The sequence below is a fragment of the Primulina tabacum genome, chromosome 15 (assembly GCF_025594145.1).
Source record: "Primulina tabacum isolate GXHZ01 chromosome 15, ASM2559414v2, whole genome shotgun sequence".
NCBI lineage: Eukaryota > Viridiplantae > Streptophyta > Magnoliopsida > Lamiales > Gesneriaceae > Primulina > Primulina tabacum.
In genome coordinates this window covers 231,437-301,239 of record NC_134564.1, presented here as the reverse complement: position 1 = coordinate 301,239, position 69,803 = coordinate 231,437, and the positions used below count along the sequence as shown (strand labels likewise).

The window sequence follows — 69,803 nt, the reverse complement described above, 5'->3', positions numbered from 1 at the left end:
GTAATCATGACAACATAAGTATCATTGTTTTGTTCAGTTTGGATTATTTCGCTAAAATATATTATATTGCGTATATTTTTTCATTTAATTTCATTGGATATTTGTTCCAATATAGAGTACTATTTTAGTCTTCAGATAAGGCAAGAAATTAGGGCTAATTGGGAGCTCTACAAGAGAGTATTCAAGAAGTCAGAAGTAAGGGCTAGACGTAATTTGACTGGAATAAATCAAATAAGCTAGGTGAAATTAGAAGTAGCACGTTGGTCGAGGGGGAGACAAGATTAGGTTTTGGGAAGATAGATGGTGGGGGAATTACTCTTTTGAGGAACTTTACCCATCTTTATTTCAGATTTCAACGCCCATAATCATCATATTTCTTAATTTTGCACAATTCAATTCTTCATCCAACCCTTCTAAACTTTCTTGGAATTTTATTTTTGGCGGGATCTCAAGGACGATGAGGTAATTGAGTTAGGCTCTTTGATCGAGTCTTTAGAGAGGGTCAAATTGATCGAGGGTGCAGATGAGGGAGTGGGTTTGGGATTCTGCAGGGCAGTTTTTAGTGAAATCTTTTTTCGAGTCTTTCTTTTCAGATTCTAGTTATCCTTCTTTTTCTCTTTATCCAGCAATTTGAAAAGCGCCTATTGCATCCAAGGTGCAAGTTTTCTCAAGGATTACAGTGCTTGGGAAATTACCGTCGTCTGTGATGTAAAAAAAGTTCCCTAATTGTTCTTTGTCCAAATTGGTGTGTACTATGTCAGCAAGAGGAGGAGACTCTGGACTATTTGATCGTCCATTGTTTTTTTCACGTTGTTTTTGGTTTAAAGCTTTGGCGGAGTTCGGCTTGATTTGGTGTCTCTGAGATCAACATGGGATTTATTCGAGGTGGATATTGGACAAGATTTGGAGAGGGGAGATTTTTTTTATTGAATTTGAGTTGGTCCATGTGGATGGGGAAGAATAGGAGGATCTTTGAAGATCAAGAAGGCTCTATTGAGGAATGCTGAGACAAGGTTTCATGCTGGAGTTCGAGGATTGTAAAGTTTAAATCGTTCTCGATCTCATATTTGTATATGAATTGAGGTCTGATATTATGTTTATCTATTTTGTGTATGGATCTCACTTCGTCTTATGTGGACCTCTGGTTCGCTTTTTGCAACTAATTAGTATCGTTTCTTAAAAAAAAGTAGCACGTTGGTCAAAACTAAGAAAACTTATGATTTGTATTTTCAAAATTTAAGACAAATTATCGGTTCCGAGATGCAATAAACTCAAATTTTACTTCGAGTTATTTTCCTAGTCTGTTCTTTTTCGGAGATTATGTCACAACCGATTCCTCAATTGAGAAGAATTCAGTTTTTATTTTAGAATTTTAGTAAAGTAAGTTCGTTCATTCGTTAGTTCGTCCAATAAGCTTAATTATATACTCAAGTTTTTTTGAGAAAATAAAAGATAAAAAATCCAATTTAGATCATTTTTCACGCTCACAAATAAAATTCTAGAAGAACCTTTTGATCAGTTACTATATTGCATGGATACGGATACGGGTATCGTATCGAATATTATACGGATAAGGCGATATGACAAATTTTGAAAATATAAGACATGATACGACAATTATTAAAATATATATAAATTTATATATATATATATATATATATATAGTAGAGATATATATATTCAATTTTTTTTGCCGAAATGTATCCCCGCCGTGTCCATGGCGTATCTGAACCATGTCCAAAACGTATCCAACTGGTCAAACCTACAAAAAGTCAATGACACGGATTTTGCCGTATTCGACACACGTATCAACGTGTCGTATCCATATCTGTGTCCGATATTTCAGAAGAAAAAAAAAATTAAGAGTATCCATGCTACATTGATCAGGTATGATCACAATGGGCGATTCATTTTTTCAGTTCAAAAATTCCAGTTGGGACGTGGTGCCACATGGTGTGAAAATTTAAAAATATTGTAAACATGTTGACATGTCAAGCATTGAAAAAATCATTTTAAGTACATAGATTATCAGCCTTTATAATTTGAGAAGTTCTCTCACAAGAGAACAAAGTCTTGACTAATGCCAGAGAGTTTAAAACCTTGAACGTATTATAGCGACTTTTTGTTATCTCCAGAACAGTACAGAAAATAATAGCAGCTTAAAAGGGAAACTAAAGAGATATGCATGAAGTATGACAAACAAATAATAGCTATTTTTACGTAAAATTTGACACAACAAAATCGAAGCAACGAGCATACCTTAATTGTCGTCACAAGACTCAACCTGAACAGAGGAAAAACATCTAGTATTAAAAGTGTTCATAAGAAATCCTAACAATTTATCCCACGATTGATGAAAATAAACTAAATCTAAATTAACCATAAATGCATCATATCCTTCTATTTAAATAACAAAAACTCCAGCCCACTATCTATCACCCATAAAATAACAAAAACTCCAGCCCACTTTGTATCACCCATATGAAAATGTAGATATCATGTCATCAATAGAGTTCAAGTTAATTTCAGAATGCTCATAACTAAAAGGCACTTGTTTATCTATCTAATAATTTTTCCAGCACGATACTTTCAATGTTCGGCAGAAGTTTAGGAATGTGAGATCTTTGTCCCTGTGTTATACGTGCATAAAAGCACCACATAGCAAACCAAGACACCAACTAAGATTCTAACACACTAATACTGCGACCAGAATAAAAGCAATGAATAGCTGGGGATTAACTACGGGCCAATCAAATTTGAAAAAATACAATCACACTCAAATCTTCATGATAATTAAATGAACAAGGAAAATATATCATACAAAACAATGTTCTCACATTAATCATTCAACATGTATTCAGTTCCAAAAACAATCAACATCCTATTAAAGATATGAAAATATTGATTTCCACCAGTAAACTAATAAATAATTCCTCATTTTTTAAACTTCATCGTTTTTGTCGTGTAAATGAATCAAACAATCAAAATACTTCAACCGCATGTTTTTATCTTCTAGAATTTCGATACCCATGGCCTCATCTCACATTTTAATCACCAGCGTCAGTTTCCAGTACCAATAAAAATGATTTAGAAGAACCATTTAAGGGAAAAAAAAAGATCCAATGGAAAAATAAAGTAAACCAGTTAATCCAAAAAGCGCACAGACGGCCAAACATGAACAGCTAAGAGGCAAGAATAAAAATTTCATATGACACCATAAAAAATTTCAACATACAACCAAAACCCTCAACGACTAACCCCCAAATAATCCTAACCAATGTGGGGAAAAAAGAGATAAACTCCAATTTCACATCACAGCAAATATCGACCTCCCAGGAACAAGATCGCATTAAAGCACCAATTTTTATCTCCCTCGGAGTCCTAACCGACAAGTACCATCCTAACAAAAGGGTGCTGGTTCTTAATATCTTCAACGACACAAAAAACAAGATTAAACCCACCTATCAGCCATGCTAGAAATAGTCTTGAAGGCCAGGACAATAGCCCGGTCTGGATCCCCACCCCGATTCTGCAAGCGGGCCAGAGATGAATCTGCATTGGAACCATTAGCACTCCGAGAAATAACGGTCGAAAGAGCAGCGTCAGCCAAGAAGGGGTTAACTGGTCCACCGACACGATTGGGATCGTGATCGCCGGACTCATCCGCAAAGGTGCGCCACTCGGATGACTCGTCAATGGAGCGGGATTCGAGGACAAGGCCGCATTCGGAGCAGACGGTGTCCCCTGCGGCGTGATCAAACACCACCTCTGTATTTCGCTTGCAGTCTGTGCAGTAGGTGTCAGACATGGATGGCTCTTTCTTGTCTTGAAACGATAGTAGTAGCCGGCAAAGGAAAGAGAAAAATGGGGAAATTTTGGCCACCATCGTATTTAAAAAAGCTAACCCTCACTTTTGAAATGTTTATTTTACCCCTATTTTAAATATTTTAATTTTTTTTTTCTTTTAACCTTAAATTAATGTTTTCTTCCTATGGACTGCTCATTTGTTCTTCTTATTTTGCCTACTATTACTAATCTAAGCTTTACCAAAGACAAAGAACAGGCTCATGAGTTCTTCCGTAGTTGAAATTATTTAGTTATTTGTTATACATTTTAGTTATTTGTTTTATATTTTATAGTGAGTCTTTAATTATTTGTTTTACATTCCATGGATTCCATGATTTAGTTATTTGTTCCATGGATAAGAAATTACGAAATTAAACATAATGTGAAATAAGCCAAAAATGATTTAGGGCGACCGAATGGCGACTAGGAGTGACCAAATGATTATTGAGTAATATAACAAAAAGAAAGTAAGCAAACTCGTGTTTTATATCTTATTTACTATATTATAATATGTTTTCATGGATAAGAAATTACGAAATTGAACATAGTGTGAAACAAGGCAAAAATGACTGAGGGCGACCGAATGGCGACTGGGAGTGACTGAGTTATATAGTAAAAAATAGTGAGCAAGTTCATGTTTTATATGCTACTTAATATATTATGATATATTTTTATGGATAAGAGATTATAAAATGAAAAATAGTGTGAAATAAGCTAAAAAGCGATTGAGGGTGACTGAATGACGATTGAGTGATATGGTAAAAACAAAGTGAGCAAATTCGTGTTTTATATCCTATTTACTATATTATGGTACGTTTTCATGGATAAGAAATTATGAAATTAAACATAGTGTGAAATAAGGCAAAAATGACTGAGGGTGACCGAATGACGACTGGGAGCAAGCGAATGACGACTGAGTTATATAGTAAAAAATAGTGAGCAAGTTCATGTTTTATATGCTACTTAATATATTATAATATATTTTTATGGATAAGAGATTATAAAATGAAAAATAGTGTGAAATAAGCTAAAAAAGCGATTGAGGTCGACCGAATGACGATTGAGTGATATGGTAAAAACAAAGTGAGCGAATTCGTGTTTTATATCATACTCACTATATTAGGGTACTGTAATAGCCAAGCTTGGTGAACGGTACGGTTTAAGATTTAATATATGTTTATGGACTATTTGGTTAAGTTTAAGTATAGTTTTGATATTAAGAGTTGTGATTTATGGTTTATAGCATTGTTGGTTATACTTGATATGTGGTTTTATTGTAGCGTCGTTGTAGTTTAATTCATGGTAAATTGTATGTTGAGCCAATTGTAGTGGTTAGATAAGACATAGAGGTTCAACTTTCATGTTGAGAGTGTTGCCGAATTATGAGGAGAAGCGACGTTGCGATTCGATTTTAGATGCAAAGTTTATTGTTGGCTTCAGGTGATAGTGCACCCGCACTGAAAAAGCTACCGCACCCGCGGTGATGGGACAGTATGGAGAGTGCGCCCGCGGTCCATTTTGCAGTGCGCCCGCGGTGTCTGGGCAGAGCCTTCAGCGCACCCGCGGTGATTTGAGCAGCGCACCCGCGGTCGCTTGTTTCGGATTTTTGGCTGGACTCCAGTAGGCTTAGCGCACCCGCGGTGTATTTTGGAGCGTACCTGCGGTGCGTGAATAGTAAAAGCGTGTTTTCGATTTTAAGTGATTAAATACATGAGTTGGTTCACTTTTTGTCTCATTTCCTCCCCTCCTCTCGGTTTCTTCAGAGCAAGGGAGACTAGGGTTCTTATTTTCCATCTTTTGCTACTTTCATTTTAGCATCTAGTTGGAGTATTGAAGTGAGAACAATGTTCTTTTGGGTTCAAGGAGATAAGGTAAGCTTGTGGTTTTGTTTATTCTTGGATTGATGTTGGGAAATCATGGGTTTGTTGATGGTGTTGATTTTATGGCTTTTATGTTATGGGTTGTTGATGGTTCTATTCATGATTTATTGTTGTAGGAATTCAACCAAGAGTTTAGAATCAAGGTTTCCAAGTGTAGTAAGTGGAATTCATTTCCTTGTGCTCACATGATAATATATGTATGGTGTTCCAATGGTTTTATTATGCTATTCCCTTCCATTTGATTCATATTATGTATAGATACACTTTGTTGTATATTAGAGGCTTTTATATGTCTCAATTGTGTAAATGGGAATACAAAAGAAAAGAGTACGCAAAGTGTTTGATTTAATGCCCAAAAGAGAGTTTAAATGATTTATTGGATTGATAGATACATAGTCAGAGATTGCATGCAATTAGTTGATCAACGACTATAGGCTTACATCCCGACAGAGTAATCGATTTATATCGATGAGATATAGGTACATAGAAAGAGATACTACTTAAATATCAATCCACCAGAGAAAAGAGAAATAACATCGTTATGTTCATGTTCTACTATGCTATTCATATTATCAGAGTTAGATGGTATTTAATGATTTCAAAACCATGATTTACAGAGTATGATATGTATCCATTGCTATGTAAGAGTTCCACTTGCTGAGTTTTATACTCATTTCAGTTATTCATGTGATGCAGATAAGATCGACGAGCCAGGACGTTGATTGGAACCGAGGTCATATGCATAGAGATGGAAGGAAGAAGGCTATTTTGCTAGCATTTTGACATGATCAAAAATGATATTTTGTATTTTGGTGTAACACTTGATTGATCATGTATATACTTTTGATTGTAAATATTTTATGGTAAGAGAATTTTAAATCCTTGTTCCCTATAAGTAAATTTTAAATTTTCCGCTGTGTTATTTTATAAAATCGGTCAGAGGTGTTACAGGTACGTTTTCATGGATAAGAAATTAAACATAATGTGAAATAAGACAAAAATGACTGAGGACGACCGAATGGCGACTGAGTTATATAGTAAAAAATAATGAACAAGTTCATTATTATATGCTACTTAATATATTATGATTTTTTTTTATGGATAAGAGATTATAAAATGAAAAATAGTGTGAAATAAGCTAAAAAACCGAATGAGGGCGACCGAATATCGATTGAGTGATATGATAAAAACAAAGTGAGCAAATTCGTGTTTTATATCCTATTTACTATATTATGATACGTTTTCATGGATAAAAAATTATGAAATTAAACATAACGTGAAATAAGGCAAAAATGACTGAGGACGACCGAATGTCGACTGAGTTATATAGTAAAAAATAGTGAGCAAGTTCATGTTTTATATGCTACTTAATATATTATGATATATTTTTATGGATAAGAGATTATAGAATGAAAAATAGTGTGAAATAAGCTAAAAACCCGAATGAGTGCGACCAAATATCGATTGAGTGATATGGTAAAAACAAAGTGAGCAAATTCGTGTTTTATATCATATTTACTATATTATGGTACGTTTTCATGGATAAGAAATTACGAAATTAAACATAGCGTGTAATAAGGCAAAAATGACTGAGGGCGACCGAATGACGACTGGGAGCAACCGAATGGCGACTGAGTTATATAGTAAAAAATAGTGAGCAAGTTCATGTTTTATATGCTACTTAATATATTATGAAATATTTTTATGGATAAGAGATTATAAAATAAAAAATTGTGTGAAATAAGTTAAAAACAATATTTTCTAGTACATCAAGTGGTTCTATTAGATCACACATATATCACTCAGTCGCTCTTTGTATTATGACATTATTTTTATATTTTACACTATCACTCCATTATATTATACTAAAATAGAGTAAATAGATCCCTAACGTAAAATTGCTTGTATTTTCTATTATAAAAATCATATATCACTCAGTCGCTTTTTGAATTATTTTACGCTACTTTTATAGTTTGTACTCACACGGTTATAATATACTATAATATAGTAAATAGTCCACAAAACATTAACTTGATCACCTTTTATATATTGAATAATACAAAATATCTTCGATTCATTCATGCTAAATCATTAATGTTCAACTACAGTTAAAAAAAAAAACATCCAACTTTCCACTTCTAGAAAATAATATTTTCTAGTACATCAAGTGGTTCTATTAGATCACTCATATATTACTCAGTCGCTCTCAGTTGCTCTTTGTATTATGAAATTATTTTTATATTTTACACTATCACTCCATTATGCTATACTAAAATAGAGTAAATAGACCCAAAACGTGAATTTGCTCGTATTTTTTATTATAAGAATCATATATCATTCAGTCGCTCTCAGTAGCTCTTTGAATTATTTTACGTCACTTTTATATTTTATAATCACCCGATCATAATATACTATAATATAGTAAATAGTCCACAAGACATTAATTTGATAACCTTTTATAGATTGAATAGTACAAAATATCTTCGATTCATTCATACTAAATCATTAATGTTCAATTACATTTAAAAAACATCCAATCATCCACTTTCAAAAAACAATATTTTCTAGTACATCAAGTGGTTTTACGAGTACATTTCGTCTTATAATGTCCAACATCATTGCATAAGCTGCATTTTTTTTCGTTGTTGTCCAAACTTTCCAATAGATGGCCTTCTTCATTTATTTGGTCGCCCCCGTTTTGGCTTGAAGTTAGGAGGTAGCATTTCCAAATTAGAAATATAATCGGGAATCTTCCAATTCGCTTGAATGAGGCACAGGGTAAATGGTACCCGAGTAGGCTTGACGCCACATATGCACAAACTAATGCGTGTTTACATGGAATTTTATCCCATTGAAACACACAACAACTGCAGGAGTAGATGGAGAAATCATTCTTCCACTCTCCATTAGAATTAATCAAAATCTGGATGATCGTCATTCCTATACAAAATAAGCAATAAAGATGTCATAAAAATTAAATGATTTAACATATAATCGGATGACATAACATATCAAAGTGGGCGACTGAAAACATAATTGAGCGACTGAAAATAAAATTAGGCGACTGAACCCAATGTTTGGGCGACCAAACAATTAAGAATGAAATATATGAAAAATTATATTTACAATATATATATTGTAATAAAAACCAGTAAATCAACAAAAAAAAAAATTGAGATGACATTAGAACTTGCACTTAATTTAAAATCTTTGACAATGTTGAGAAAAACTGAAACTTTTTTAGGAAAACAAATTACTACAATATTCTCTTGCTTAATGTAGAGGAAGAAAAAAAATCGAAGAGAAGACCAATGAGTAAAAGATGAATCGTTGTGAGAAGGATGAGAAGAATGGAGGTAACAAGAACCTATTTCTTTTCTCTCCTTTTTTGTTTTGTAGGTTTCTTTTGTTTTTTAATTAACTATTTATTTTTTTAAGTGGATGTTATTTATCAAATTTTGAATTCTAAAAGATTAATATTTAAAATTAAATTTTTCTTAAGGTTAGATTTTAAAGTGACCCGGAGAAATGGGAGAAGAGAAAATGCCTCAATTTCTCAAACAAATAATCCAAAAATTGACTTCACCTGTATAATTATCTTATGGACAAAATTATCCACAATAAATTATTTTCGTGATAAAATCTCTATTTACCTCATTCATATTTTATCTCAATATTTTGTAGGATATAGAAAATGTTATTCAATTTTTTTATCAAACACATAAAATTACTAATGGAGATACAAAATTTTGTTTTACCAAAATTTTATCAAATGTTGGGATAAGATTTAAATTTACATATATTAAAATAAATAACAGAGTAAATTGAAAATAAATCTCCAAACTTAAGCATAAATTTATTTTTAACTCCATAACATACATAAAATTTTGTTCAAACTACCTACAATGCTTTCATATATTTTGTTAATTTTATTGATTGATTTATCAGTCCAAAAATAGTATCAAAGTCGAGGTTTATTTCGAAATTATTATTACTATGTAATTAAGTTTTTGAGAAAGTGATTTTTCTCAAATAATATGGGTCCGAACACATGTTCAAGATTAATTACATGACTTGTTACAATACTTTGGAATATTTGAAACAAAAATATCTAATCAATGTTACATATCAAGAGCAAAAGGAACTTATCAAATCCAAAGGTAAAATTATGATTTAGTGTAATAAGTTCCTCGAAATAGTACCGAATTCCTCTAAATTCTCCCGATATCTTAAAGAAATCCAAAAGACTGTAGAGAATTATGGTAGTACGTTGTATTATGGACCACAAAAGATGGAAAAAATTTTGAAAGACAAGAATAAATTTTTATAATACTAAATGATATTCAAACAAAAATCCAAATTCTAGAACAAGTACGTTCTTGTAAAAAAAAACTCCGGTAGGAAGGTTACAACTATCTTTTGGTACTGAACTTTTACTATATCAAAGAAGGAAGGTCAAGATGATGCCAAAACATTTAATCGACAAAAAAAAAGTTCAATCTAATTAAAAATATCTCAGAACAGAAATTAATTTGATGACAACTTTAGAAAAGATTGGTCTCGATGATCTCCAAGACCTTGCAGAATTTTTTTCAAATCTAAAGGTCGTAGATCCGAAGATGAACACAGCTATGGGTGAACCACCTTCAATAACATGGTCATCTTCTCAGTGAAAAGTATGAGATCTCATAATACATATATGAGAGGACCCCAAACAGATTTTCATGTTAGTGGAGAAGCACACCCAGTGGAAACCAGGTCAAAGAGAAGTCAAATTCTCTTGCACCAATACCCTATAGGAAAACTGTTTTAGAACCTATACATCTTTATAAAGTTATGCTTAACTTTGATGTACTAGACTTCAAAATTAGAGAAGATCTCATAGATGATTGGACGTCGACTATGAGCATCGCAGCAGGAACACTTGATCTCAACAGAGAATGATTCATTAAACTTTTAGAAATGAGTCATATGATATCAGTTAAAATTATATGGAATATGACTTCGGTAGAAACCAAAGAGTCAGTCTTAGCCGGAAGAATGGTTACCCTATTTAAATCATGATTTATAGGGATAAACTATTTTAACAGTCAAAACACGAAAAAAAAAAAGAAATATACTCAAGCTATGTAAGTCTTGAATTACATGACATCTGTTTAGTGGATGAATATATTATGTTATTCACTAAATATATATGGAATTCAAGGGTTAAAGAGAAATATAGCAAATCAATTTTTCTTCGCCAAAATGTCAAGTCCCTGGAGAGAAATGTTAATTAGGAAATATGTCTCTGACAATCCAGATACTTTAACATGAATAGTTCTTTTCTCAAAGAAAAATTGACAGAATAGTGTTATATGACAGCATTACAACAAAATTACAAACGATTAAGAAGTATTAATAAGCATACTTATTTAGGTTGTGAAGAAAATGATATGTGTTGTTTACTAGTAACACAATGCTCACAAAAAAGTAGTGACACTTTTGTAAGTCCCAATAGTAGCTTCGGTTCTGAGAGAATTTTCAAACCTCATTCTGAAATATGTCCGAGCTTTCTATTCCATAACATTGTTATTCTCCTGAACCAATCGATTCAACCTCTAGTTCCGCATCTTTGTGTGATTCTCCCAAAAATATATACAGATTTGCAGCAAATTTTTTCATCTTTTTTTAACCACAAGAGTCTTTCACAATTTTCATAATCTCGTTCTCGATATGGGTTTTGCACCCAATATCATTTAATCGCCCCAAGGAGAAAAGATTCTTCGTCAGCCCCTTCACATATCATACATCATGTATGGTGCGAATGATGCCATCAAGCATTTTTATTTTGATGCTACCGGCCCCAACGATTTCCAATGCCTGATCATTTCCAATGAATACAGATCGTCCTGAAATTTCATACTAATCGAACCATTCTCTCCAAACGTCATGTGCCACGTCGCTCTTGAATCCATAATCTATGTGTCAAAAAATGTGTGTTTGCCTTATACAATTGTTGTTGTTTCGCTGAATAATATTTCACCACCACCTGAATTACTTGCCACATTTCCTTGAGAACCATTCTTGATACTCGTATACTTTTTCTTAAAGTGCATTTTACTGCCATATTTAAAGCATCAAATATTTTTTTCTTACTTTTTGACTTTGATCTACCTCGCCTTTGGCTCTCACTGGAGTCACGGTCCATAAATCTCCCTCTTATTATCGGTAAAGCATCTGCCTGCTTCGAAGTTACCAACCTATTTTCTTTATTCTTGCGTTAACTTTCTTCTCCAAGAACCGCATTTAGACATCGTCGAAGTTTAAAAAGTCTATGAGGTTGTTGTTGGTTAAATTGATGATAAGTTGATTATATGAGTCTGGTAAACTTTGAAGTAGAAGCTCTAAACTTTTTTTTCCTCTATTTTATTACCCATAGAGGCGAGTTGGACAAATAGAATATTTAGAGTATTGATATGATCGGTCATTGATGAGGATTCCGTCATCTGAAGAGTATAAAACATTCTCTTTAGGAAATGTTAATGTGTAGTGACTGGACATCGTATATCTTTGTCAGAGTATGAGATATATTTTTTCCGCATTTATATCAGAGATAATTGACAGTACTTCGTTTACTATAGCCAAGTGTAAATTGGCAACAACATTATCATTCATCTCATTCCACTTTCCATCATCCGTCATTTCCCTCGGTCTATCTCCAATAGCAGTCAAGAAATTCTGATTTCCTAAATATGCTTGTATCTTTAGTTTTTACAACATAAAATTGCTCTGATTGAACTTTGTTATCTCGTACTTTCCGCCATTATGTCTATAACAATTTAGTAGACTGAAAAAAATAATCTCTCCTTAATAAAAAAATATCAAAAAAATATTTTTTGATGTGTAAGATCAGTTTAGGCTGTAAACACAAAGCATACTCAGAATTTTAAATCAAGGTTCTGATACCACTTGTTAGTCCTACTACGACATCTTGAGATATAAATATGAAAACAAATAACAAAATTGGACACTGAGATTTACATAGAAAATCCCTAAAAATTATTAAAATAAAAATTACGGGTAAGATGAAAAGAATTCCACCATAATATTTTATGGTGTACAACCACTCATTGTGTTTCCAAACAGAACACACACTCTCTTAATACAGGAAAACAAAACATCTCACAAATATTGTAGAACAACTGATATGATCAGTTGAGGGATAATCATTGAGCTACAATAGCTCGATTCTTGAAATATTGAATACCAATGATTTCAATCGAGTTTTTTTTTTTGAAACCACAGCGGAAAACACTCAAAATAATCCTTTGTAGAAACTGATTAAATATTTTGTAAAATATTTAAAAGATATGCAAGTTAAATGAGTAAAAACATCTTGTTTGAAGCATTTTATCAAACACTTGATATGCAATATCTTGGTATTTGAAATACACATAAAATACTTCGACAATGTATCTTAAAAAAAGTAGCGAGTAAATAATTGCAATAAATAAATAGGCACGAATTTGCTTATGGATGCTGGAGATTAACAACTCTTACGTTGTCCTTTCTTCCCATTGAGAAGAATCCACTAGAAGACTTTTATTTATATAACTCATTGTACAAAACCATTTCAATTTAGGACTTATCTCTTGCCTAATTGAAACTCCTTGCACACTCTGGATTGTAGGCCGCAACATCACAATCCGCATAATGTTTAACAACTCTTATAGCAAGACTACGTACACAACTTTTAAAGTCTTTGTGTGAAAACTCACTCAACTAAACTTTGAAGTTCAATTATCATTTATGTGTGTGATTGATTGTATGTGGGGATTTAATCATTTACAGTGTCTTTATCTCTCAAATGTATCCTCACACATTGCTCTCATTCTAGCTAATTTCTTCATGTTAGATGTTCATGTTTTGAATCTCCTTCCAAAGCTTGTATTTGATATTCAAAATGTTGCATTTATATGCTCCAAGAATGATATGTACGTTAGACACAAGAATATGGTCGTATGGAAAGTTTCCGTACTATTTTTGATATTGAAATGGTCATTTCCGCGTTGTTGGCCACTTTTCCAGAGCCAAGCTGATTTTGACGTTTGTATCAAGTTTTGCTCATCCGATCAACTGAACCTGCTCAACGGATCATTTAGTTTTGCTCATCTGTTCAATGGTTTTGACAGTTTATCATTTGCATTAACGAGCTGTGAGATATCATTAAAACATTGAAGCTTACCATATTTTCAGTTTGGCTAAATTTGAGTTCCAGTTTCCAACTTGAGCTAGCAACTACATACTTGAGTAATTATGTTAGTAATACAATAACAAGTTTTTTATTATCAAAATCAAGATTGTTTGTGTTTCTCAACCAAATAACAATGCACTCAAATAAAAATGTATTGAGATGAGAGAAGAACTTGAGAATATGATGACATGAAATGAGAGGAAGGAACTCTATATTGTGAAACATGTTTCACATGAATTGAAATACATTTCCTTTATCATCTTTCCCCTAGCTGCTTTTCCTCAAACCACTCATTAATTTCGACACTCGTTAATTGACCACAAATGGTATGTGCAAAGATGGACAAATTAATGGTGCTTTTAAGCTCTTTGAGGAGCTCCGACTCTAGGGGCATTCCCCAGACTCGATCAGTTACGTATGCCACACTCAATATGGATGGTCAAGTAGACGCGCTTAAGCTCTTTCAACAAACGACTCATGACTTGGTCCTGCATGAGGAATAAGATTACTGTTGCTAATGATCTTTGGTTGAAGTACCAAGGAGTTTAGGGGAAGATGAATCCTTGAAATTGGTTGAGGAATGTTTGTGAAAGGAGAGTATGAGATTACTGTAAGACGCTCGATGAAAAATAATGATAAGAAAGATTCCAGGTTACCCATTCAATGAAAATTGCTAACCTCTACCTGCCTAAGCCTAAAAGCATATAATCATCTATTTATTGTCAATATCCCATTTCCAAGCAAGCATCGATCTCCTCTTCTGTTCACCATATTTAGACTAAGACTACCCTCCTTTCCACCACCACTGCCAGATTGGACGTTGGTTCTATTCTAAAGCTCGTTTCCACGGTAGTCTATAGCGATGCTAACAGACGCACGTACAATCTTGTCTTTATGGCCACTCTAAAGAACTCAAACATTCCTGAATGATTATTTTTATTTTATTTCTTTTATTTATACTAGTAAGAAGCACGTGCGATGCACGTAAATATTAATTATTTAATAAAATTTAAAATTGGATTATAAAAAAAATAATTTGAATCATTTTTTTATTTATCTCGGTTTAGTCTTTTGTCATATTAGACGAATAAATTAATTAAAAACTATATATGAGTTATATTTTATTCTTGAAGTGATATAAATTACTACAATCAATGTATATTTTAGTGACAATTCATTAGCATTTGTTAAACTATTAATTATATATTATGTGGAATAATTAGGCTACTAATTAATTATATATTAGGTGGAATAAGTAAAAAAATTTGATATTTCAATTTTACACTTACAAAAATTAGAAATTTACATATGTATCTTTATTGAATTTTTAGATTTGTATTGATGAGGAAGTCATTTTTATCTTTTGACAATTGGAAAACATGGCCAATAATCTACACTTTTGTAGGTATATAAATAAAAAAATATTTTAGTATCAAACATATATTCATTTTTAATTCATAGATTTCCTATAAATTGTGTAGAAAATTTCCATGCAATTAATCTAACGACATACAATTTAAGGGGATAGTAGAAAATTTACAATGAAAAACTTTGTTATTCTTTTTACACTTTTATAAGTATAATAATTAAATATATATTCTTTTAATATTTTTAATGAATTTTTTTTAAAAATTAAAAAATCTGTTCTTTTAATATTTTTTCTAAGAATTATGTATCAAGAAAATGTTATTTCTCTAATATATTTTTATTATCAAATATCTATTTAATTTGTATGTAACATTATTTTTAAAATTTCTTATGTTGCAATTTTCTATGAAAAATAAAAACACTATTATGATCTCATGTATTTAATGACTGTGTAAAAAATTTCACACAATTTATGGGAATAGTAGAAAATTTAAAATGAAAAACATTGTTATTCTTTGCAATTAATCTTATAACACACAATTTATGGGAATAGTAGAAAATTTACAATGAAAAATTTTATTATTCTTTTTACACTTTTACAAGTATAATAGTTAAATATATATTCTTTTAATATTTTTTTTTATGAAAAATATGTTTTTTTATTAAAAAATATATTTTTTAAATATTTTTTTAAGAATTATGTATGAATAAAATATTATTTTTCTAATTTATTTTTTATTATCAAATATCTATTCAATTTCTATGTAACATTTTTTCAAAATTTCTTATTTTAAAATTTTCTATTAGAAAAATAAAAACACTATGATCATCATATGTGTTGAATGAGTTCAAAAAATAAATGCATTAATTAAATAAATAATCAATAATTACAAATTCAACATCCAAATTTGTCCCTAAATTTTATATATTTTTTGCACCAATGCCCATGCAATTAATACAAACAATGCATATTTAAATAAATAATCAATACATTACAAATTCAATATTTCAAATTTGTCCCTAAATTTTAACAAAAATCTATTTTTTAATATTTTTTCTAAGAATTATGTATGAAGAAAATATTATTTCTCTAATGTATTTTTTATGATCAAATATCTATTGAATTTCTATGTAATATTATTTTCAAAATTTCATATTTTACAATTTTCTATTAAAAAATAAAAATACTATGATCCTCATGTGTTTAATGAGTTAAAAAAAATAAATGCATCAATTAAATAAATAATCAATACATTACAAATTCAATATCCCAAATTTGTCCCTAAATTTTATAGATTTTTTCACCAATGCCCATGCAATTAATACAAATAATGCATAGTTAAATAAATAATCAATACATTACAAATTCAATATCTTTGTCCCTAAATTTTATATATTTTTTCCACCAATGTCCTCCCAAATTTGTCCCTAAATTTTATATATTTTTTTCCATCAATGTCCATGCAATTAATATAAACAATGCATAGTTTTTGGGTAATATAGTAAAATCACAATGCAAAAACTTTGCCCCTCATCCATACTTTTATAGGTACTAGCAAGAAGCACGTGCGATACACGTAAATATTAATTATTTAATAAAAATTAAAATTTGATTTTTTTAAAAAATAGTTTGAATCAATTTTTTTATTTATATTGGTTTAGTCTTTTGTTATATTAGATGAATAAATTAATTAAGAATTTATATACCTTACTTTTAAAATTGTTTCTCAAATTAAAATTCAAGCTGTTGATTTTATGTTATATAATAAATTATAATGAGCATAATATATAGAACGAATTGAAATGAAACAAATTTTGTATATATATATATATATATATATCACCACATATAAGGTATAATGAACTAAAAATCAATCAAATTATGGATTTTATCAATGCATAAATCATAATTTATATAAGTGAAACACACTAAGGACAAATAATTATCAATTAAGGTAATAGATACATTACAATAAGGCTCTAAAGTCAATTAATCATTAGTAATGATGATGCATTTATTTCTTATTATTTTTTGAAAACAATCTCCTCTATGCACACTTTTATTGATATAGATTTGAAAAGAAGACAATATCAACCGTAAAATCCAAGGAAGCAAATCATTAATTATTAGCTCCTACAATTAAATTAAGTATCCTTAATTATTGTAATGGCAGTGATTGTCCACATATATATGGTAGATATGACAACTTTAAAATAAAATATAATGTTATTGTGTGTTTGTATAATCAATTTTTTATATATAAATACTATTGAATATTTGTAATAACTGATTGCACGCAAGATCAAATTATTATATCATTTAAGTTTCTTTCATCAATCATTACGATAATAAACAACAATGGATCCGTGTTGCATATTCATCCATACGCGAAACTGGGAAATGCAACACAATTTCGAGGGTGAGAAGATTCACCATTAGAGAAAAGGGAAAGGAGCACAGATAAAACCATAAAACTCCAAAGACTTTCACCATTACATCAAAATATCATTTGAATTCATGACACATTTAACCATCCTAATGTAAATAAGTATAGATGATGAAACACGACATTTTCAAGATTCACATACCAACAAATACTTACTAACCAAATCAAAGAATTTCATCTGCCTCTACACACCATGGAAACTTAATCGCCCGCATTTTTCATCTGCCTCTAAACACCATGGAACCTTAATCGCCCGCATTTTTCTGGGAAACAGATACCAACACTATCAAGGCAGATGGTGAAAATTTAAAATCACGATCCACGCAGGTTGACCCATAAGAGTAGTTTGCTCTGGAAATATATAAGCCAAACAAAACAAAGATATGCAGAGTTGCCAAGGAAAAGGCATTTCATTTCGGAGCTGGTCGAATCCTAGAAGAGATCCACTTTCCTTTTCAGCATGTCTTGCTTCCATTTGGGCAACTTATAGAATGCATCTTTTGTCATTTCAAACACATATTGGAATTCTCCGTCAGAAAGATAAGCCTGTAAATGTCAATATTATTAGAATTTGATGTATCGATCCGTATAGTTTTAAGGGTTGTGAGAGTATCCCATCTTTTAAGGAACACTTATTACTACTTCATAAACTAAAGTGCCATCAACCATTAACATCGGGGAAGACAAAAGTTGACTGCATAACAATTAACTGAAATTGGAAAAGTTCCAAGAAACAAACCTCTCTCCGCTTATAATCGATACCTATAACAGGATCGTCTGATTTCGCCTTCAACCGTTCATAACTAAATGTACTTCGACCAGTTTCACATGCATTCTCATCTTGATCGGCATCTGGTTTTGACCCTGATTCCCCTCCAATAGACTCTATGATGGGCTCAGATGTCTCAGTTTCCTTGACTTCCAAAACTTCTTTACAATCTTCGGTCTCTGCAGAGTCTTCACTTTTCGATGAAGCTGGAAGCAAGCATAGTCACAGTTCTGGGTCAAAAAACTAATTAAAATTGGATTAGAGAATATACGTCAACCTTGGATTAGCCAATCCTCCACCTTGATAGCAGGACAAGTTTGTACTGATTTTGTAAGTTGCATCAATGAACTTCTTTCGCAATTTTATTCAACTATTTCATTCTCACAATATTAAAGACAGATGCATGGTGTTGCTAACAGAACCCAATACATCAGTTATCAACGTCATGCCCTTAGCCTATGGCATACCCTTTTCCCATACCCAAAGGCTAAGAGCATGACGAAACACACATTTAGCTATTGTTCCATAACATGATTTATGTGTCTAAGCATCTATGGCTTTACCAAAAGCTGATGATAACCATAGAACTCAAATATTTGAAACCGTAGAACAGTTCACATGCCAAGTATTTTGATACAAAGTTTCAGAGGATTTTCACCATTATATGGGGGGAATGGGGAAGGGGAGGGGACAGGGTATTATCATAATACCATGCTGGCTGGCTTCTACAGGTGGACTTCTACTGGGGCAGGCAGGAGAGACATCAGGGGATTTTTTCGTTTCAGCAGTCAGAACGGATGACAAAGCAGCAACGGCAGCTGCTCTCTGTGATCCTTGACCAATTCCTCCCAGCATTGAGGCCGAACTAGCTTTTGGAGATGAAGTTGATTTAAATGCAGAGTTCAAAGCAGCTAAAGCTGAAGCTCTTCGAGTTGGTCCACCTTGATTAGAACCATTGGGTTTCTCCTGATTTTAAATGAACAATGAGCACAAAACAGAAAAGAGAAAAGCTCGAGCTAAAGTAAATTTTATATAAGTATACCGCCGCGGCATGACCAGCACCAAAGAGGAACATGATCTTCTTTTGGAATGAGTTTCCATGTGTCTGTTCAGCAAAAAGAACATCTAACATTTGTTACATAGGGACGTCACATAATCATTCACGTCAACATGAGAAACTGAGATGAGATAAGAATGTCACTGCCTTACAGCCGAAAAAAACAAAGGAAAATTTTCAAGCACATCCCTATCTCATTCGGTAGATTGTTAATTACTTATATCTAACGAAAATCAGGTAATTTATAACCCCATTGTCCTGGTAATATATAGCCCTATAGACTAGTCGGCTTCTCTAAAAGAAAGAATAAATACTTCAACTGTGTTAAAGCTAGCACCATTTCTCCCTATCAATGCACTCAACATGACATGATATCCATCAAAGATATAGGAATCACTTAATTCAAAATAAATGTGCAACAATCATCTCATAGACAAGGACATATATAAAGAGCAAATGAATAGATGTGACATACACTAGCTTTTGCAGGATCCCACGAAAAAAATGCGGTGAAGAAACATGGCTCATTTCCTTCCACAACTTTGTAAAGTGGAACATATGGCGACAACCCCTCCAATGAAGAAGCCATCTCAATATATTTCTGCATTAAGATTCAGATGTCAATAGAGCACCAATAGATAAAACACTCCAGTAACTGAAAATCGAGATATTAATTACCTGTCCGATTTCAAATGCATTTTGCTTCTCTTCAGGGTCCGCTGACTGACCGACCCAAACAAACACTTCAGCATGTGTGTCAAGTATTAATATATCCTCTGTTAAAAGGTCATCTTGAGAGAAGTTGTATACTTCTTCGACCTGGCATACAAAATAATTATAGTATTGCATGCTCTACTAATCATGAACAGCACACATAAAAACTAAAATTTACTTTCAGAGGTAAATTTTCCTGGAAGTCAACATGGCAGCATGGGCATCACAAAAAATGTGAGCAAAAACAAGCCAAAAGTTAGTACTCAAGATTTCAGCACAAGAAAACTCAGTTACAAGAGAATACAAAATAATTATTCACATCATAGAAGAGTTCTCTACCCTTATTAGAAGACAACCAATACAAGTGGGGATCTCTCACAACGTCAGGAGATACTTTTTTGCTGGTGTAACTTTGTTTTCCTCCAACAGCAAACCAAAAGGATGAGCTCTCTGTCCTTTCTTTAGTGTGTTTGACAGCTGATCCCGGCGGAGATAACAAACATAGTGTAAAATAAATTCCCAAATTGTAACGCAGAAAAGCAGAAGATACCCCAGTCACAAATAACAAAATACCCCAAGACAAATAGTGCTTTTTATTTGCAACAAATGCAACCCGGTCAGTCTGAGAATAAGAATCATGTAGTTGGCTATGATTTTTTAAAAATGTCAAAAACAGATGAAGAGATACTATGTAAGAGGATATCGGGAAAGCCAGACTTGAATTCCTGTAACCAAACTCAAAACTCAAAACGAATCTCAAACCAAAGAATATCTCAACATATATTGATAGGTGCTCAAATTTCACATTTTTATTTCACGTCGATAAAGAAGCCTTACGCACTCCCATGCATTGAAGTCATTCTTTTTATTTAACTTGGTTTGGTTGTCCAAGCTGGATAATGATGTTGTATGCCGCAGTTCAATTTTCAAGAAGAAACCAAAGATAAAATGATTGTTTCTTATTTTGTCTACCTTCAGAAATTCTGCAACTTTGGCTGTGAACTGTTGCTGCTCAAAGGTGCTTTGATTGCTATGCCAACTGAAAAGTGAAGATCCAGATTGCAGCAGAAAACATTCATTCGAATTCAATGACGTTGCAACCTAAGAAGATAAAAGAATTTGATTTAAATTGACACAGTTGTAACTGATTTAGAACATTTAGTTATAGAACTAGGGGAAGTGTTAATCAAAGAAATGCCATAAAGGTTTAAAAGCATTAAGGACAAAGAAGTTGATGAACACACAGCTTGAACTTGAATGACTGCGTTGTTATGCAGAGAAGTTCCTGATATGCGGAAGAGAGCAACACCATCAGCAGTGTATGTTTCATCATTCGAACCTTTGTCAGCAATATAGTTCTTGTATGCAGAGCTCATTCCAACCTGGTGAAATGAGTAGCAATAATCAGGGTAAATTTCACTAATTCACTATCTTCGGTTTGCATATTCTATTTCTTTCCCGTATTAAGTATTGAAAGGAACCTTAAGGATCACCATAGGTTGAAAGATAGCAACAAACTGAGGCGACTCTTTCCCTTGAAATATTCGACCCTGGATAAGTACATTATTAGCTTTGTAACCTGCGTTGTCCAATGAGGAAATGATGAGGTGCTTTAATACCTGCACTGGTCTTCCCTTCAGTGAGTTATACATTGTGCTGGACAATTTAGCTCTAAGCTTTCGATTTCCCTGAATATCAAAACCAAGTTTTGTTGGTGATTGAATCATTAGGCTTGTTAAGAGCATGTTTAATTTTTATGATTCTCTATTAGAAATAGTTCTATTCAATGTGTAGCTCCCAACAGCGGATGGTACCTCCATGCTGTCTTTTCCAATCCAACAGCATAAGTAATAATCTTCCTTTCTTTCAGAAGAATGGTACATGTAGAGCACAATATAGCAATCCCCACTGTAGAATTTACCGATGTCTTCATTGGGCACAGGAATTTTTGCATTGCCATTGATGTGCCAAACCTGGAGGCATATAATGATGAAAATTCAACCAATTTGGTCTCAGAGCATCTAATATATAAACAAATACCAGATCAACAGGAAACCTAAGACAACATGTCACGCCCCGGGACGGGGGTTGGTTGACACCGGCGTTGCTCTCAAATTTACATTCGAAAACAACAAGCCTCAGAAGTACAAAATTCAGAAATCAGTCTTTTATTCATAATAATCATTGTCTGATACAAACTCAATGATAAATGTTTTACAGCGGAAATGTAAAACCAGAATATACAATGTCTGAACAGATGCAGCGGAAAATAAATTAGAACTAAGAACAACGATCTTCATCGCCAGCCCCAAAATTGAAGTTGCTCCTCTTCTTCTAACAACTCTTCATCGTTCTTATCTGAGATGAGTTTGGTGGGTGAGTGATATGATTGTCACTCAGTAAGCGGGGGCGGGAATAATTCCCAGTTTTCGAAATCATTTTCATACAGAAACAGTAATACGAATAATATACAGAAATTCTCATTTTCATAACAGAAATCAGTATTCAGTATTCGGAAATCAGTAATCAGTATTCAGAAATCAGGAATCAGAAGTTTAACAAGTAAGCACTGAGCACGTTCGTGAATTTCATGGCTAAACTGATATCAGTCCCTTATATGTTCTCTACTCTAAGGGGTGAGGCCAGTAATCAGTAATCAGTAATGTTCAGAATATATATTCCTACCATTAGTTCACTAAGTTTCAGTGCTTCAAAATAAGATATCAGAAATCAAGAATATACTTTTGCTTTAAAACAGAAATCATCAAACGAGTTTCAAGATATTTATACATAAGCCCACTTACAGTAATTTGCTAAAAGTGTTTCGGTTGAAGTCTGAAATCTGCTTCTTCTTGCTACTGGATTCAGCTGCTCGAAAATCAGCACTCTCTTAGCTCGAAAATTCAAGTGATAATCTCAAAATTTGTGTAACCCATTTCAGAGGTTTGAGAGTGTTATATATAGGCAAAATTCTGACTGTTAGCCTCCCAATTAATGGCCATAATCTTCCATTGACAATCTTTATTCCATTTTAAATGCTTCAGTTACAAGTCATGGCTGAATTAGTAATTGTCTGCTGAAATTTCGTGCTGCTGCTGCTGCTGGATTCTAATCTGCTGGAAAAATACCAGCTTCTGAAATATTAGCTTCTGCTGAAATTTGCTAGCTGATGCTACTGCTGGAATTTCAGTTTCTCACATCCCTCCCTCCTTATGAGAAGTTTCGTCCTCGAAACTTGGCTATGCATGATCTTCAAAGAGATAAGGGTATTGTTCTCGCATCTTTTCTTCCAACTCCCAAGTAGCTTCTCTTTCGGTGTGATTGGACAATTGTACTTTGACATATGGAATAGTTCGTCGCCTCAGTACTTGGTCTTTGATATCCACAATTTGAATCGGAATTTCTTCATATTTCAGCTCTTCATTTAGATTGCCCTCAACCAACAGCGGTCCAGCTTCAAGAATATGACTAGGATCGGAAATATATCTCCTCAGCTGCGAAACGTGGAATACATTGTGAATTCTTGACATGTCGGGTGGAAGTGCTAATCTATAAGCAAGTGTTCCCACTTTCTCAAGAATTTCAAATGGTCCGACGTATCTGGGATTCAGTTTCCCAGCCTTATTGAATCGGATTACACCCTTCATGGGTGACACTTTTACATATGCCTTTTCTCCAACTTCAAATTCCACGGGTCGTCTTTTCTGATCAGCCCAGCTTTTCTGTCGATCTTGTGCAGCTTTTAATCTCTCCTTGGTCAAAGCGACTTTATCCACTGTTTTTTGGATCATTTCGGGTCCAACAATGGCTTTTTCCCCTACCTCATCCCAATACAGTGGTGATCGACATTTTCGTCCATACACAGCTTCATATGGTGCCATTCCAATACTACTGTGGTAACTATTATTGTATGCGAATTCGATTAAGGGCAGATGTTCGCTCCAATTACCACTGAAGTCTAGAGCACAAGCTCTCAGCATATCCTCAAGAGTTTGAATTGTTCTCTCTGTTTGACCATCGGTCTGAGGATGATAGGCCGTACTAAGAGTAACCTTTGTCCCCATAGCTTGTTGAAAGCTCTTCCAAAATCGAGACGTAAACCTAGGATCTCTGTCTGATAGTATGCTAGCTGGGTACTCCATGTAATCACACGATCTCATTCATGTATAAGGTGGCTAGCTTGTCCAAATTATAATTCATGCGGACAGGTAAGAAATGCGCAGATTTTGTGAGTCTATCTACGACTACCCATATTCCGTCATGACCTTGTCTCGACTTTGGTAAACGAACTACAAAATCCATGGAAATATGTTCCCATTTCTATTCTGGGATTTCTAATGGTTGAAGAAGTCCACCAGGTCTTTGTTGCTCTGCCTTGACTTGCTGGCACACGTGACACTTAAAAACAAACATTGCCACGTCTTTCTTCATTCCATTCCACCAGAAATTTTTCTTCAAATCTCTGTACATCTTGGTACTGCCAGGATGTATTGAAAATTTTGACTTATATGCTTCAGACATTACTTCTTGTCGAAGATCATCAATGTCTGGTACGCACAATCGTCCTTTCATCCACAAGATTCCTTTGTTATCCGTCTCGAATTCTGGTGATTTCCCTTCTTTAGCTTGCTCTTTCAGCTTCACTAAAGCGAAATCTCTATCTTGACTCATTTTGATGGCCTCTCGAAGGCATGGTTGTGCTGAAAGTGACGCTAGGATTACTTTGTTCATATCCTTCCTACTCAAAGCATCGGCTACCTTATTTGTTTTGCCTGGGTGGTAGTTTATCGTCAAATCGTAGTCCTTCAAGAGTTCAATCCATTGTCTCTGTTTCATGTTTAACTTTTTCTGAGTGAACAAGTACTTGAGGCTTTGATGATCAGTGAAAATCTCACACTTAACACCATATAAATAGTGTCTCCAAATCTTTAGTGCGAACACCACTGCAGCTAATTCAAGGTCATGTGTTGGGTAATTCTGTTCATACGGCTTCAACTGTCTTGACGCGTATGGAATCACCCTTCCCTCTTGCATGAGTACACATCCTAAACCTCCTTTAGATGCATCACTGTAGATGGTGAAGTCCTTGCCTTCAGTTGGCAATACCAATACTGGCGTGGATGTAAGCTTCTTCTTCAAAGTCTCTAAGCTTTTCTCACAATCTTCACTCCATTGAAATTTAGAGTTCTTCTGTGTGAGTTTGGTGAGAGGTATTGCTATTGAAGAGAATCCTTCAACAAATTTTCGATAATAGCCTGCTAGTCCCAAGAAGCTTCGAATTTCTGTCACAGTCTTTGGTCTAGGCCAATCTGCGATTGATTCTATTTTCTTAGGATCCACAGATACTCCTGTTGCTGATATTATGTGCCCCAAGAATGTGACGCTCTCTAGCCAAAATTCGCATTTCTTGAACTTGGCGTAAATTTCCTTTTCTCTCAGCGTCTGGAGGGTGAGACGAAGATGTTCCTTGTGGTCTTCTTCGCTTGAAGAATATACTAGAATATCGTCGATGAATACCACAACAAACTTGTCAAGAAATGGCTTGAACACTCTGTTCATGAGATCCATGAATACTGCCGGAGCGTTTGTTAACCCGAACGGCATCACTGTGAACTCATAGTGTCCATACCTTGTTCTGAAGGCTGTCTTCGGAATATCGTCTGATTTGACCTTGAGTTGGTGATAGCCTGACCTTAAGTCGAGCTTGGAAAAGACCGTAGCTCCCTTGAGTTGGTCAAACAAGTCATCTATCCTTGGAAGTGGGTATTTATTCTTGATTGTGATCTTATTCAGTTCTCTGTAATCGATACACAATCTCATGCTTCTGTCCTTCTTTTTAACAAAGAGGACAGGAGCTCCCCACGGAGATGTGCTTGGCCGTATCTGCTTCTTATCCAACAATTCTTGAAGTTGCTCTTTGAGTTCCTTCAACTCTGCCGGAGCCATTCGGTATGGTGCCTTTGAGATTGGTGCAGCATTGGGTACTAAATTAATCTCAAATTCCACTTCGCGGTCGGGAAGTTCGCCAGGGAGTTCTTCAGGGAAGACATCCGGAAATTCTTGTACTATCGGAATCTCTTCTAGCCTACGCGTGGTTCCTTCTTTTACCTCGCCTAGCATAGCAAGGTAAACTTCTTCTCCACTTTTCATGGCTTTCCAAGTTTGAGAAGCAGAAAGAAGAGTCTTTCGATCTTTTGTCTTGCCATGAAATAAAAGTTTCTCTTGGTGTGGAGCTTGGATGGTTACCGTCTTTCCATGACAGTCCACTAAAGCATGATTCTTGGCTAACCAATCCATTCCAAGAATTACGTCGAATTCCACCATGTTTAGTTGGATTAGGTTTGCCTTGAAATTCTGATCTTCTATGAGAACACTAATATTCCGATATAGAGTGCGAGTTTCTAAAATTCGATTTGCAGGAGTTGCTACTCTATATGGTTCTTCTAAGTTATCTGGCTTAGCTCCTAACTTCTTGGCAAATCTCTTAGACAAGAATGAATGCGTAGCACCACAATCAAATAACACATAAGCAGGTATATTATTGATTAGAATGGTACCAGCTACGACATCATTCGAGTTGTCAGTATGATTGAATCCACAATTTTGGCACTTGACTCCCTCTTTGCTTGATGGAGAAGAAATGGTTCCTTTAACTGGATCACTGGTGGATTGGTTACTTGAAAGCCTAGCCCTCTTGAATTGTTGGCCTGGTTGGTATTTGCTTGACTGAGGACGTTTGAGTTTGTTCTCACCTTCACGCCTCTTAATGTCATTCTCAGCCCTGATGGCGGCTCCCATCAATTCATCAAAACTGTTGGGCTCGATAACGGCAAGGGCAGATTGAATACGGCTGTTCAATCCCTTCTTGAAGCGATGCATCTTCAAGGCCTCGTCTCCCATGATGGTTGGGGAGTAAGTTCCCAATGAGTGGAACTTAGATGAATACTCCACCATTGACATGTTTGGTTCTAGAACCAAGCTTTCAAATTCTGATAGCTTCTGCACTCGGACTGCTGTCGGGAAGTACTGCTTCAGAAATGCCTCTCGAAACCTTTGCCAAGTGATAGGTCCCGCCCTTACCATAGCTGGTGAGACTCCTTCCCACCATTTGGCTGCTTTATCCACAAGAAATGGTGTAATCACATCTACTCTGATCCCTTGTGGAACCTCAAGTAGTCGAAGATGATTCTCCACCTCTTTCATCCAATTTTGTCCAACCTCAGGATCAGAGCTTCCATCGAAGTTAGGGACTCTTGCTCTTCGGAGAGCCTCATAGTGATGTTTCGTCCAATTCTGAGCTGGAGGTGGTGGCGGTGGCTGATTAGCATTAGGGTTCACTAACCCTTGTAGCGTGGTTGCCACAATCGTGGCTATAGCCATCAAGTCCACCTGACTGAGGCCAACTGCTGGTGGTTGTTGTGGTGGTTGTTGTGCATCTTCTTCATTGCGGTTGTTGTTACGGTTGTTGTAACGAGGGTTGCGATTGTTTCTTACTGGTCTTCCGTCCATTTCCTACAAATACGAAAGTTCTAAGGTTGATGGCAAAATATGGACTCAAGAAAAGAAACACAATGATTGAGTAATTGCTCAAAATTTGGATATGAAACCAATGATTAAAAATAACTTTTATTGATTTCCCAAGAAAGTGCAATTACAACTGAACTTCGAAATGAAAACAGAAATGCAAATGGAACAAGTGTTATTACAAAGAACTACTACTGACGTTCTAATCTATCACTTCTCCCAAATCTAAATCCATAGGATCCTCTTCAACTTCTTCTTCTTCTTCGGGATCCTCCTCGGGTTCATCTTCATGGTTGGCTATTACTGCTTCTAGATGTTCAATATGACCATGCAGAACTGCATTCTGGTCACTAAGAACTTCCACAGTATCCTGCAGCTCTTGAATCTGAGCATCAGTCTGTGCACTATATTGGTTATGCTGGTGCACGAGTTGATGGTTTTGATCCTTAAGTACTTGGATCTTCTCAACCAAGGTATCACGTAATTCGATTAACTCTGCAACAGTCTCTTGGGAGGTTTCGAACTCCTCTTGAGCTTTTTCCTATTCCCCTCTTCTGCCTCATGCAGATAGTGAGCATATCTTTGAACATCACTTCTTAAGTGTTCTGCTCGACGCTCTAATTCATCCTTGTCCAGCTCTAGGCAGTAGTTATGTTCTTTTAGTTTCTGTAGCTTCCTCTCTAAGCTTTTAATGTAGCTATTCTGCTCAGCCATATCCTACATCCAAAACATGAGGGTAAAGGTTCAGAAATGATCTTCAAGAATACAGGTTAAGTTATAGACGAATACTGGAATGAACAAAATCAGTAAGCCAATAACATTCAGTAGTAGAAAATAGCCCAAAATTTTTCGGTCTCAGAATTGCGTGAAAAATTTACTAAAAATCGTTCACATCAAGAAAATGAATGGTACCAAGTTTGGTGTAAAAATGCTAAGCCATTTGGAAATGAAAATTTCTCAAAATTTCGAAAAGTTGGAAAATTTTACGGAAATGATGATATCACTATCTAAACGATGGATTTTGGGGTTCGTCGGCGGTGCTAGAATGATTGAATGTCTTAGGTTAGGTTCTCCTTGTCGAGAGCTTTCCAACGCCTACTTTTAATAGTAAAAATTCCTCCTGGATCAAAAGTTATGGCCGTTTGAAGTTTGCGCGAAAAACACCTCAACTTCCATGCCATTTGCAAGGCCTACTGCATTCGCTTGCTGGAATCCACTGTCTACTGCAATTATGATGCTACTGCAATCAGTCTGCTGCTTTTCCAGCATTGTCTGCTGCTTTCCAGCACTATTAGAACCAGTCTGCTGAATTCCGAGTCTACTGACCCAATCTTCTGCATTCAGATCTACTGGTTTCCTTCTGCTAGTTCTGGTTTTCGGCTACTGGTTTGATACTACTGGTTTCCATCTACTGGTTCTGGTTTCAGATCTACTGGTCTACTGCTTTGTTTCCCTACTGATTTTCCTAACTGTACGTATTCAGTCTATCATTTCAGTAGTCTATTACAGTAGCTTATTTTCAGTAGTCTATTCCCGAAATTTTCAGAACGTATTTTCAGAAGTCTATTAGAACTTATTACTTCTAGTTCATCCTCCCTAGATTATGAAACCCGGTTTCGCTCTGATACCACTTCAATGTCACGCCCCGGAACGGGGGTTGGTTGACACCGGCGTTGCTCTCAAATTTACATTCGAAAACAACAAGCATCAGAAGTACAAAATTCAGAAACCAGTCTTTTATTCATAATACTGAATACTCAATGTCTGATACAACTCAATTAATAATGATTACAAGTCATGGCTGAATTAGTAACTGTCTGCTGAAATTTCGTGCTGCTGCTGCTGAATTCTAATCTGCTGGAAAAATACCAGCTTCTGAAATATTAGCTTCTGCTGGAAAAATTCCATCTACTGGTTCTGGTTTCAGATCTACTGGTCTACTGCTTTGTTTCCCTACTGATTCTCCTAACTGTACGTATTCAGTCTATCATTTCAGTAGTCTATTACAGTAGCTTATTTTCAGTAGTCTATTCCCAAAATTTTCAGAACGTATTTTCAGAAGTCTATTAGAACTTATTACTTCTAGTTCATCCTCCCCAGATTATGAAACCCGGTTTCGCTCTGATACCACTTCAATGTCACGCCCCGGGATGGGGGTAGGTTGACACCGGCATTGCTCTCAAATTTACATTCGAAAACAACAAGCCTCAGAAGTACAAAATTCAGAAACCAGTCTTTTATTTATAATACTGAATACTCAATGTCTGATACAACTCAATTAATAATGTTTTACAGCGATCTTCATCCCCAGCCCCAAAACTGAAGTTGCTCCTCTTCTTCTAACAACTCTTCATCGTTCTTATCTGAGATGAGTTTGGTGGGTGAGTGATAAGATTGTCACTCAGTAAGCGGGGGTGGGAATAACTCTCAGTTTTCGAAATCATTTTCATACAGAAACAGTATAATACGAATAATATACAGAAATTCTCATTTTCATAACAGAAATCAGTATTCAGTATTCAGAAATCAGGAATCAGAAGTTTAACAAGTAAGCACTGAGCACGTTCGTGAATTTCATGGCTAAACTGATATCAGTCCCTTATATGTTCTCTCCTCTAAGGGGTGAGGCCAGTAATCAGTAATGTTCAGAATATATATTCCTACCATTAGTTCACTAAGTTTCAGTGCTTCAAAATCAGATATCAGAAATCAAGAATATACTTTTGCTTTAAAACAGAAATCATCAAACGGGTTTCAAGATATTTATACATAAGCCCACTTACAGTAATTTGCTAAAAGTGTTTCGGTTGAAGTCTGAAATCTGCTTCTTCTTGCTACTGGATTCTGCTGCTCGAAAATCAGCACTCTCTTAGCTCGAAAATTCAAGTGATAATCTCAAAATTTGTGTAACCCATTTCAGAGGTTTGAGAGTGTTATATATAGGCAAAATTCTGACCCAAACTCTGCCTTACGTAAAGTTGCCAGAGTACGATTAACCTCTGGATTTGAAATCACTGCTTATATACCCGTTGGCCTCTCAATTAATGGCCATAATCTGCCATTAACAATCTTTATTCCGTTTTAAATGCTTCAGTTACAAGTCATGGCTGAATTAGTAACTGTCTGCTGAAATTTCGTGCTGCTGCTGCTGGATTCTAATCTGCTGGAAAAATACCAGCTTCTGAAATATTAGCTTCTGCTGGAATTTTTAGCTTCTGCTGAAATTTGCTAGCTGCTGCTACTGCTGGAATTTCAGTTTCTCACACAACACATGGACCTCGGTCTTTCCACCTCCTTCAAGCAATGGAGGGACATCCTCGTTTACCGGAGCACTTTTACTTGTTCCCTTCATGGCAGCACCTTGCTGCTTCAACAAAGCTACAAAAATTGCATAGTATTTCACAACTTGCGGACATTCTCAGTATATGTCTAATACATGATATCGGACATACCAGCTACTTTTCCTCTTCCCTCCTCAGCTACGGGAAGTGCTGATCCTAATGGCCATGAATCAAATTTGGACTTGAATGAATGTGTCTCATGACCTTGGATAAGCCGGTATGTTTGTGTTGATTTTGGTCTATTTTGGAAAGACAAAAATTCTGGAACATCATTTCGCTCTTGAAATCTATATGAATCATGGAATATAGAGACATATATTAAGATTCTAACCTCTGCCACTTGAATTGCGATCTTTCTCTCATCAACTTGAGTAACACGACCAACCCAAACAAACACTTCAGCACCACAATCTAACAGATAGCATTTGTTATTTTCCAGAATTGACTTGGAAAGTTCACTGTCTACACTCTTGAGTTGACCATCAACAATGCTGCAAAGAAAGGAAGGACGCAAGTAGGAGTTACGTCAACTGAGACAAATTTAATAACATCACTCACTTGCACCAACTCATTTCAAAACAAAAAGGAAACAATTTCAAGAATAAAACAAGTTAGTTTATGACAAAAATTCAATCGTATTATATGCCACAGCAGTTTTCTCTTAGTACGATCCATGTGCTGGTGAACCTTAAAAAGTCAACATAACCTTAATCCGAGATCAAAACTCTTCCGATAAAGTTTATCCTTAACAATCACCACATAAGATCTTCAGCTGCAACCAAATGGATTCCAATTTCCAATAGTGTGGAATGCTATATACCTACAAAAGATAGGTGATTACCTCACCCACCTAATTCCCTTCAATAGTCCTTGGCAAAAAAGAAAGAAAAATCGAAAACTAGAGAGACATGGACTTATATCGACATAAATACATGCCGCTACTTCAGAGGCCAAACATAATATGATATTAAAACAATTACCTATAAAGCTGTGGAGAAGTCTTCTCGGAATAATATCAATCTCAGTAGAAACCTTTTTACCAATTGGAGCAAACCCACCAAAGAGAACCCAGAATTCACCAGAATCTGATTCAGCTTGTAAAATTTCCATCATCTGAAAGGGAGAATAATAGTTAGAGACAAACATATACAATTGCGTAACAATTGATCGAGCAAAACTTGTACTGTGGAATCCTTAATAAAAATATGGTTTTGTGTGCTCAAAAATAATCGCAAGTGCACGATGTCAAGTAATAGTATAATGTACGTGAGTACGAGTATCGTTCCACTGAAGACTGTATTTGACAATTATTATTTTCAGTTATTAAATCTTTAATAACGAAATTTGGATGATTGTTTATTACTACTATGCTCAAATAAACATGCAAATAAAAGATTCAGGAATTAAATAATGAGATATAATATCTAGAATGGTTGATTGAAATTCAATGAGAAATGAATTTGTTGGGAAAATCGGCTCACCTACCCCTCGTTAATTTATTAATTCATTCGATAGTGATTGTATGCTTCCGACAGGATTTCCGATTCAATTAAACACACTCTCTCGAGCTATGCCAAACCATAGTTGTGAAAAGCGTTCAGTGCGCTTGGCCTGAGAAATTCTGAGCGATCCAATTGCGCTTCAGCCCACTTTTGTTTTTTAAATTTTTTCCAAGTCAAAATTTAGCCCAAGTCCAGCTCCAAAGATAAGCCCAGCCCATTTATATGAAAATCCCTATCGTTACGTTGTCTCTCTGCTGAAGTCCACTGTTGCTTGTTGCCTTTGTGCGTGAGTCTTCTTTGCCTTTGCCTTGTCGCCGTCGCCGCCGACGATCCGCCGCTGCGCCGCCACCGCCGCTCATTTGCTAACCACTTGGTAAACCACTAAACCCTAATTTTAGAAATTTTTGTTTAAAATTACAAATTGTGTTTTTTATTTTTAATAACATAATAGATGATTTGTTTTTATATTTCAGAATTTAAACATGTCAAACACAACAATTCCATCAAATCGAAAGGACAACAATTCCATCAAATCGAAAGGACATTGCTTGGAATTATGCAACACTTCCGGATCCTAAAAATCCAAATATTGTATGTTGCTCTTTTTGTGGTAAAATAACAAATGGTGGGATTTATCGGCACAAGCTACATTTAGTTGGGGGCAACAGAAATGTGAAAGCTTGTCCGAAGTGTCCGGAGCATGTTAAAGAAGAAATTAAAGGGTTCATGCAAAAAAAGAGTGTTTTGAAGAATCAAATAGATGATATTCCATATTTAGATGATATTGTTGATTTGGAAGAAGATGAGGATGAGGATGTTATTTAAACTAAAATGAAACGGAAACGACCAATGTCCTCCGGCCCTACGGTGCAGGGTAAAAGGTGTAAACAAGCAGGGCCTATTGATTTTTATTTTGCGAAAAATGTTGAAGAAATTGTCAAACAGAGACGTGCTAAAATTAAAGATCAATATGTTGAAAATAAAAAGAAATTAAGAGAAGATGCGGTTCAGAAATTTGCTACGTGGATGTATGATGCCGGAATTTCTTTTAATGCTGTTAAATATGATTCTTTGCAACCTTTTATTGATGCTATTAGGACTTTTGGAGTGGGAATGTAACCTCCATCATATCATGAAGTAAGAGTTAAGTATTTGAAAAAGGAGTTGGCAAATACAAACCTGCTTCTCAAATCACACGAAGAAGATCATGTACAATCATGGCAGATGGGTGGACAGATAAAAAAGTAGAACTCTTATAAATTTTTTGGTAAATGGTCCTAAAAGAAGCATATTTGTTGAATCGGTGGATGCTTCAAGTTATTCTAACACTTCTGATAAGATGTATGAGTTACTTTCTAAATTTGTGAATCGAATTGAAGAACAGAACGTGGTTCAGGTTGTAACAGATAATGCAAGCTGCAATGTTAGAGCAGGTAATATTTTAAATTGCAAATTGAATTAAAAATATGATTTTTCAATTTTTAAAGTAAATTTACTTCATATTTTCAGGTCGTCTTTAGGAAAACAATTTTCCACACTTGTATTGGACTCCATACGCAGCTCATTGCTTAGATTTGATGCTTGAGGAAATATTCAAAATTCCTAACCTCAAAAAATTGCATGAACGGGCATTGATGGTGAATGATTATATTTACAATAGACCACAATTGTTGAGCATGATGAAGGAGTTTACTGGACAGAGAGACATGGTAAGAACTGCAAAGACTCGTTTCGCAACTGCTTTTTTGAATTTAAAGCGGTTTCAAGTTCAACAAGCAAATCTGATAAAGATGTTTACATCTGAAAAGTGGGCAAAAAGTCGATATACTAGAGAGGCGGCTGGAAAACGTGTTGCAGAAGTGATATTGATGCCTTATTTTTGGAAAACTACAGTTTTTGCATTAAAAGTTGACGGCCCATTGCTGAAAGTATTGCAGCTAGTAGACAGTGAAAAAAGGTCCCCAATGGGTTACATCTATGAGGCAATGGACAGAGCCAAAGAAGCTATCGCTGCATCATTTAATAATAATGAAGAGAAATATCGTGGTATATTTGAAATCATCGACAAAAGATGGAACGTTCAACTCCATCATCCTTTGCATGCGGGTGGATATTTCTTAAATCCTGAGATTTTTTACTCAAATCCTGATATAGAAAATGATGAAGAAGTGTTAGAGGGTCTGTACAAATGCATAGCTAGATTGATGCGAGGTGATGATTTACAAGATAAAATTACAACTCAATTGGATAAATACAAAAAAGCAGAAGGACTTTTTGGTTTACCCATGGCTATTAGACAAAGAGCTTCAAAATCACCAGTTAAATAATATTTAGTGCAATATTAATTTATTTCCCAAACATTACTTATAGTATAGAATATAGATACAAACTTTGAATGATAAGAAATTTAATCTTATATTTTTTTGTGTTTCAACTTTCAAGCTGATTGGTGGTCTTCTTATGGTGCATCAACACCTGAATTAAAAATATTTGCAATGAAGATTTTGTACCTCACATGCTCTTCTTCAGGTTGTGAACGTAATTGGAGTGTATTTGAACATGTAAGTTAGAAGTTTTTTTTACATATTAAATTTTATATTATGGAGTATGAACCTAACTTCTTACTTTCTTTTTTTTTGGGCAGATACATTCTAAAAAAAGAAATAGGTTGTCTCAACAACGATTGAATGATTTGGTATATATCAAATACAACAGAACGTTGAGGCGAAGATATGCCATGCGAGATAAGATTGATCCTATTTCTTTGTCAGAAATAGATGATAGTAACGAATGGTTGTTGGGAAAGTTGGATGATAGTGATAATGAGAATGATGATAACGATTTGGTCTTTGAAGATGATGATTTGCGTTGGAGTGATGTAGCACAAGCGGTTGGGGTTGGTGAAAGTGCATATGACTTTCGATCTCGAAATGCATCTACTTCAAAAGGAGCGTCATCATCCACTTCAGCAAAAAGAAGCAATCTTCAGCTCGAACTAGTCTTGTGGATGAAGAAGAGATCAACATTGATGTTGAAACCGAAGAAGAAGAAGATACCAATGGATATAAATCAAGTGATGAGGCTGATGACGTATATTTGGAAGATGAAGATGACGATTATAATAACATTTGATATTTCATCTATCACAATTTGAAAGATTTTTTATTTTATTGATAATATTTTGTTTATTGTGGCGTGACGTAGATTTGGAAGATGAAGATGACGAATATAATGACATTTGATATTTCATCTATCACATTTTCAAAGACTCTTTATTTTATTTTGATTTTTTTTATAATATTTGTTTATTGCGCTTTTTTCCGTAAAGCGTGTGCTTCGCTTTGCGCTTTGCACTTGAAGCCCCAAGACACTTGAGCGCTTTTTTGTGCCTCGCGCTTTTGACAACTATGTGCCAAACTAATTCTACTCAGTGAAGTAATTAAATGTCTTTAATTATTTATCAAGAGTGAATCGCATGTCGATCTATGAAATCCCCTAGTTTTTGTCCTACCGGACTATGACTATCGGGGCGTATCCAATTTCATATGTCTATGTAAATTGTAGATCCACGGATTATGTTACTCATTCCTATCACAAGCTATTCTCTCGAACTCACTCGCAATATAAAACCGTTGTTAAAGTAAGCTACGCTCTAACAACACAATGAAAAACAGTAGCACATTCAAGAACAAAGCAACAATCGAAGTATAACTTAATTAAATCAAAGTTTGGGGTAGGATCTGCTTAAATCCCAAAAAATATTTAAAGTTAGCTACTAGAATTCATAGTAAAAATAAACACAACAATGTTTAAGAGATCAAAACTAAATTAGAAATACTAGACTAGACGAGATCTGCGAAGAACTGTGCCCGGAAATCTTCGAATCTTCAACTCCAAGCACTTTCTCCAAGCTTTTCTCCCCTCCTTGGACTTTTTTGCTGATGAATAATGATGCATAATGTCTAAATCAGTCCCAAATCGTCCAACAAATCAGCCTCTTCTCGAAATTTAGGAAAAAAAATCGGCAGCAAATCTTTTCAAAATTCAAACGTGCCCGGGCGGAAGTATGGCTTGCGCAAATCCTGCATTTTTATTTTTCTTTGACGCGCCCGGGCGGACATAAGTTTCCGCCCGGGCGGATAAATCTCGCAAATCTTGATTTTCTCCCCTCTTGCAGGCTCCCGGGCAGATGTGAATGTATGCCCGGGCGGATTGCTTTCGAATTTCTTTTTTAATTTTCACTTTATTCACAATTCACCTGCATTTTCACCAACTAAACACATGATCAACAAGAAAATAAATTATGCTAAAATAACTCAAAATATCTGCAATCTAAATGATAAATGCAACACAACGGGACATAACACGATATGAAAAACAAGTAAAATCCCCCTATATCAACAATCAAACATCAATGTGGGAACTTAAAAAACCCTGACAATATTAGAAGTGTTTTTACCGACAATTGCCACGTCACACTTCCCTTCATGATACTTGTCCTTCAAAAACTGAATTTGTGATAACCTAAATTTTTGGGCATGCAATTAATTAAATATAGACATGTATGAGAATTTATTTTCGAGTTATAATAAAATTCGAAAATATTAAATAATACATGATATTGAAAATTCCAAGCCAATAAATACATGAAATTCAAAATTCAGTACAAATCATACATTAATTTCGAAATAAGGCTGGATATCAATCAAATTGGAAGGAAATATTACATACAAGGCAGCTTTTCTCAGCAAGGAAGCATATCAATATTTGTGGAAGGAGCATCTCCAAATTTTGGAAGAAAAATCAATCGGTTTATGGTAGGATTCTTACCCAGCACCTATAAATACCCCCCTAAGCCTTTGAAATTTTCACCCCTCATTCTAGCAAGCAATTTTCGAAATTGCTCTCACAAGTGCTCCCAAGAATTTTCGAAATTTTCTCTCAAAAATTCTGCACGAGTCATCAAAATTCTTTCAAAGTTCAGAAATTTGTTTCTCTCGCTCGGGTGCTCGGAATCCGATCTCCACCGTTCAGAATATGCTTCGGTATGTTTCGCATAATATATCCAAATTTCAGCAAAATCCAACGGTTAGTTTTTTGTTTATAGCATTTGAAAGAAAACTTCTCAGATTTTAGGCGGGAATTCAGCATACCTACGGTTTTTCTGTATGAACAGGCCTAAACGACTTCCAAACCCGATCTCCACTGTTCATAATATATTTAACGTACTTGTGAACGTACTGTAAAATTTTGAGTCCGATCCAAAGGTGAAATAAGGCGCTGTGAATATTTCAAGACGGCTGATTTTTCGGTAGATGTGCTGCTGCGTTTTCGAGGGGTTGGTTGCATGATTCTTCTATTGTTTCAGAGTTCTTCACGTTTTCTTCCAGTTTAAGGTAAGTGGGCGTGTTTTAAAGATAAAATTTTGTTTATGCATATTTATTTCGTTTTCGAAAATGCGATCGAGAACACTTCTTCTTCTACTCCGTTCTTGTGTTGGTTGTCATACGGTTTTGGGCACTGTGAAAATTCGACTGTACATGGGTGGGAATCCCAACCATGACGTACCCTTACGCGGTGGGGGACATAACCGCTATACGGCCTCGCCCCCTGCGAGGAGTAAAAATTAGGGACTGATATCAGTAAACCATAGAAAGTGGATGAATCTCAGTGCTGGTAAATGTTATGCATGTTATATGAATGATGCTATGTAAGTGCAAGTCATGTGATTTTCGAAATTATGCATGTTGTTATATTGTGCTCGAACGGCACCCACTTGCTGAGTGACAACCATATCACTCACCCCTTACTATACTCTCCCTAGATAAATCAGAAAAAAAAATCGAGGAGGATGAGCAAGACCAGTTTTGGGGTTGATAATAAGATGATTCAAGAAGTTTATTTTAGTTTTGACTTAATAAGTTGTAAAAGCTTCCACATATTATTTTTATTATTTTAAGAATCTACGTTGTAAAGACAATCTTTTGATTGATTATGAGTAATAAACTGGTTTTTGATTTATAATGTACTACGAGGCTTGTTGTTTTCAATTGTGTGGTTGTAAAACAACGCCGGTGTCAACTAACCCCGGTCTCGGGACGTGACAGAATTACTTCTAATGCTTTGGCCCGTTCCTGAATATTTGAGTTCGCACCATTGAATTGATATATCTTGTCTTTAGAGTCGAGAATAAAAATGTCATCATGATTTAGTGAGGGACGAGAGAATGGGACCTATATGACATGTAGAAACAATTAATATACTTTGCGAACATTCCAAGAATACCAGTGTTCTTATGCTCCCCTACCTGTTTCAATCTTACTACTCGTTTTCCTCTGCAGATATACAACCGTGTTTCAATTCTTCTTCTTCAGGTTTCTTGAATCCAGATGCAACACCACCTTCCAGTGGTATGATGCATGGCTTGAAATATGACAAGAATTTATCAGACTCGTGCCCTTGTAGTTCTCTGTACTGCACAGCACGAATTCCAAGAACTGCATCAAGTTCAACAGCTTTGATAGCTGCAGTCCCAGCTTCATCCTAAGATAATATAGAAATTCAAGTTACAAATAGGATACCGGGAAAGTGCTTCTACATGCAAGAAGAAGAATAAGGGTAACCTGGCTAGTGTCCTTTCCGAGCCAAAAATGTATGTCATGAAGATAAACACCACCTTTACCAGGACTTGTCTCCACAAATATATATTTTGAGAACAATAAGTTCAAAACATAGTGCCTATTTTCCTTGTTCTTATAAATCAACACCTCTAAATGGAAATTTAGCAGATTTTATTATTGATTACAAAGTATATGAAATATCCAAGTACCTGCAGGACAATATAAGAGTCACCCTAGTAGAATTTACCATGATCTGATTTTGGCAAAGGAACTGGTTGGAAGTTCTCGATCCTCCAGATATCAGTCCCTCTATAAAAGTATAAGTATTAAGTTTAACAAGAACAAGAAACTTCAAACTGAGAAGCACAAAAGCAAAACTTATACAAGATAACAAGACATCAAACACATAATTTTTACGCAAGTGATATGGGAATAATAACATAATTTCTTAGGTGATTCAATCTGTTCCAGTGAGAAGGATACAATCTTTGACCAGCTCCCTGGAATGCCGCTTCTAGAGCTTTTGCTGAGATAGACATCGTACAATACACAACCCACTTTTAAAGATTGCAACACGGAGACCAGACTTTTTCAAGACCCAGACGACTCTATCTTGCTTCATAAACCAAACAGCTGAAAGAAGGCAATAAAAGGAATAATGTAAGGTAACATGGTAACAATAAAAAACATTTTCTTAAATTCAGGTTTGACAGTTAGTTATGAAGCATTCATCATATCAAATCTACATGAGAGAAAAGAAAAAAAAAGGATCCATCCCAGTTAAAAGAATAGGAAAAGCAAATGCGAGAGCAACATACGGAGACCATTCCACAAAACCTGAACGAATATATTACGGACAAAAGAATTTTGCTGCTCAGTATATATCACATTCAAGTGCAACAGTTTGAAGGTTAGAGCAATTCTTCACCATCCCATCACTCCTTTTATGAAACATTGAAAGGCTATAATTCATATTTCCGATATTATCATTTCCCTTGATTACAACAAAATATGTGAAAAAATAATAACTGTGAGTCTAAACCTAGTTGTTGACTTCAGAGTTCAGAAGAGTTAATGCTTTATAGTATCATCCATTGTCTAGCGATTCCTATGAAATAAAAAATTTATCCTCGGAAAAAAAATGTATAAGATGCATGATTCAGAGCAAGAACAATCAGATTTGAGCATTTTGGTGGCCAAATTATTTTCTTTACCATCATTCTATCAATTATTTGAGGGAGTGAGACACTTCGAACTTCGATATCAATTCAAAAAATAAATCTTTAAATGCTATTGATGCCCAAAAGTGGCCACATGCCAAATCAAAAAGTAAAATTTTCACTTTTGTGTCGCAATTTTCGTAAAACTTCCCTGTTGCTTGTTCATTGGAGACCTTCCAACACCGTGATAAAAAAATATCAATACGACAACAGTATTGCCGATTAACGTTACTCAATATACTTCTCCACTGATAGAAACACCTTTCCAAAAGAGGAAATCCAGTATCCAACATAAACACGGGTTCAGACAATGTTGTCGATAGTTCATTTGTCATAGTCCAAAAGAACAATCAATTCACAGCCTTGGCATAAAAAGTTAATTCACGTAGGCACCTATACCCAGGCTAAATTTACTTTAGTGCCAGAAACATCCATGAGATACAAACCACGCTTTTCATCCCAATGTCTATGACCAAAGATAAAAAATATATACTTGAGGTAAGCAATTCAAATCATGCAGAACAAACACAAGGCATTCCAGAAAGGGTGTTTATAGCAAAAGAAAGGGCGCTCTTTGATGATTAAGCTCCTAACTCTCCCTCTACATTTTCACAGGGGCTTGCTCTCTCCTGCCTGGTTCCCATGCCTTTGTACCGATACGTCAGCCAAGTGCTCCCAGGAAAGTACTTTAATATTGCTCTTGGCTTGCATATCGTAGGCCATGATTGTCAACTAAAACATCAAACTCTAGACAATTAAGGACCCACAACAGTTGATCATTAATACCCATAATCAAGAATCAAAATTAAAAATTTTCACAAATCTTGCCAACCAAATGAATAAATTGTGCAATTTATAAATTTTTTTTCTGAATTATTAGAAAAAACTAAACACTATCAGAAAGGCCCACCTTTTCCAGACCCTTTGGTGATTAAGAGAAGGGAGAATTTCCACATGACAATCTACGCATATAATTAAACTTCGATAAATGACAAACGAAAAATATAGCAAAACCAGTAATCAACAAAGAACAATTGATAGCTCAGCATCATCATGCAACCAATATCATCGTAAGGTCCCATCTTTTCAGATAATTTCTTTGATCATGAAGCAAATTAATGCATGAAACCATCTTCAAAATAACCTATAATAGCTCAGATAACAAAAATTAAATCAAACAAGAAACAAATAATCAAAGCTAAGAAAAAAAACCCACATTAAAATTCAGCAGACTAGATCTAAAAAACATTTTCAGATACACCAATCACCGAACCTTCAAAAGATCTCTATTATCGTCCCTCTTCCTTGGAAAATCTACGAAAAGCAACGAAGAACAAAGGGTGTCTATAGAAAGAGAAAATTTGGGAAAAAGAAAGGTTTGAAAGGAAGGGAGAACGGCACGCAGAGCTGGCGAAAGGCATAAAAGTCGTGAAAAATTAATATAATAAAACTAAAATAGATGTTGCACGTAAAACATTTAAAAAATCTAAAAAAGTATATATTATCATGCTTTTGTTAGATCACATCCTTCGATCCAACCAATTCTCTTTACACTGTAAAAAGTAAACAAAATATGTTTTATCATTTTCAATGTTAAATTAAAAAAAAATACGTGTAACGAACTTCCTTACGTATGACTCTTAAGTTTTCAAAAAATTCTTAAAATCAAACATCTAAAGTCATATATGTTCACCCCGATTGTGATTTTTCCAACCCAAACCAATAATCTGCTTCCTAATAGGCTACAAATTTAGTAAAGTTAATGTTAGATATTGGTATTTATAGGAAAACTATATTATATATGTAAAACGCAAATAAAACAACATTTAATCAAAATACACTATATGCAGTTGGACATTCAACCACAATTCATGTCTTTGATATTTTGCAATAGCATCCACTTGTACAACCTGGATATTTTTTGTTTTGCTGGAGTTGAAATGCATCAATGCTGACATGCTTCCAAAATAAAGTAACAATTTATATGAATATTTTAATAAAACTGTTTATTTTAAAATATAGGGAAAAAAGCATAATATCTCACAATTATTGCTACGTTTGCAATAAACTTTTGACATTGCTACGTTTGCAATATTTATATTACATAATATTATATTATCTCACCTACTTTTTGAGATTTTCTAATGTATTGGTTGGGAGGGCTCAAACATGAGCCGCTTACAGGGGAAAGTGTGTTAAACTACTTAAGCCAAAAGTCGGCCTCATATCTTACCCACTTGTTAATAATAAGTTTGGTATTGTTACATTTGCAATAAGAATTCCAGAAACAATATAGAATTTTTTTGAATTCAGTTAGGAATAAAAATTGAGCATAGAAAGCAAGAAGCAACATAAAGAAGGAAATAAACATTTTTTTGGAAAAAAAGCATTATAAAACAGTAAAGGCATGAATGAAAAAATAATAGACGTAATTTTGAATCTTACCTGATGTTTCACTGTAGGAGAAGAATTCCATAAATTGGATAGTTTGATATTTGAATCTTTGTTTTGGAATATGATGTAGTAGTTATCCTACCGCAATAATTCTTGGTAATTAGCAAGGGGGAAAGATTTGCACAAAGTAAGATTTTCAAGTTGATGAAGAAAGATATTCATGAGCACGGGTGAGACGGTCCCATTGATGTGCATCCAGTATGAATTGAACCTACGAATTCGCACTAAGGTCTATAACTCAGTTGGTAGAGCAATTTGTTTACACGTGCGCCAAGAACAACTGAGAAGCGAAAGAAAAATATAATTTAAAAGAATAAAATATATGAATATATATGGTAAAATGGAATGCTAATTGTATTTGAAATGTAAAATTTGAAATAATGTGCATGCAAGCAAACGAAGGGTTTATTTCATCCTACCCATGTGGGCATTGCCCCCATGATAGGATGGATGGTCAAGATTTGTCCATGCATATATAGGACCCACTTTTTTTTTTGAAATTGTATGTGTGGCAAGATCTTACCCGTTGAAATGAAGTGAGGGTAGTGACCACATAGGTAGGTAATTGGATGTAGTAGTTAGAGTAAAAATCTGAAGAGATATGTACAAATATGGTGAAAAAAAACTAAGATTTAAAATTAAATCGTTAAAATAAAATATAAAATTTTCCATGATTTAACATTTAAATTGATTGAGAAAAAAATCGGAAGAGATGAGAATAAATATGGAAAATAAAATTAAAAGTACACGTGGTTTAAAATTTAAAACAATGGCGATGAAAACAAATAATTATCAATAAATGAAAGTTTTCATATAAATTTTTTTCTGACCATACACCAGAATACATATTTCTTGATTCAAAAATTGAAATGCGGGCATGGAAATCAATCCAAAAGAGGCAAAGAGATGAAGCTCTATCCCGTTGGAAGAAATTAGAATACATCTAACAATCAGAGTAAGCCGATGTTCAGAGATGGAAGAGGAACTGAATGAAGTTAAACATTCTACGTTTACCACATCAATTCTATGTTATCATGTTAATATGAGTTTTAGATCCATGATTTAATAAAAACTTACAGCATGATCATTATGATCGTATGCAAAAAGTTAGGCAGGCCCTTCACCTTTTTCTGTTTTCCCAAAATATTCACAATAACATTTTTTGTGATTCATAAATTAATGCAATAAATCAATTCAGTATTTAACATCAATTTTTCAAATTTGTAGTTGTGTGTTAATGATTTATCAGAAAGCTACGAATAAATTTTGAAAAAGAGAACAATTATTAATAAAAGAAACACCACAAAAGCAGCTTCCTCAATTGAAAAAATTGAACCACAAAGTAATTTAGATATAGAGTGTGAAGATTCCGACTCGAGGGCCCAACAAAGTAAACATATTTGTGTCCTCCAAAAAAGCAAATTTTTGAGAAGAGATGATGATTTCTTTACCTAAAAGCATATTCATGGCCTCAAAAAAATCCAATATACAGAAATTAGAAACTGAAAACAAACTTTAAACCCAAAATCAACATGAAACCGATACATTGTGAGATCATTAGACAGCTACTCGAAGCCGTGCCTTTTGATGTAGAGTTGAGTGCAAAGATTTCGAACAAATATTCAATAAACAATCGTACGATATACACTCAAACTCCAGCTATAGTAGAGAAACAAATTGTTATCAACCCCCTACTACTTTCCTAGGGATAAATATGACAGAGATAACAATTCTTAATTTAAAAACAAAAAATCATAAAAGTAGCTTCCTCAATAGAAGAAATTCAAACTTTTCTGAAAGTAATAATTCCTCTTAAGCTAAATAATTGGACATATAAATACGAATATAACTGCATATCCCATATGCATTTTCACATTTTCTCCACTATAGCAACTAAGCCAACAGAAAATGTATACCAACTAACACAATGAACACATGTAATACAACTTTGTTAAAGTCAAACAATAAAGGTGGGTTTTCTCATCTCTCTTACGAGGAGAAAGAGTGTGTTTCCTTCATGGTTTTTTTTTTTAAAATGAATTTATAGAAACCAAAGCCAATAGAAATAACGATGTAAAAAACAAACATATATTTTGAGAGTCAAAATTTTGACTCATTACCTTGTGTGAAAGATTTGGAATCTAGAGCTCAGTGTTCAAAAAGTGGTGGTAAGATTTTGAATTAATAACCCAGAGTGCAGGGAAAGCGAATCTCTGAGAACTGATAGAAATTGGAAAAGAAATCGTTTTTCTGATAACTGATAAATTGGGAGAAAACTACTTATTTGAGACGTGGAATGAAAAACATGACGTGGGTTAATTGAGTGGTGGAATGAGAAAAATCTGAAAAAAAAAAATTTAGAAAAAAGGTAAAAAAAAAAGGGAGAAAAATTGGTGTCCTCAAATAACAGTTTTTATAGGCCTCTCAACTATTATAGAATAGTAGAGAAGTAGAGATATACACAAAGTAAAACACCAAAGTGAAAGCAAAAAAAGAAAAACATACAGATACAATACCTCTTTGTAAGAAGGAACCTTCGGCTTGAAAAAAATCGCACCTTACATACAGTACAACCATTAGCATTGATTAGCTAAATATATACCTCAGTTATAGCATTATATCAAAAAAAAGAAGAATTAAAGAATCAGGGAACATAATATGAACACCTGCAATGCAAGCCTTAAGAACATAATACAAACACCTGCCGTGCAAGTTTGCAACCATATTTTTCACGAAACCTATAATTCAAGAAAAATAATCCCAATACACAATCACACATTAAAAGCTTAGTATTTGAACTGATAATCTAATCAAATAGATAATTTACTTCGAATGGATTCAACACATAAATCGTCGCAGAATCCACGTTTCAATTCCTTAGATGAATGCGAGAAACACCAGATTTCAATTAGATTTCAGGCTTTAGTGAGATTGACGCTAATGGATTTATGATACAAACTCAAGAAATCGGGGAAGAAGAAAGGTCCGTAACATTATGCGCTTATATATGAGAGAAGTTTTGGAATAGGGAAGAGATCATGAGTGCAGATAGAATCGCGTAGATTAGGAGAATAAAATATTGTGTGGAACGATTTTGAGGAAAGAAAATATTATTGTGGAATTTGTGGTGAAGCAAAAGGGCAAAAGGGCCAAGAAACTTGGTGTCCTCAGTAGAAGCGGTTTTTATAGCTTCCTGAACTTTAATAAAATAGTATAACAATTATATTGAAATAGAGAAAACCCGAGACTAAATCCACTGCAAAATAACAATTATATTGAAATAGAGAAAACCAACCAGTGAATTTCAATAACTACTCTGAGGACAACCAAGAAACCACAAAGCACGCACAGAGAAGCCATCACAAACAAAATCAAACATGTATAGCCGATTTCAGGATGAACAATTCGGTCTACAATGAGTCCGATTGTGCCTTATGTTCTCTCGCTAAAGGATTTGGGAGCGAAGTTTTGTAGAATTGAGATGGGCCGGTGTAGGGGTTATGGGCTGAAAGTTGTCGGCTCATATTTGGATTCTACAGGTATAAGGAGGGGCAAAAAAAGATATAAATAATTTGGTGTCCTTGGCAGTTTTTATAATGTGCTCGGCTTTAATAAAATAGAATAGATACTAATGAGGAAAGAGGATCCTATTTTACGTCCGCTAAAGATGAATACATGCCTTTCTCAAACACGTCAGTCCATGGAATAACAGTCTCTTTTCTGTCTTTACTTTGAGAAGGAAATGCATCCACACGACCCATCTCCAAAATAAAGATTTCAAACTGTTATCCCAATAATTTTTATGATCAACAGAAATGCAAAACACCAATATACCAAAATTTTAGACAAAAAAATTCTAGTTGATAATACAATTTCTCTGCAAAGACGTTACCTTCTGAGGGTAATGATTGTTGGCCACTTATTCATTCAAAAACCGAATTTTCAGTAATGATGCAATCTGATGATTTGACATATATTAAGAGCACCATACCAGTACATGAGAACAATGAACACAAAAAGGCAGATTCTTGAATCTTCCAATGAGTATATTTTTTTTAAAGGCAGATTCTTGAATCTTCCAATCAGTAAAACTTACTTTAAAATTTTCAACTAACAATATCATAAGCCCTTTCCCGTTCCATGTGTTGCGCCGTGGTAACCTGAGAATTAAGCAGCTGCAAGACGGGGATAAAAATTGAGGCAAGTGATAAAAATCAAAGCTCTAAGCTAAAAACTTTCAGGGCTTATTTACTCCCCCGTAGCCATGAACTTACCTTCAATACCCGCCTTCTTGTAGCCTACCTTCGATCTTTTAGTAGGTGATCTCGGATATTGTGCCTTGTATTTGGTGAATCTTAATGGGCCCTACTAAGCCCCCGGATACAACGCTTTGAGCTAGTATAAGCGCTCGATACAGAAGCAGATTCTTCTCCAATTGCTTGCCCGGCTGGCCTGCCAGCGGTAGTGGGAATTCTCCCGTTCCCTGGTCAAAGACTTGGTTGGATGCGGGATCTACTCCACAAGGTGCGGTACGGACGTAAATGATATCATCACGACCTCTCTTTTCGTACCCCTAGGAATGCTTAACGCCACTTCGCCAACTGGCGTTACCTCGACCTTTGAGAAAACAAATCAGTTTCCTGATCTTGAACGTTTTCTTAGGCATTTGCGATGTGCGTCTAGCAATGGAATGCGGAATAGTAAACGGCGTATCCTGTCTCAAGCTAATATATATAATTAAATGTCCAATAAATCCTAGAAATATATGAATTTCTCATTATTAAAAAATTGCCTAATAATGAATGCATTTTAAACATTCATAATTCTGAATGGCGCAACCCTCTTTCAATGCTTACTAATCTGGATTGCAGCAAAATGAGAAGATTTTGGCAAGGGTAGCGAGCATAAACGGTAAGATAATCGTATTAAGAAATTCGCAAATCAAAGCCAAGAACAACCAGAGAGATTAAGAGGAAGAAAACTTACCTTCTGTGAAAGAGGGAAAAAAATTTGTGAAGCCAAACCAACATCCAGAGAGATTCAGAGAAAAGAAAGTCTAGAAAGAAGATTTGAAAGAAGGAATCGAAATTCTTGAAGCTATAATGAACAACTCAAATCGCATACCCATTTATCTATTGTTTCCTCTGTGAACGGTTAAGATGTCAAATTCTAAAAGCAACATTGTACTAACTCACAATCAACCTAAAATCAGTAAAGAGATCATCCTCTAAAAACAATTGTCGTACTAACCAAAATGATGCAGCAATTATCGTACTAAATGAAAAGCACTATGTATGTCAAAATCTATAAGCATCCTAGTGCACGTGGAAGGTTCCTAATGATGATTTCTAAGTAAATATATGCAATAAACTCACAATCAATCGAAAAAAACCAAATTCCCCATAAACCAATGCATTCCTGATTCGAGCATGTCTTCTCAATACATGAATTAGTACGAACACATCTCAAGCATTGAAAGGAAGCAAGGGAACACAAATCCGGACTAATACCTGATTTATTCTGGAAAACTCATTCTTGATTCGAGATCTAGAGGAAAGAAATCGTCTTAGAGAAGTTTTGGGATTAAGAGAGTTTTGGGATTAGGAGAATAAAATATTGTTGGTAAGTGTCTTGTTGGAGACTTGTAGATATTTTGAGAGAGGGTAAAAGGGCAAAAAGGTCAAAGAAAATTTGGTTTGGTCATTAGCTAATTCCCGTCTTTTATTCTTATCACTAGTAATTATTTTTGCCACTAGAACAATTTTTTCTTAAAATAATCACTAATTAACATAAATTAAAAAATATAAAAAAAAACTTACTCTACCACTAACATTCTTATTTTCATCACTTACATTATCACTTTCACCAAAATTTCTTCTTTAAAACATATTATTTTTACTTTTTTTTTAATCATGAAAGGAATATTGTATTCCGAATTCATTTAAGATATTATTTTAATTTTGCACTTCTAGACAAATTTAATAGATTTGTTTTCCAAGATATACTGTATCCTATCATGAGGAATAATTTAATTAAGTTGGAAACTTATCTATAAGATATAAGGTATTGACTTTAAATTAGAGTTTGATTCCTATTAAACTCTAGTTTCCTTGTTTATAGGTGGGAAGGATCTATGAAGATCTAGGTCAAAGAAGGGACTATATATAAGTGGGTCAATTATCAATAAACGCACGGATGCAGAAAAATACTTTGACGGCGACAGGAGCTTTGCTGAAGCATATTCAGTTCGTGAAGGTTTGCATACGAAGCAAGGGTGGTTCGTCTATCGTGTGACCGTGTTGCCAATTGGTGTTGCCAACACTCGAAGAATAACACTGACGCAGAGTGTTGATCGAAGAGTGGATTCATTTGGTTTTTAAGCAATACGTGTTTGTTTTATGCATCTAGATTTGATTTGTGTTTTTGTATTCACATTTTAATTCCTTGGAGTGTCAAGGAATTTAGCTTTGTTTCTTTCACTAGTATCGTTTGAGGTATGAACAATTTACATAAGTTTTCTAGTGAAATTTTCGTCATGAGCCATCGCACAAGTCTTTGTACTTGTGCATAATTTAAATCCAAGCATTTATGTAGTAAAGTTATATCCGTGTTAAATAATAACTTTCTGCTGCTGTGTTGTGTGCCGTGTTGACAACACCGAACACAACACCCAATTCTAATATATCAGTTTTTAATATTTATTTCATGTTACTTTATGCGCAATAATTCTTTCAAGTGGTATCAGAGCCTTCACTTGATACACTAAGTGATTGATTCTGGTTTATTGCTGTTTTTACAGGAAATACACTGATAGCTTAATGGATCCACTAGCGACTAACACTGCTTTTAGACCACCAGTCTTAGATGGTTCGAACTATGCTCTCTGGAAAGTCAAGATGAGGATGTACATCAAATCTATCGAAGAAAGGGCATGGCAATGAGTCTTAGATGGTTGGTCTCCACCAAGGATAGTTGATGATGATGGAGATAATCGAAGCAAACCAGAGAGTTCTTGGTCCAATGATGAAGTTCAAACCTCGAACTTCAACTCAAAGGCGCTAAATGCTATATTCACCTCTGTTGATGTCAACATGTTCAGTCTCATCACCAACTGCATTTCTGCTAAAGAAGCTTGGGATATTCTTCAAATGCACTGCGAAGGATCTGAAAATGTTCGCAGAACCAAACTCGGGATGTTAACCTCTAAATTTGAAAGCTTAAGGATGGAGGAAAACGAGACTATTGTGGAATATGATCGGAGATTGAGTGAGATTGCAAATGAGACCTTTAGTCTCGGTGATCCTATGTCAAACGAAAGATTGGTTAGCAAGGTCCTGAGATCCCTTCCTGAGCGTTTTAATATCAAAATTTGTGCTATTGACGAATCCAAGGACACCTCTACACTTAATCTGGAAGACCTAATTAGCTCTCTCAGAACATTTGAGATGAATCTAGACCTACAGAAAAGAAATATTGGGAAGGCTGTTGCCTTACAAACCACTGATGATTCTGTGAATAGCCTAATTCAAGAGGCAAAGGACTCTGATCTTGGCGAGGAATCAATCTCCTTAATCACAAAAAAGCTTGGCGACTACCTAAAAAGAATGAGAGATAAGAAGAAGATTGTATCAACATCAAGACCACAGTTTGTTCCTTTTGAAAGAAATAAAATAACTGCATCAACTCAAGGGAATTTCAGATCGAGAAATGATTCATCAGCTCGAACAAAAACAAAGAAACTTGATTCAGTCCAATGTAGAGAATGCTCTGGATTTGGTCATTATGCAAATGAGTGCGCAAATCGGCTTCGCAAAAACAAAATTATGGCAGCTACACTGAGTGATGAGGACCATGATGATGATTTTGAAACCAAGGAAGGAGATGATTGCACCTCTTTATTTGCCATCCAGGAACAAACATACAAACTGCAGGTCAATCCCTTTGGTGTTGCCACTGGTGCTGCAACACCAGGGCGCAACACTGTGTCAGAATCACTGTGTCTCAATGCTAACTATCTGGAAATTTCAGAAGCTGACAAAATTCAGGAATCTGACCAAGAAGAGCTTACTATGGAAATTGTCCAAAGGATGTATGAAGAACTTTATGATGACTGGCTCAAAAGAAATAAGGCAAACTCATTACTGTCAAAAGAAAACATTGAGTTGAAGAGCAACTTGTCTCGTCTAGAAGTTTTGCTGAGTAGGAAGGATCTTGAACTATGTAAAGTCAAAGATGATCTTGAGAAAGCATCAAAAACTCTTGCCAAATTCAATTCAAGCTCATCAAAACTTGACACAGTATTGAATATGGGAAAGGACAGCAGATCTGGCCTTGGTTATGTTGCAAGTATGTATGAACATGGTGAGTCTTCTAACTCCAGTTCAAGGACCACAGTATTTGTGAAGGGTGTAGGAGACGATGCTGTCACTAAAACAGAAAATCCGCCCATGAAAACTGTACAAAGCTCAAAGCTGGTCTCTGAACATATGCTGAAAACATCCTGTTCAGCTCCCTCACCGTCAAAAAGTCACTCCTTAGCCAAGATGGCTCAAGACAAGAAGCATGTATCAATCTCAAATCCCAAGCAGCGAAAGCATCATTTCATCTGTCACTATTATCGTAAGTCTGGGCACATCAAACCTTTCTGCTACAAACTCAGAACTGACTATCTCATGTGGCATTCAAATCAGGTGTTGCATAAGGTGTTGTCCAACACCATGTCAAACACCACAGTCAAACGTTCTTCCACTAAGAAAATTTGGGTACCAAAAACTGTTATACAATGCAATGTCATTTATACCTCGCTAAAAACTAACATTGCAGGAGCATGGTACTTTGACAGTGGGTGTTCCCGTCACATGACAAGTTCTAAAGAACACCTCATTGATTATTCTGAGCTAAAAAGTGGACGTGTAACTTATGGAGGTGGTGCCAAAGGGAGAATTGTAGGCAAAGGAACCCTGAATGTTGATGGGCTTCCCATACTTCACAATGTTCTACATGTTGAAGGACTTAACTCGAATTTAATAAGCATAAGTCAACTTTGTGATGATGACCTACATGTTAGGTTCAACAAGAATAATTGTGAAGTTTTTAATGATGCAAATGTTTGTGTTATGTCAGGAACACGGTCTGCTGATAATTGCTATCTTGTGGGAGATAGTGATAATTGTCGAAGTGCCAAGTAAGCAATTTGGATCTATGACATCAAAAACTGGGTCATGTACGCTTCAAGACCTTGAAAAATCTCTGTAAGTATGAAGCTGTGAGAGGTATGCCTAATTTGTGTTCAGATAATGCATATATCTGTGAATCATGTCAAAAAGGTAAACAAACCCGTGTTGCACACCCGGTGTTGCAACACTTTGGGACAACATGGTGTCTTGAACTTCTACACATGGATCTAATGGGTCCAATGGATGTTGAAAGCTTGGGTGGTAAGAAATACTCACTTGTTTGTGTTGATGATTTTTCTCGTTTCACTTGGGTAAGCTTTATAAGAGAAAAATCAGATTCTTTTGATGTCTTCAAGAAATTGCATGCCAGAATAACTAATTTGCATGATGAGAGAGTAGTTAAAATACGGACTGATCACGGCAAAGAGTTTGAAAATTCTCTTTTTACTTCCCTATGCGAAAAGAAAGGAATCTCTCATGAATTTTCTGCTCCTAAAACTCCTCAACAAAATGGAATAGCTAAAAGGAAGAATCGAACTCTTCAAAAAATGGCACAGTCATGCTGAGCTCAAAGAATGTGTCAAAAAGGTTTTGGCCTGAAGCCCTGAACACAGCTTGTCACATTTCCAATCGTGTGTTTCTGAGGAGTGGTTCCACTATGACCTCCTATGAAATCATCATGGGGAGGAAACCAAACCTCAAATAATTTCATGTTTTCGGATATATTTTCCACGTTCTAAATGATCGAGAACATCTCGCAAAATTCGACTCCAAAAGTGATAAGTGCCTATTTCTCGGATATTCAATGAATAGTCGGGCTTATCGTGTGTGTAACTTAAGAACAAGAACAACCATTGAATCTATTAATGTTGTTTTTGATGATCTTGCAGGACTAACAGGAAAAACTAAAGAGGATGATACTGAGGGACTGCTGGATTCAAATGAACCATCAACCAGCATCGGTGTTGAGCCTGGTGTTGAGACCAGTGAGACAACACCATGTTCAACAGCGCCACTAACTAGAACGGAAGCCATGGAGAATGAAAACGTCGATGATGATGATGTGGTGATCAATTGTGAAAAAGAAATTCCCAGCAAGATTCAGAAGAATCATCCATCATCACAAATTATTGGTGAAATACATGAAGATGTGCAAACAAGGGAAAAGGAGAAGGTTGACTACCGAAAAATGGTCGGATTAGTGTGTATGAACTCCACATTCTCCCAGGTAAGCCACTCATGCTTTGTGTCTTTAATTGAACCTAAAAATGTGAATGAGGCTCTAAAGGATGAATTTTGGGTCAATGCCATGCATGAAGAACTAGAACAACTTGTCCGCAATGATGTGTGGGACTTAGTTCCCAAACCTTCGGACGTCAATGTCATTGGATCAAAATGGATTTTTAAAAATAAAACAGATGAATCCGGTAACATTATTCGAAATAAGGCTCGTTTGGTAGCTCAAGCGTATACACAGATTGAGGGGGTGGATTTTGATGAAACCTTCGCACCTGTGGCACGAATGGAGTCTGTCTGATTGTTACTTGCTGTGGCATGTCATATGCATATTAAATTGTATCAAATGGATGTGAAAAGTGCTTTCTTGAATGACATTTTAAATGAGGAAGCCTATGTCTGTCAACCGAAGGGATTTGAAGACCCTCACCACGTGGACCATGTCTATAAACTAAAAAAGGCCCTGTATGGACTGAAACAGGCTCCGCAGGCTCGGTACGACATGTTAGCTGACTATCTGATAGACTTGGGGTTCAAACGAGGTGAGGTTGACAAAACCCTTTTTATTCAACAACTAAATAATGATATTTTGATTTGTCAAGTATATGTTGATGATATTGTTTTCAGTGCCTCATCCCAAATACTTGTGAGTAAGTTTGTGGACTGCATGGCGTCTCAATTCGAAATGAGCATGGTAGGAGAACTAAATTTTTTTCTTGGACTACAAGTTAAGTAATTGCATGATGGTATATTCTTGTGTCAGTCCAAGTATGCAAAAAATTTTTATCAAAAAGTTCTCTACTGACAGCTTAAAACATATGAGAACTCCTATGGGGTCGAGTGAAAAATTGTCTAAGGATGGTGTTGCCGAAGGTGTGGACAACACAATGTATCGCAACATCATTGGGAGTCTTCTGTAGTTAACTACTACTAGACCCGATATTATGTTCAGTGTGTGCTTATGTGCTAGGTACCAAGCAGATCCGAAAATTTCGCACCTAAAAGCTGTGAAACGTATACTAAGATACATTGCAGGTACACTAGAATTTGTTTTGTGGTACACTCATGACACAAACACAAACTTGGTAGGTTTCTCTAACTCTGACTGGGCAGGTGATTTAGATGATAGAAAAAGCACCTCGGGAGGGTGTTTTTATTTAGGTAATAATCTTGTATCATGGGCTAGCAAGAAACAAAACTGTGTCTCCCTGTCCACAGCTGAATCTGAATATGTGGCAGCTTCAAATTGCTGTTCACAACTTATGTGGATGAATCAAATGATTAATAATTATGAGTTTCATAGTGACATAATGATTGTGTATTGTGACAACTCTAGTGCCATAGACATTTTTAAGAACCATGTTCAACATTCTCGAACTAAACACATAGATATAAGACATCATTTTATTCGATACTTTGTTGAAAAAGGTATTATACGACTGGATTTTGTCAGGACTGAAAACCAGCTGGCCGATATCTTCACGAAACCTTTGGATTTTGAGAGCTTTTCCAATCTTCGGAAATCTCTCAGCATGTGTGCACTTTAAAAATATTTGTTCAGTGTTGTCTGTGGTGTTGCCAACACCAGAGACAACATCCGTTTGTGCATGACTATTACTAGGATATTAGGCATATTGCATATTCATAATCATCCTATTTATTTGTGCAATGACTGAATAGTGAATGCAAATTTCTGAAAGGTACTCTCTGAGTGTTCATACTTCCAATCGAATGTTGATGAATAAATTATGCTCAATCCAAGACATCGAGTAGTTGTGGATATTCATGGAAATCGTGATCCTGTCTAATGTTAAAAAGTGACTTGAAAATGTGAGCATAAGGAGAAAAACAGAAAAGAGGTAAATAAAAAAAAGAGGTTATAAGAAAATGGAAAAAGCTACCTAGAGGAGTCTATTGAAGACCGTTCTTCTAGTGTGGGAGCTACCACTTCTAAGTAAAAGTAGTAATGGAAAAAGCTACCTAGGGGAGTCCTTTGAAGACCGTTCTTCTAGTGTGGGAGCTACCATTTCTGAATCAAAATAAAATTTTATGGAAGTTTGAATAAAACTCAGTGGTGTTGCCAGGACCAGGTTCAGACACTGCACAATTTATACACTGCCTGACATTTTTGAAAATTCATCATATTGGAGGCATATGTAGGACATGCATATTGATTTTTGTTTCGTAAATTCATCATATACAGTAACATATCAGTGTTGACACATGACAGTTAGTTGATAAAAACCTTAATTGGCCATGTTGAAAAGAAGTGTCTTCTTATGGATATGGGGTGAACTCGAAGTGGGGTTGATCTGGTTGTTCTTTGAAGTTATTGTGACTTGAATTGTCCTTTACCGTTGGTTGTAAGGAGTAAAAGTGCAATTTAGTAAGATATATTTCGAAAATGGTAAAGGTTGAGTCCGAAATTTTTTTTTACCGTTACTGTGCAACGTTCCGAAATTAAAAATTATTTGTTACCGTTGCTTTGAGGGTTTTTATACCAAATCAATTGAATTTTAAACAATTTCATTTTTGCTCTCTTCTTTCGGACTTATCAAATTTGATTATTGCTCTTTGTTTTCTTCCGTAACCTTGACAATTGTCCTTCTTAATTTACTGTCTCACACTCTCCCTCTTGAAAAAACAAATGGAAGATCATCAATTCGATCCACAGGACATACGAAGTGAAATGGCGGCAAGTCAAGGTGTTTCTCCTCTGGCAACAACACCTCCAACAACACCACCGTCTGAGAACCCTCCTGAAAACCCATTGCAGATGGTGACCTAGAAGCGGTCCCGTTGGAAGAAATTCTCCCTGGAGAACCTGGAAATCCATTGGATGCTGACAACCCCATTGATAACGAGATTTATCGAAGGGCTTTTCCCACTCAACCTCCAGTTTTTCGAAGGCGATCGAAGCGACAAGCAGGGTACAGCCCAAACTTCGATGCGCCAAAGAAACCCCGAATGGCCACCTATTTTACTCTTGATCCAGATTTTTCATCCGGAGATGACTCAGATGATGATAATTTTGAGTTGGTTCATCGGAAGCGGTCAACTCGTACAAAGAAAAACATCAGCTCCATCATCCTCCTCCGCTCCTACAACTGATAAATCTTCTGAGCCCCCTAACGTGGTATGTTTCTCTCCTGAGGATGAACAATCTTTGGCAGACTTTATGAACAGTTTGAAAGAGGCAAAAGGCGGGCAGACCGTGGGGTCTGCTGGGGATGAAGGCACACCAGTTATCTCTGATGAGATTGAACCTAACTCTGATTCTGACTCCGAAGCCAAAGAATCTGAGAGTGCCCCTACTCCTGAAGATGAACCTGAAGAACCTACTGATGGTGTTGACATAAGTGTTGCATGATAATGTTGACAACACAGAAACCATAGACTACAATCTTGCCCACTCCTTCTCAACAAGATTCTACACTGAGGCGGCTGTCAGCAGATGGGCTTTTTATGCTCATCGAGAATTTATCGAAGAACGAAATATCGACTTCGAGGCGTACGGAATGTATAACGTAACTACGTTTTTGCAACATCGAAGGCTGAGTTCTACGGTTAATTCTGTCATGCCTTATGCAAGAAGACCAATACTTGAATTCTACTGCAACCTGGTCTCCGCTATCGGAAATGGGCGGTCTGTCAAGTACGGCAGAGTGTTTGTTCGGGATATCATTTACGATTTCTCTCCGTCCTCTATCAATGAGTTTTACAGAACCCCATCGGAAGACGATCTTGCTGACCTACCCCACATTGATACAATCACTTATGTGCTTACTGGCGGAATTGTCACTACGTTTCCATACCTTCCTCAACGCCTCTCTGCAGCAAACCTGACTTCATTCTACTCTGTGCTACACAAAACGGCGATTCGTAACTGGACCCCATCTACAAACTCTACTGTGGTTACACGGCCACAAGCCATTGTCTTGTTCACTATAGGCACCGGGCGTCCTTTTAATTTTGGACAGTTGGTCTTCACCACTGTCATGCAGTTTGCCGAAGGACAGATGAAGTCTGTGAAATTGCCATTTCCCTTTCTTATATTTGGGATCCTTGAATCTCAAGGGTTTGTGCTGGATGAAGATGATCAGTTAACGGAGATTGGAGAACCGTTAAAAATCTCTCCTGCTTTTCTCCGAGGGAATCGGAAAGTGGACCTTCCTTGGTCGGCCAACGTGGAAACTGATGCTGCTGCCCCCACTGCAGGTGTTGCCCCTGGTGCTGGCAACACCCCTACCTCATCCCACTCCAACTCTGATGACTATATCGTTTTGATGGTCCCCGAGGTTCATGAACAAATTGCTTTTGGTCTTCGACAGATTCAACAGGCCCGGGATACCATTGTCTCAGCAACCAAGCTGATCAGCCACTCCAATGCCACAATTACCTATTATGAAAACCTGAATGCAGATTATCGGCTGCTCCTCGAGGTCGGCGTACATTCTGGTCAAAAAGGGGGAGATCGAGATGCTGAGGCTGGTCCCTCGAATGCTAATCAGGAAGAAGACAATGATCGTGAGGAGGACACTGATGTACAAGCTGATTAGGCTTATGAGTTGCTCTTGTTTTATGCTTACTTTCCTTTTTATTTTCCATATATGCTGTTGAAGTAATGATATCGTGTCTTGATAATATAGGGGGAGAAGCAACTTACAACTCAGGGGGAGTCGTGACTCAGGGACTCAGGGGGAGTTGGGTTATTTTTGTAAATTTTTCAGGAAGTTTTTTGTCCAGAATTGCAAAAAGGGGGAGAATGAAAGGAATACTGTATTCCGAATTCATTTAAGATATTATTTTGATTTTGCACTTCTAGACAAATTTAATAGATTTGTTTTCCAAGATATACTGTATCATATCATGAGGAATGATTTAATTAAGTTGGGAACTTATCTATAAGATATAAGGTATTGACTTTAAATTAGAGTTTGATTCTTATTAAACTCTAGTTTTCTTGTTTATAGGTAGGAAGGATCTATGAAGATCTAGGTCAAAGAAGGGACTATATATAAGTGGGTCAATTAACAATAAACGCACGGATGCAGAAAAACACTTTGACGGCGACATGAGCTTTGCTGAAGCATATTCAGTTCGTGAAGGTTTGCATACGAAGCAAGGGTGGTTCGTCTATCGTGTGACCGTGTTGCCAATTGGTGTTTCCAACACTCGTATAATAACACTGACGCAAAGTGTTGATCGAAGAGTGGAGTCATTTGATTTTTAAGCAATACGTGTTTGTTTTATGCATCTAAATTTGATTTGTGTTTTTGTATGCACATTTTAATTTTTTGGAGTGTCAAGGAATTTAGCTTTGTTTCTTTCACTAGTATCGTTTGAGGTGTGAACAATTTACATAAGTTTTCTAGTGAAATTTTTGCCATGAGGCGTCGCACAAGTCTTTGTACTCGTGCATAATTTAAATCCAAGCATTTATTTAGTAAAGTTGTATCCGTGTTAAATAATAACTATCCGCTGCTGTGTTGTGTGCCGTGTTGACAACACCGAGCACAACACCCAATTATAATATACCAGTTTTTAATATTTATTTCCTGTTACTTTATGCGCAATAATTCTTTCAAATCAAAATTTTAGATTTAGTAAATTTGATAAAAAAAAATATAGAATTGCATATGAACACTATCTATACCTTTTATCATGATCAAATGGGTGCTCTGAAATGAAAATCGAAAAAGGACTTTCATTAGGTTTTTAAACTAACGATATTTTATATATTCAATTTATCATTCAGTTTGTATTATATGTTATTTACTCCATACATGTATGATATTGTAGTCTAAAAAGAATAATTTGAAAAATGAGAAAATATATTGATTTTTTAGAGTTTCTGGAAATATGTACGTGTTTTAAGATAATCATCGGTTTGGTGATATTTTGAATGAAGCGGGGTTTTCGATTCTTGTCCACGCGCTGTTGACATATTATTATTTTAAAGCACCTTATTACAAGCTAAGTATGTCGTACTGTTTAATGTGTGAGATTATTTTCAACTATGTAAATTATCACAATAAATTTCTAAAACTTATATTTTTTAAGTACTGGAAAGTTTATATTTTATTTTAATTTATTTGATTCTAATATATTTAAAATGCTAACATTTGTAAGTTTCTCTTAATTCTTTGTTTTCGATTTGATGGTGCACGATCGAGAAGAATGTGATGCGTCGAATGTTGATAAAAAACACTATATGTCCATGATTGAAAATTTTGAAAAAAAGGTTAGCAGTTGATCAAACCATTAAAAATATTGATGATGCATATCTATTATGTTGTAAATATGAACATAGTAAAGGTTTTAGTGCTCGAAGAGGAAAATAAACATATTTTAGTTGTTCTAAAGATTTTTATATGAAAAAGTTTGAGTGTTCATCTCACGGAGTAAAATATGGAAAGCAGAGTGCAAATAATAATAGACCGTTGTATTAGAAATTAGAAACAAGAACCAAACGTAATGCGAGATTAAGAATTCGAAGGAAAAAAAATGAAATTTGGAGAGTGACGATTTTTGAAGTTGAACATAATCATGAAATGGTTGATGATAACCAAAGATATTTGCTAAGATCAGTTCGTAAAGTTTTATACGCTCAAGGTGAAACTTTAAGAGCGTTGTCTGTCAAGACGGGGTTCACTTTTCAAGATGATGAGGAATGATTACAACCAAATAAGCCAATTGATGATGCGAATCTAAAAGACTAAGATATGCAAATGATATCTTGATGGCCTTGAGGACGAGGCTGTGGGGGGCAAGTTTAAGCTTCCTCGCCCAACGCTGCTGCCACAACCCCGCCATCGCCCACTCAATGATGAGATTGACGAGTTCTGTGCTTGTGCCGCTAACCAGAATCAATATCTACATGACATCTACAGATTCATTGATGTGAGGGATGTTTGATCCATCAGCCTATCCGCCAGCGCTTGTGTGTACCTGCCACCTTTCCACTTCCAATATGCTTACCCACCATAGGACCCTACTGCTAGAGTATCACCATCAGACAATGAGGAGAATGACTAGTGATCTGAGAGTCTTTTTCTCTTTAATTATTTTACTGTTTTTTTTTTTTTTTTTGCCTTAGCTTGGTCGTTAGTTTATTATTTTCTTTGAGTATCATCTAGTGCAATTGGGACATTGCACGAATTTTGTTTGGGGAGGGTAGTTTATATTTTCGTTATATGTGTTAGTGTCTAATTATTTTGAAATATTTTAGGTCGAGTCATATAAGAACTAATTGATGGTGATATGATTGATGATTGTTGGCCAATGATGAATATGATTTGATGACATACATGCCCATTGATTTGGTTACTTTATAAGTAGGATGCCACATTGTTTAAGCATGAATTGTTTGTGTGGATGATGAACCTTGTGTGCACATATATTGGAACTAGTAAATTGTGTGAAAGATAATGCAATTTGAAATTTTTGTGAGGAATTTTAAAAACATGATATGCTTGTTGAACTTGAATACATAACCTTTGAAATGAAGTACTCACCAATAGCATGGAAGATTATTCCACTCGATATATGATAACCACTTGGACAGTCCGAGTAAGAGTTGTTCAGTAAATAATCAAATGATCACTCATTTGTAAGAATTGACATCTCTGTGTCTTACCAATGAAACATGGGACTTACATCACTTATGCTAGTCTTGTTGGGTATCGATTTTTCTCATGCCTAAAACATATGTAAAGTTTTAGAATTTTTAATTTGATGTTCAAATAACGTCTTCAGACATTCGTATGGACTTAATTAATTTGTCTAATCCAACTAGTTTAATTAATTAATATATCAAAGTCCATGAAGGACTTTAATTAATTAGCACGTTTGACTTGTATTCCTACAAGCCCATTATACATATTCCCATTACATTTATTTTAATATTTCATAAACTCAACCTTTCAGTTTAATATTTTAAAATATAAATTTTCATAAATTCAACCCCTTGAATTTATTCTCTCTAAATTTTAATTATCCTAAATTCGATTCCTTGAATTTAAAATCACATAATTTTATATAAATTCAACTCCTTGAATTTATTGTTTCAACGGGAACAAAATAACTCGTACTTATGTGACCCTTAATGGTTCAGGGATATAGTTAATCGTGGGTTCACAACTCTCAGGACATTGTCCTTTATTCGGGCTTTCCTTTATTTTTTCCATTCTATGTACTAACATTTGAACATGAGAATGTCATGAATCATTTTCTGATTAAACCCATTGAATCATGGTAAGAGTGTCTAGTAGCATCGCCCATGATTCCCTATGTATCACTGATTGTGCCTGCAAGAACCAATCGGTTATGATTAACGTAAAGTATAGTCCCTTCATCTCATATATCTCGATCGAATTTGCAATTATTGGTTAATCGAGAGTTGTATATTAGATTCGATATATTTGTGATACATTCATGAAATATTCATAGTGTTACACAACTAGACAACCCTTGTCCCTAATGTACATTTTACACTCTGGTCAGAGATTTCATGCATTACTATTTCATTAGATCACATAGAATATCCACACCCGTAAGTGAGCGGTGAATTCATGACTACAATGAATTGCTCCTACACATGTCGCAATTGTACCCAACCTCGCCACCTTGTCACCTTCGTGGAGTTGGTAAACGAGTCAAAGCAAAATCCTAGTATGTAGAGCCTCAGTGTTGTCCCAGGTTGTAAGTACTAATGATATACAATCATAACCACATACTTTTCCTCTCGATGAATGATAACTACTTGGAAAGTCTGATGGAGGGTTGTTCGGTACAATCATCATATGGTAACTCATCTGGATGATTAGATATATCTATGTTCTTACCATGAAATAGGGTACACAACATCATAGATGTTAGTCTCAAGCTCAAGCAGCATTTATCCTTTTTTTAGGCGGCTGAATCGACTAGGAACAAATTTATAATATACAGAGTTTACAAATGAGTTTAAAGATCAAATTACGATTTGTATTAAAGTATAATCAAGCTCTTTATCTATGTCGATTACATGAATACACAGATAAAGTAAAACAAAACCATGAAATGTAAATTATATTAAAATAAAGACTGTTTATTACAACAGAATCAATAAATTCCTTAGCCAACCGTTGGCTTAGGATTTAGGGATAGCTACTTTAACAAGTCTCAAGTTCAAATGATATTTATCCTTATTTTGGGTGGCTGATTCGACTAGGAACCTGTTTAGAATATATGGTAACATTCCTAATGAGCTTCATAATTTTACGTTGAGAGACAGACCTCATGGTAATTATATATTCAAGAACTTTATCTATGCAGCTTGCATGAGTATACAGATAAAATAAATGTCATAATTGGATAAAACTGAAAAAATTTATTAAAATAAAGATCTTTTTTATATTAGAGTCAATAAATTCTAATATACGAGTTGGCTCGCTGGAAACCTATTCTATCAGTGCTTTGCTTTCAAAAAAGAAAGAAACATCGTCTTTATACAAAACAAAATATTCCTAAATATTTGATATTCGAGGACACCTTCTTTTTTGAGTGATTTGAAGACACCTTTTGAGCACCACTATTGAAATTTAAGCTAAAATTTAAGTACGGGTTGAAGCTTTTGGTTTAGAAAAAGACCAAAGATTACACATTTACTCATCATTTGCGTTTCATTGTTTGGTTTACGTGACTTACTTGAGTTTCTAGAATATCGATCTTCCTGCTCTGATCGACGGAAGTTGAAAAAATATATATTGTATTATTAACCAGCAAGTGTATATAATGTCGTGTCTATTACCGGTCCTCAATTGGGAAAAATAATAAATGTCTCATGTTGAGTTTTTATTGGTGTAACACATGTTGAGTTAGACTTGTGATTGATCATTAATGATTAATCAAGAATTTTTTTTCTCATCAATTGGCCTATGCTTGGTTCAACATCTCCGCCGGTGCCAGCTCACGATTTGAAAAGAGAAAAGATGAGTTGCCAACAAAATAACTACTAAAATACAAGGCGAGCAAGCATAAATGTATGGAGCAAACTATCAATACTTAATTAGTAAGGGTTTATAATTTGTTTCTGGATACTCTTACTCATTTTACAAGTCATAAACTACCTGCCGCCAGCAAGAACTCATCCTCGCTATTTCGATTTTCTTTTCATCAGCATCTCACCGGCTGCCGGAGGTAGATGACGAGTGTTGTGTATCATCTGTTGTAAAAAGAATTGATCTGGATTTCTATAATTCATGACGATGGTGACCATATCTCACAGAAATAGAATGTTTTTTAATGGTTTTCCTATGCAAATGGTAAATGAAAAATGATGCATTATTCATACCTTGCTTAGGGTCCGTCGTCACCATCTCCAATCAAGTTACAGATATCAGAGCATTCTCCCAAACTGCAAATCACCCGATTTTTAATTTATTTCAAAAAGGATATAGTTATACTTACTCACTAATTTATGATAAATTACCAATATTTCCTGCTCCGGAATCCATCCTTGAAAACGACCAGAGGTCTGTACGCAAAAGTAATTGAAAAATATTCCAATTCCTTTTCAGGCCCAGCTGGTTAAAATTAAAAAAACAAACAAAAAGATCCACTAATAATCACCTTCTGATATTCAGAGGGCCTTCTCCAGGAGATCCAAAGCCACCCTGAATGCAAGTGCCGACACATTTAATTGTGCAAGTCTCTGCTTTCCTCGACCTGGGTCGTTGGATTCTGACACTCTTCTTGCAGTCTTGCTGTTCGAGGACACATTCGCTTGATAAAGTTTGCGGCACATTTGATAGAGTCTCATCTCCAATTGCTCCAGATAACAGCAATGCAGCGGTAGCAGCTGCAGCAATGGTGGCGCGTTTATGAGCTGGAGAAATGGGATTCTGTGTTTGTCTTGCTTTGGTGAATAATATCATGGAGCATCTGGTGGTCGCTCCACTGAGCAGCATTATCTCGTGGACGAACTGTTCTATCCGATCAGAAATGTTTCATTTTGTTGATTCCGAGCCTCCCAATGTTGGTTGGTGGCTAATTTAGATGACAATTAATTAATTAATTAAAAATAACAATATTATTGACTGGGGGTGAAATTCTCACCATGTAGTATTTTTTAAATTTTCACTTGCGATTCTCTTAATTTTGATATACACACACATACAAAAAAACAATTACATATCCTTTTGATGGTGGTGGTATTGAATTGAGTGTTGGAGATTTAACAAGATTAAATCTATAAATCATGTGATTGAATCTATATCAAAATATATGTCAGAAATTCATGTCAAATTATCATAAAATATAAATAACAATAAACGCGTATCAGAAATCCATTGATTGATCTACCATTGTAGTTATGGATCTTCCAAGACAACAAAGAATCGATCACTTATTCTTGCCTCTGATGAGAGAAGAAGAGAGATTTAGAATATGTGTACCGTGTATATTTTGTGTTATTCTCTGTACATCGGAGACCGTAACTTTATATAACCTTAGCAGTGTTCGACCCATCATAGAAAATTTAATTGGGCTGAATTTCTATAAATAAGATGGACCGTACAAATTTATTTAATACTTTGGAAACTCATAATTAATTAGATCACCTTATTGGGTTATTTATTAGATAGTTTGTTCAATTAATTAAATTATGTGAGCTCACAAAATGGTTCCAACAATCTCCCACTTGGGCCACATAAATTATTCGGATATTGTACATACAAAAACTAGATCGAGCTCTTGCTATCTAAACCAAAATATTCTTTAACAATATGGTTTGTCAATTATATTAATATTGAACTAAAGCAGTCATCGCTACATTTCAAATCACTAGACTCATCAATGATCACAATATAATTATAATCAATAGCATAGATCAAGCATAGATGTATAGCGTGGAAATACATAAATGTGATCCAAGAATAAAACATGCATTTCCAAGTGGTCTACATAATGACTCAAAGAGTCCAATAACAAACTTTCAACCAAATGCTAAACCGTAATGATAGTCATCATTTTATTTCAGAGTAACTCAAATAAACCTTAGTCTGTACAAAAACTTAAATAATGTAAAATGAATCAATACTCAAGTCGAATACAAACTCTCACTGTACATGCATATAATCTATATGGACAATGTGTGTCACATGCACATAAACATCTTGGGTGGCCAACCCATGAAAAACGCATCCGCAATTATAGAGTTTGCAATAACATGCTCAATTGACATACAGCCACTCTGAATTATTTTCTTCTAACCAGAAACTTCATATATGTGAGCATAAAATCTTTAGTTCATTTTATGTACCGCATAACCCGATTAATGATCCAATGCCATGTTTCTTAAATATATGTCTAACATTCCAATTATGTACACAATATCCAAATGATGTTACTATAAATCTGAATAAAATTACCACATGATCAAATTTATATTACCACATATGTGGACATAAACATTAATATATTTTTCTCAATGTTGAATTTCTAATTTTATTATTCCCACTAAAGTTAACATAAAAATCAATTTGTATTTAATTTCATAATTATATGCATGCGTACTATGAATGTAATCTAAAATAGTGATGTTCAATTTATAAAGCTTATTAATCAAGGAACCAATACTATCATATTTGAATTTCAAGGAAAAAACTGAAAAGTTTCATTATGACATTGATAAAGGAAAAACTTGATTTGTCCAAACATGAATCAAAATCAAATTTTGTCTAAAATAATATTCTGCAGCAAAAGTGTTTTCAAAATTCAAATAGCAAAAAATAAAAAAAATCAGTTCATAAATAAAGCTTTTAAATCACCAAAAGTCTTATTGTTATTTTTCTTAAGTTGTATTTTTCACCATTAATTGGCAACCGACTCTTTATTTTGCACGTCAATTGGCGTATTTGGGATAATACTTCTTTATATGCCTACCATTCCTTTTACAAAAGAAACAAGTGATCAATTTATCTTGTTTCTGTTGCTCCATATGTTGTGATGTCTCGGATTTTCCTTTCTTATTGTTCCATTTTTTTCCTTATTGATGCAATTACCTTGATAGCTAGTTGCCAAGTGAGCACTTTTAATCACATGTTGTTTCAATATTTCTTCTTCCTGAATGCACTGCGAAATAAGCTCATTCAAAGTCCACTTTTCCTTCTGGGTATTATAACCCATTTTGAATTAATTAATTGCGTAGGCAGAGAGATCAAGACTAAATATTGCACGAACATGTCTTCCGACAATTCCAACTTGAATGATTTTAGTCGAGTCACAATATTTGACATTTCCATTATGTACTCTCTTGTGTCCACTTTCTCTTTATACCGCATTGAGACAAGTTTAGTCAGAATAGTATTTGTCTCGACCTTTTCGTTTGCCGCGAAACGATCTGTTATTTGAGTAAGGAATTTTTTGGCATATTTTTCTTCAGGAATTGCACTCTTTGTAGTATCTGGAATGGAATGTTTCATAATCATCAGACTCATGCAATTCGATCGCTCCAAATTTTCCAAAGAACTTTTTTGATTAGCAGTTCCTGAACTGATCAAAAATGCGGGGCGATCTTCCCTTAGCGTATAATCCAAATCCATGTAGCCGAGCATTAACATAACATGCTCTTTCTATTTCTTGAAGTTTGAACTATTAAGTACTTGAGTGTAGTTCAGAATGACATATATAGAAGACGTTATAACAAAATAGAACAAAAAAACTCACTATAAATTATAGTCCATGCATATATTTAAATTAAATAAATCACAAAAATATACGCATGCAGGTGGTGAGACCATAAAAAATTACCTAGCACAACATTGATATTTATTCTTTGGACAAAAATACTAATTTGTAAGTGGTATACTTAAATATCATGATTATTAAATATTGATAATATATTTGGCCAACAACATGCATTTCTTTGGATCGATAATTACATGCATGAATCAATAAAAAATTATCATATATTTAGTACCACATATTATGTTAAAATTTGATCAGAAAATGACCTTTTTTTGGACCGATCATTGTCCGCATAAATTTAACACAAATTAATATCATATAATGTGAAACGTCCACTACTCGTTTTTCTTAAAAAGTACTAAATTTTTTTCTACTCTAATAGTTTCGGCTGATACATACATATATATATATGTATGTATGTATATATATATATATATAATATTTTAAAAATAAATTTGCACCATTTTAAAAATAAAACAACCAACTATATTTGAAAATTCAAAGGAAAGAATTCAAAACATAAAATCGTCAAACGTTTTACCAAATAAAAACTTAGCAATATTTCAAAATAAAGGTAACTCTAACAACCTCTCAAAACTACTCAAAAAACATCATAAAAGTCGTAAAAATCTTTAATGTAAACTTTAAATCATAAATGCGGAAAATTAGCACTGATCCTCGGGTTATGTGCACCTTCAGTCCAGTAAGATCAACCATCAAGTCCCTCAACAATATCAATATCATGCTCACCTGCATCGATTATACCTAATGGGTCTATTGACTCAATAAACCATAACCATAATAACAAATTGTACATATACAATCTACAAACAACAGTGAAAATACTTTTACTTAAAATAACATTTCATGATTATGCATAAATTTAAACATTTTTCTTTCATCATAAACATATTCATTTTCATTATATACGTATACGTTTCCTTTTCGTTGAATTCAGATCGTTAATTGTGACTTTCGTATTAGCTGAAGGTCGATGGATCGATCTACGTATTACCACAGTATTGGGCGACGGGGACATCAATGACACTCTCACCCGTCAACAGAACCTTGACCTTACATATCATCGTATCATCATAATCATCGTATCATCGTATTAGTCACAATTACTTCACTTCCTTCAACATTTCCTATTTTCATCGCTTTATAAAAATTAAAACATGCATAAATCATTTTTCTCTTAAACCAAGCATGCAACATATCTTTTTGCATTAACGTTTCATCATAAAATTCCATAAACATTTTAAAATAAACATATTACATATTTTACAGCATTAAGGGCACTGCCATGACGTCTAACCATTTTTCAGTGTAAAATAACCGTTTTACCCCTAGACTTAAAATATATCGATTTTGATTTTTTCTTACTTTCATAGACACTAGATCATCCTAAATAATTATTTAAGATGAAATTAATTTTTTTATATTTTTATTTTGCTTAAATTCGAGGTTTTCTAATTAATTTTGTAATTATTAATTCGTGGAGCGTTTTAATTCCGAATTAATTCAAACTTTAATATTTTTTTTCTAAATTTTAAACATAGACTTTTACTACCTAAACTACTCTCGTGAACCATTATTCGACCGCCGTAGACCACGGTTCGACCCCATAGCCATTAAACCCTAAAAACCGAACCCTTAACTTAACCCTCGAGCCAGCTCTCATTTTCTTCTAGCCACCCGAGCCACCCCGAGCCAAGCCCTTCCCAGACCACCTATGGAGCCTACTGGCCAGCCATCACCCCTTGAACAAGCCCTTAGCCCGCTGTAACCTTCTGCACGAAGACAAGAAGCCGCGCGAGTGCCTATACCCTTGCGCCTAGGACTCCCCACGCACTAGAACTCCTAGCCCGATCACCACCCGAGCCCTTACCCTCGTGACCCTCACTAGACCACCCTCAGACCTATCCTAGCCCAGCCTTGACCACCCTGGCCGAGCCAAGACTTCTCACGCACAGCAACTATTCTCGTTGGCTTGGGAAGAGTCCCATCGTGCATGGGCTCTTTCCCTACTGCCGTGCTTGAGTCCTAGCATGGCTAGGACTCTTCCTCACACCTTGCCACATCCAGCTTGAGCCCTGGTTCGAGCCGCACGCTGCGAAGCCTCCTAACCGAACCCTTGTACACCAAAGCATGCAATTATGTTCAAGCCTTATTACAGTTCATGTGCACCCTCTAAACCGTGATCTAGGGACGCCTAAACACACTTAAACTCTTCCTTTTTGGTGTCCCTATGATGGCACCCCCTTCATGAAATAATATATCAAGTTTTGGGACATAAAATCATGAATTATTCACATGTCAATGCATAAAAACGAAAATAATCATAAGGAGATCATGTTTTTCATGCAAACAATAATCAAACACGTAATAGGGTATGATAGATGAGAAAAGGAGATTTGTGGCGTGCTTTTGCTTATATTACACACGAAAATGTTGTGGCGATTCGAAAAACGGCGACGTAGAGCCTAGGCTGATTTTCCTTGCAAGAACTGAGGCTTTCCTACTCAAAATATCATGTGTGCGTGTGTTTGTTGGTTGCTAGGAGTCTTGTGTGTGTTGTGCGTGTGTACAAGGGTTTAGGGGTGGGGTTTTGGGCTTTAAATAATAATCAAACCAAGAGATGGGAGCTTGGGCCCATTAACATGGTACAATAGGACCATT

At 35.0% G+C, this 69,803-nt stretch overlaps 4 protein-coding genes and 1 pseudogene across 4 annotated transcripts in view; 2 read left to right on the top strand and 3 right to left on the bottom strand.

Moving 5' to 3' along the window:
• Positions 1 to 3,866, bottom strand: part of LOC142528023 (transcription initiation factor IIB-2-like) — a 6,558-nt gene extending 2,692 nt beyond the window's left edge. The window contains exons 1-2 of the mRNA XM_075633055.1: positions 3,462 to 3,866; positions 2,260 to 2,284 (exon numbers count right to left, since the gene is read on the bottom strand). Of these exons, the coding sequence (XP_075489170.1) occupies positions 2,260 to 2,284; positions 3,462 to 3,808 (372 nt within the window). The 5' untranslated portion in view covers positions 3,809 to 3,866. The remainder of the gene's footprint in view (positions 1 to 2,259; positions 2,285 to 3,461) is intronic.
• A 14,148-nt stretch (positions 3,867 to 18,014) lies between these two features.
• Positions 18,015 to 48,626, bottom strand: LOC142527817 (villin-3-like; annotated as a pseudogene).
• On the top strand, positions 34,852 to 36,094 carry LOC142527816 (uncharacterized). Its single transcript, XM_075632776.1, has 2 exons — positions 34,852 to 35,245; positions 35,329 to 36,094. The coding sequence occupies exons 1-2, from the start codon at positions 35,180 to 35,182 to the stop codon at positions 35,836 to 35,838; spliced, it is 576 nt and encodes a 191-aa protein (XP_075488891.1). The 5' UTR covers positions 34,852 to 35,179; the 3' UTR covers positions 35,839 to 36,094.
• A 547-nt stretch (positions 48,627 to 49,173) lies between the features above and the next one.
• LOC142527042 (uncharacterized) lies at positions 49,174 to 53,691 on the top strand. The gene is made up of 6 exons (XM_075631748.1): positions 49,174 to 49,268; positions 49,778 to 49,882; positions 49,946 to 52,040; positions 52,102 to 52,162; positions 52,272 to 52,415; positions 53,045 to 53,691. Exons 1-6 carry the CDS (start codon positions 49,174 to 49,176, stop codon positions 53,689 to 53,691), a joined length of 3,147 nt encoding a protein of 1,048 aa, XP_075487863.1.
• Positions 53,692 to 63,365: 9,674 nt separating this feature from the next.
• On the bottom strand, positions 63,366 to 64,426 carry LOC142526878 (uncharacterized). Its single transcript, XM_075631526.1, has 4 exons — positions 64,005 to 64,426; positions 63,865 to 63,909; positions 63,727 to 63,789; positions 63,366 to 63,597 (listed from the first exon to the last, which is right to left on the bottom strand). Exons 1-3 carry the CDS (start codon positions 64,340 to 64,342, stop codon positions 63,732 to 63,734), a joined length of 441 nt encoding a protein of 146 aa, XP_075487641.1. The 5' UTR covers positions 64,343 to 64,426; the 3' UTR covers positions 63,366 to 63,597; positions 63,727 to 63,731.
• Between the last annotated feature and the right edge of the window lie 5,377 nt (positions 64,427 to 69,803).

Bases quoted from the DNA above. Each gene is read 5' to 3' on its own strand.
- LOC142527816 (XM_075632776.1), top strand. From the start codon at position 35,180: ATGAAGATTTTGTACCTCACATGCTCTTCTTCAGGTTGTGAACGTAAT. The intron at 35,246-35,328 runs GTAAGTTAGAAG...TTTTTTGGGCAG, and splicing joins ATTGGAGTGTATTTGAACAT to ATACATTCTAAAAAAAGAAA.
- LOC142527042 (XM_075631748.1), top strand. From the start codon at position 49,174: ATGCAGAAAAATACTTTGACGGCGACAGGAGCTTTGCTGAAGCATATT. The intron at 49,269-49,777 runs GTGACCGTGTTG...CTGTTTTTACAG, and splicing joins AAGGGTGGTTCGTCTATCGT to GAAATACACTGATAGCTTAA. The intron at 52,041-52,101 runs GTTAGGTTCAAC...GTGTTATGTCAG, and splicing joins TTTGTGATGATGACCTACAT to GAACACGGTCTGCTGATAAT.
- LOC142526878 (XM_075631526.1), bottom strand. From the start codon at position 64,342: ATGCTGCTCAGTGGAGCGACCACCAGATGCTCCATGATATTATTCACC. The intron at 63,910-64,004 runs GTGATTATTAGT...TTTTGCGTACAG, and splicing joins GGCCCTCTGAATATCAGAAG to ACCTCTGGTCGTTTTCAAGG. The intron at 63,790-63,864 runs GTAATTTATCAT...GGTGATTTGCAG, and splicing joins TTCCGGAGCAGGAAATATTG to TTTGGGAGAATGCTCTGATA.